Genomic DNA, 60,948 nt, shown 5'->3' on the forward strand with positions numbered 1-60,948 from the left:
GTAAAATTTTAACCTATAGGTTTTAGTCCCTCACGAGATATGTTAGAAAATTAAACTATGACGTGGTAAGTGTCACGTGGCGAAAGACAAAAAGTTGGTGAAATGACAAAAATGGCCATGGACCAAAATGAGAAGCTAGCTTCTCAAATAATAGATTTTTTAGAGAAGTGAGAAAACAAGTGTTAAAAGTTTGAGATTATAGCTCTCACTTTATAAAATAGTGAAGCCTGTTGTAGCAGGTCAAAATAAGAGGACAATCGGTGGACATAAAAATTCGAGAACCATAGTAGAGGCTTCTCTATAAAAAAATGATTTTTTTGTCTAGTTTACTATTTCAGCTGGTGGATCTAAAGCACTCCGGTTTTTTTTGCAACACATTTGACTTGCTAGCGTATGAGTTGTGTGGACGGAAAGAAATCACAAGTTGTTCAGAGGCTCAAACAATACTCTTCATCAGTTGTTGGACAAGATCAAGCTTTTTTCCTATAGGTGTGGTTGAAGATTACGAGTGTTACTTTAGTATCAAATTACCATAGTTGATGGTCTAGTCTTTTACTATGTTTGGGCCTTGTATGATTGTTTGTATTTTTTTCTGTGATTTTTTCTAAACTCTGGTAGTCTATCTTGGCATGTCTTGTGCTGAGGAGACTGTTTTGTTAATATATCTCATTTGTTGAAAAAAATGATTATTTTTACAAAAAATAATAATTAAAAGAATCCGTAACAAACGTTATGTATCTTAGATCGGACGATTTATATTGAAAACTGTGATTTTTTTAGTGAAAGCAATCTCGACCGTTAAAATTAAATCGGACGACTTTAATTGATATATTATTGCGTTCTACGGTAAATGCAGCAAATCCTTTTTCCTTAGTTACTTGTGCCACATAGTGACAGGGGGAAACAAGCTCCGTGTGTATTTTGGGAGTATAACATGAACATAGTACTGTCAACTGTGTTCATTATCTTGTATTTATTTAATTATTTGATTTGATCTTTTTTACCCTATACGAATTAATGGAGAGGAGGGGAATTCTTTGTTTTATTCAATTGAATGGTGGGGAAGGCCCTCCCTTTTTTTTTGGTTTGAAGGAGACAAAACAAAATAATTCTACTTGACTATACATATGTTGCGACAAACAAACATAATCTTTAAATAAATCTCTTATTTTTAAATATATAAATCTTTTATGACACCATTTAAAAATATTAAGAATACACTGTTTTGTAAATAAATTTATGGTAAGAATACACTATCATTTTTATCATTGGAAAAGAAAAGATAAACATAAGAAAAAAAATTAAGCAACCACTTCCTGGAAACTTTTATCCGCAATTAAGATGAAATCAAAATATACAAAAGAAGAAATTCAACAATTTCATGTTGTCGATATTATATGTGATTACAAATATTAATAATTCTGTTGAGTTAGTGGAACAACTGTTCCTATCTTGCAATGTTTCTTCTACGGTGTGGTTCTCCATTTTTAGGTGTTAGTTCTAAAATGCTTTGTCTGGACAAACAAAAAAAATAAAGGACTAAAGTGTTACAAAAAAAAAATAAGATAAAGGACCTGTAGTTTTTATTTTTTATAAATAAATAAGATAAGGACCAAAGTGTTACAAAAAAAGAAGATAAAGGACCAAATTGTTACCAAAAAAAAATAAAGGACCAAAATGTTACAAAAAAATAAGATAAAGGACCTGTAGTGTAATTTTGCCGAGTTCTTACTAGAGATGGCTATTGGTAGGAGAACTTACTTAAGGATGGTTGCTTATTTGGCATGTTGTTATTTGGTCAATCTAAAATTCTCGGAATGACTTAATATTTGTTGGAGGGATCTCCATCTATTGAATACTTGGTTGGTTGATAGGGTGAAACTTGGTGGCATCTTGTCAAAAATCTTGCCAACCAATGTTCTTTTTATGAGTGAGAGGTGCAATCTATTTTGTGTTGGAACCGTAGAGTTATGTGTGGTGATGCTACTGGGATTTGGTGATCTTGGAGGGGTGTCAGCTTTCTTTTCGCTTCCTCTTCTTGATTTCTTCTTTTTCTCTCTTCGGTCGTCGAGTGTTTTGGAGATTGGTGGCTCTCGGTCTAGTTAAGGATGCCTTAGGAGTTTTTTTTATCTATGAGTTTCTTTGTATTTTTTTTTTACTTTGAAGCTTGATACATCTTGTACTCTATTTTGTGAATTCTCTTTGTGTATCAATTTTTTTATTTATATATTTATATAATTATATTTGCCATTAAAAAAATTAGTATAATCATCACTTCTTCAAAAACTAAACAAATTACCAGAGTCATTGTTTTATCTAATGATGTTCAAATTTCTTATTACTTGAAATGTAATAATACCAATTGTAGTACTAAAAAATATCTAATATATATCTTAATCTTAATATAATAAAGTAGTGTAACAAAAGATACGCCAAATAGTTAGTTAGGTGTATCAATCACAGTGGAATATAATGTAGTTTGGTTTGGTTTATGAGTTGTGTTGACTTAATATATAAGTCAGTTTCAAAGTGAACGTACTAATATTGATCACTCCTCGATTACCATTGGTTAGTATTGGATTTTAAGACTTATTCAATAAGTCATTTTCTGATCAAAGATTTGCACATAGTCAACGTACGTGGAGTGGACCAAAGCTCAACTAATTCAATCAATACTTCATAACAGTATCTTCATAGTGGTCTATTACTTACTATACTATTAGTTTCTTAAGTCAACATCGTTTTAATAACTTCCTTGAGTTTTTCATTTTTTTTAATATAAAAAAAGTAAAATAAATCATTTCTTAAATTTAATGAATAATCGATATATCTGATCAATAAAATAAACAAAATATATCAATAATTTAATGGACTAAAAATTAAATTATTTCTTGTAAAAAGAATTTTTTTTTCTTATTATTAATCTAATTCAGCGATAAAAGAACTCTGTTTCCAAACAGATTTGTCCTCCAAAATGGTTTAGTACTCCTACTTGCTCACTAGCCCTACAGAAGCTAGCAAAAGAATTTTCGAGGGGACAAATATAGAGGGGACGAATATTTTTTAAAATTTAATATTTTAGATTAGATTATAATAACAAAATTCATAATAATTTTATTTATATAAAATTAAATTAAAATAAAATTTAAAAAATAAAATCGTCCATTTGTTTCTAAATTTTGTCTTGCCAATTTTTATCGCTAACAAACTCTATTTGTAATGGTTGAATAGACTGAGTGTCAAAATAAGATGATAAACTATCAATCAAGTGATAATCTTTTGCTTTCCTGTTTTTATTAAATTTTAAAAAATAAATTTATTTTAGATTAATTAAATATATATCATTGAAATTGTTAAGTATAAAATATATTTAGAAAATGCTAACGAGTGCCCTCGAGGTACTCTTTAAGCATTCTAATTAAAGAAATTATCTATATATTTCAATTTTCAATGCATTGACTTTACATATTTTCATAAAAAATTCAAGAAAAAAAAAACTTACTATTTAAGGTGCTTAAAGAATATCCCGAAGACACTTGTTAATGAATAGTTTTAATACAAAAAATTTCCATTAAAATTATTACTGATGCATATACGAATCCGAATACAAGTATTATTTAAAACTACGAATATAAAATACATATTTATCATCATAACCAGATTCTAACTATTGTCATCCCAACATATAGGATGCATTTGAATCGTAAAACAGCAATGACTGAACAGAACAGTACAAAACAAGATAATACTATACTAGAGAGAGATAAGACCATAATATTTCTACATTCAAACATAAAATGTGTATTTTCGTATTTTTTAGTTGTACATGTGAACAAAAAATTGTCTTGTAGTTCAGTTGGGGACAAAAATTCTCGTTTTTGTCCTGTTCCTTGTTAGTTGTTACCTAATTTATCCAATCTCATAATCAGTTTCAAATCAAACATGTTACAACAAAAGTTGTTCAGTTAAATCCCCTGATTTTTAGCAGATCAAACACACCCATAATCCATATTTTATTCTATATCTATTAGTAGTATTTTTTGTGGATATAATATATACCTATATGGCTATATCCAATGCCATAAGTATACCTGCATAGGAAGGAACCTGAAAATGGCGCGTGTCCAATATTTCCAACGCCAAGCATTTACAGAATTTAGTGCAGTACAAACAATCTCTAGAAACTGGATGAATCAATCAACACAAGAACACCAAATTCTTTGGTGTGCCAATTAATAAGGGTTGGCAAATTGTAACAATTTGGTTTCATGTATGCATCAGTCAATCTAAAGATAAAGATATACATGCCACTCAAATGTGTGATTTGTCCATATAATGAATTAAGACTGTTACGTCCTAATCCAGAGCAGTGCATGCAGTGATCAAAGGCTTAACTGCACCGTTTACTTTAATCAAAGTCTTAACTCTGACTTTGAACATTGACAAAGAGATATATGTATCTTTTAATATTTATATATGTGATGTGATACTGATATGCCAATTGCAAAAAAGGATAAGATCGATAATTGCACAAAATTAAGTATAAAAATGTTTTGTTAAACTTGAGGTGTACTATAGGCAAGAGTATTTAATTATTGGCACACCAAAAACTTTATAGAACGAGAGGTGTAATCTAGGAAATTAAGAATGAAAAATGTTAATTTTGATTGTATAATTATTTAGTGACTACTAACTTGCTTGTATTCCACTAATATTAATCACTATATTTTGATTATTACAAACCCCCACTTCTTAATGACACAATTAAGTTGATTATAGTCTATACTCTTCTGTTGATTTGTCTGATGATTGTGTTTCTCAATCATCGTTGTTTGGATCTCAAGTTGATTATTATTTTGTGTGTAAGTGTTCACAGATTTATTCTTGAAAAAAAGTATTTCAGTGAATTGACGAGTGTGAGTGTTATATAAATCATCCTCAGCTTGGGTTGTTGCCGGCCCTCATCTGCATAAAAAAAATATAATCCTTAGCCTAAATTTTTAAATAATATGGGACTTTTTACGTTTACCGGAATAATTGTCACCCAATTCAGGCTAAGTGAGCTTGTGGGTTGGTTTCCACACGGGGATGGATTCATGGGGTGGCAAGGGTGGGTTTTGGCCCCTCCCTCCCACCCCTAATATTGTATATACTATATATTTAAAATTGTTATTTTATACATAATTATTATTAATAGACTATAATTTTTTTATGTATAATCATAGGTTGCGTTTGATGTGCTAAAAAATAAGGGACTGGACATGACAACTTCTGTTGTACTGTGTTTGATTTTAAAACCGTTCCTGGTACTGGACAAACTGGGGGCCAAGGGACAGGACAAAACTTGAAATTCTTGTCCCCCACAGAACCACATGACAACTTTTTGTCCTCAGCACAAGTTGTCTAAAATACCAAAATAACCTTTTGTCCATCAAACATCGTACAACACAAAGTTTGTTCAATACCTTAAACGTTTGTCTTGTGCTGTTCTGTCTTGTACTGTCCTGTACTGTTATGCCCAGTATTTATATTTTGCAGATCAAACGGACCCATAGTGTAAATTAATTCTGATAAATAAATATTTTTTGGTACATATTAAATTCAGTTCTTAATTCCAAACAAAATGAGACATTTTAAGTGTAAAGAATAACAACAATACTATATATATATATATATATATATATATATATATATATATATATAGTGCATATATATATATATATATATATATATAGTGCGAGAAAGGGATAATAACAATGGTAACTAAATAAAAACTTACCAATCAAAATATAGTGATTATTAGTGGAATACATATACAAGGAAGTTAGTAGTCACTATATATTTGTCATTCAAAAAAAAAAACCCAAAAAATATATTTTTAAAATGATTTCTGAACAAAGTTTAATAATTCAAAATAATCCCATCTTGATCAATGGTGGATGTGGAAGGATATAGATAAGGCTAACAAACAAATTTTTGCTGACTTCTTCCTAGCTGCATTGAATTGCCAAACTCTATATATAAACTACACACATGTTATTGATAGCAATAGGAACATTGATTTGGTGCATCCAAGTTCCAACTACACAAAGTTGACTAATAAGGTATCGTTGTTCAGAACTTGAGAAGGACAGTGTAGTCACTTCACTGGTTTAATTACTTGTTGACAAAGTTTTGTATGGTCACAAAATTTAAACACATGCATGCACTAAAATGAAAAGAAAAAAAATTAAATAATACTATATTTTAAAAATAATTTAATTATATTTATTTTTTGCACCCAAATAATTTTTATTCGGAATTGTAAAAATAAAATGTCACCTATATTTACTTCTAACAATCCGAAGCAACCTAAAATTTATATATAGATGATTTAGTGGATGAAGTTAATGAATTAGATTTAAGTAGATTAAGTGTTCAATTTTTACTCTCGACAAAATTAAAAAATCAGCAATACTAACTAATTGTTAATACTGCCCATTTAAAAAATATAAAAATAGTTTATATAAATTTATAAGTTGTTTTGAATTTATTTTTAGGATAAAATTAGGAGACTTTAATAACAATAACACTGAAATACGGTAGCTTTGACTACTATTAATTTAAATATAATAGTATCAAATAATAATACACAAGAAGTAGAGTAGGGGCGACCCAAGATGATGAAACTAAATCAAGAGCTTTTAATCCTAAGTTGTTTTTTATATTTTTTTTTCTACGGGTTTGGTTAAGTAGTTTAGTGTTTAATTTTTTTTTAAAGGTGAATAAGTAGAAATACTAAGATTCGAACTTTAATTCTATATATTATATGCAATATCTCTATTAATTGAGCTATGCTCACAAGTTGATTCAGATTTAAATAATAAGAAATTTTATTCATATACAATATATACGGCCAGTACGTGGTGAGAGATTTCGGTAGTATACTGGCCGGATTCGAGTCTCAGCTCATTGTAAACAAAAAAAAATATATAAAGTTGGTATTTCAGTATTTGGATTGCCAGACATATATTAATTTCGTGCAAGGTTGATTCCAAGTATATTCATTTTTTTAATTTTTTTTTTATGCCTTGCATTCTTTTGTAGGCTATTATAACTTGATTGTACCTTAAGTATGAGAGTTCTATTAATTGAATTTTTCATATATTAATAATTAAAATAAACATAACAATATTTTTAAAGTTCGAAATTTTAAATTACTCTCTCTAACACACATAAAACTTAAAAGAGTCCATTTTAAAAGTCGTTTTAGGCCTAAAAATATGTTGGACCGTGATAGAATTATATGTATTTAAATGTTCTTCACGAGTTAGGTTTGGAGGCAACTTGTTTATGGTTGATTATATCTATTATTGTTACAACTTGTTCTGTCTTGGATTGGAGGCTACTTATTTTTCAGAATTGATGTTGCATGTGTTCATGTTTTGAGCAAACTTTAATTGGTTGTTCTGCTCATTTGTTTTGGCTATTTATTTTTCACAATTTTGTTTGTCCCCTATTTTTCTCATCGTCACTCCAAACTCGTGTATAACAACAATTGTGTTGGAACTAAAGTATCAACTTTGTTTTTATAAATTTGCCTCTTTCCACTTTGAAACATAACATTGCTACCAATTTTTTTTGTTTTTTTTTTTTGTTTTTTTTTGACTAATATCTACTTTTCCTTCTGAAAGGAGGAGGAATTAATTTTATTTTCTTTTTCAAGTAGTCTAATGTTTAGAAATTTATTTCTTGAAGTGGGAGATTCTTATAAACTTAAACATGGCAAATTAAAATTTTTCGAATTTGAATATGCTATACAGTATATAACAAGAAACACGATTAACAATCTACCAAAAAAAACAACCTACAAAAAAAAACACAATTAACAAATATATATTTAAGTCTCATTAGCTTAGTTTAGTTAGTAGAGATATCATATTTTATATATACAACCCGATGTTTTGAATTCTAGTCACTAAAAATAGGAGACCTTGGATTCAATTCAAGGACACTACAGATATTCAAACTAATAATTTCGATATTTTTTACTTTACATAATAAAAGAAATTTAAAGGTCAAAGTTGCTCACTCTTTTTTATTTATAAGACTAAGTGAATTGGACACTCATTTAATGGTTTGAAAATGTCAACTTTTTTTAGCATAAAGATTAATTTAAAGAGTAGTATTGAATATTGAGTAATATAAACCGTAGTTATATGAGTTGTAATCATTTTTTTTTTGGGTACAAAATAAGAGGGGCAAAGCCCCAAAATCAAAATATTTTTATTATTTTTTTTTTTGGTTACAAGGCTAATCAAAACAAAACAAAACAAAAAACAAAACAGAAAAAAGAAAAGGGAATTATTCTCTAAGGTAGAAAGTTCCAGTCGCGTCGCTTCGAAGAATGTCAAAGAAACCTTCTGGGGGAGACGCATGAATCGTGAGATCAGAACGGAACTAAAGTTGTTCTGTAGTGAAAGACATTTATTTGTGATCGAACTTCGTAATAAATGTCATTCTTTTTATTGTTTTCAAGCTTAATACATTATAAAAAAAACTTCGATTTCTAGAAACCGATTTTTTTTTGCGCTAGAAGGGTGAAAAAGAAATATGAGGGCCTAATGAGAAATCAGCTGAATCTTCAAATCACATAAATATTTGCATTCACAGTTGAGATGCTCACAGTCCAGCCCAATATTTGCATTCACAGTTAGTTAGAAAAAGATGCAGCGTTAACGTCAAAATGTTCAGATCCAAACTTAGAAAAAATTTAAGGAAAATTTGTGCATTTAATATTTTAAAATTGTAAAAGTTTTTTTTCTTTCTAATATTAATTTTTTATATTTGATTATCTCGTTTGGTATGATTAACCAGTGTCTCTGAGGCACTAACCAAAATTTTAATTTTCTATTTTCAGTATTTTGTGGACTTTCGATCAAGATTATACTATTTTCTTTTTAACACGAAAAATGTTAATCTTAGTAGTATTTTGGAAGTGAAAACCGAACCTCTGATCTTTTTATAATTCTATTTCTTAACCCACTCACCCAAGTTACCACACCAATCTTATGAGCTATTTTTACATAGGCGCAAATGTAAATTAATTCTTCTTAGACACACATACATAATTTTAAAAAATTAAAAGATAAATGAATTGTGTGTTTCTTTCTTAAATGTTTCTCAGGCACCTGAGGACCTTGGTTCTGGGAAAACTACTTAAGTAGCGGACTCCACCATGGACTCTATTATGAACATACATCTCTCAAATTTCTCATTTTTATAAAATCTCTCAAGTAGCTGACTCCACTGTGGACGTATAAAATCTTTAAAATTTAATATTGGTCTTTTTTTTTTCTTCTCATTTTTACAACGTCCTCTACTAAGTAACAGAATAGTAAAAATAGAAATGAGAAGGTGTGTGGGTGCCAAAAAGTAGTGTCAATTTATAGACAAAGCCATACAATGTGAGATTGGTTGCTACCTCCCACGTTACCAATTACATTTGGCCACGTGACAACTCAGTTTGACTGCATGAAAGACTGTTTTATTTTCGTTTAAGGTTTTGTCTTCTTATTATATAGGAAAATTACATATGAATGAAAAAGGTAAACATGATACTTCTCAAACACGAAGTATTTGTACCTGTAACCGAACTCATACTGATTAAAATGTTTTGATTTCGTAACTCAAATTGAATTGAATAAACCGGATAAGACTTGATTTTGAATCAAGTCGATTTCGAGATAGAACCATAACCATTGATTGTAAATACACACAAGAACATTGTTTTTCTTAAGTGAGAATGCCAATTTACCTCTAATACCCCTTATGTGTGTAACTGGAATATGATTGGATAAAGTTGAAGCCATTAAGTTTGGTCTAATGGTGAGAGGTTTGAGTAGTACGCTATAGATCATAGGTTCGATCCTCAGCTCATTGTAAAAAAAAAAGAAAAGAAGAAGTTGTATTTGAGGTTAAAATAGTCATTTGCATACTTTTAAGTTGTTGTACTACCTAGCATCATATATCCCGCGTTTCATTAGCATTTTCCGACAATCTAAACCTTTGTTCGTTCCAAAACCTAAGAAGCTTCAACAAGTCTCCAACCTTCCTGTTCATTCACAGGTAATCTCAGACATCATTTCGTTAGATTCTTGTTATTCTATTTTGGATTTGCAGTAATTTTCGTTTCGTATGAGTTGTTGATCAATTATTTTATTTTCTACTTTTTGGTTTCTGATCATGTTTGGAACTCTTAGCTTAAACCCTTGTATTTTCTACTATGCTTTTAGGTTTTTAGTCAAATTAAATTGATTTTATTAGAATATAGAAATTGTATTATTTTAATCCATTGATTTGGTCATAGTATGTGTTCTGTAATGAGTTTTGGCTTAAAAAAGAAACGCAGTCGCACCAGAAGGCTTGCACATTGGAAGAGCAATTATTTGCGGCAATTTTATGTGTAGTTCTTAATTCTTTAATATCTCTAGTCAAACATTATGAGTAGCTAATTTCTCAATTGTTACGGATGAGTAAACCTAGATGACAATTTTTTTTATATGATTTTGTTTTATGACTGTTGAAGAAGTCTATTGAATTATTTTTCTTATATTTGTGCTTAATGTTTTTATCATTGATCACCTTTTAAATTGATTTACAATTCATATTGCGATATGGAAGTTCAATTTATGAATACTTTGATATAAGAAATTCTTGCCTTTGTAATCTAGGAATAGAGGCAAACCCTTGTAACCAATTTATAATTCTTGTTCATTCATGCTTAATTCTAATCTTAAATTCACTAAGGAATTAGGGCACAAATACTTTAGGGAATTCGGTAACAATTTGATAATTAACTTCAATAGTCATAACCAAGTCAGAACATCAAAATAGTAGTCTAGTAAAACTCATCCCTGACGGTTTCTTTTTCATTATTAAAGTTCCAAGTGTTCAACCAATTTTAATTATTATAATTTCATTATTGAAAACAACCAACTCGGGAACCTTTTGTTCAATTAAGTTACAAAAATACAATTTAAGAGTATAATGCGATCCTTGAGTTCGACACTCGGTGGTCTTACCGTTTTAATTTTACTACTTGCACGATTCAGTACACTTGCTGAAATAGCCATCACCGCGCCTCCTTCAGATATGGCTGATGAAATAGACGCCATAGTACAAAGAATTCTAGAGGAAGAAGAAGAGCAAGACAACAAAGAAGAAGAGCAAGAAGAAGAAAACAAAGAAGTGGTAAAAAAAGAAGAGGAAAAAAACCCTGACGAAGATAAACGGAAACGGAAGAATCGAAGGAAAAAGGAAAAGAGAAGGGCTGCAAAAGATAGAAAGATATGTGCTATTTATATCCAAAGTGTTAAATTTTCCATAGAAGAAAGTGTTCAAGAGGAAGAAGAGAAAGATAAATGGAAGAAAATGTGGAGGGAGATTCAGACAGGAAAACGTCAAAGGTTAATAAAAGATCTATTTAGTATCCAATTCTCTCGTTCTTCTTTCTATGATAAACATATTTTTTCATTGCGAATTAGTATGACTAATTTTCATTTTTCAATTAACAGTGATTCATCTGGATTAGGTATATGACACATCCAAGAACAAGCCTCAGTGGGAAGACATGACTACTACCCCATTTCTAGATACTCCTGCTGCCGATTTTAGTACTGGTGAGGTCACAAGCAGGTGTCCAATTGTTTCTCATCCAGTCATGTCTGATCCCAAGAATAATCGCTTAATTCTATACTTTGAAGATCAATGTTGCCTTTATGCTTATTATCCTGATAATGATAAAAATTGTCGATGGGAATGTTTGGACAATGACTTGAAAACATTGCCTCTCTGGAATCAACAACTTGTGGATGATGTTATTATTTACTACTTTGGTCCACCTTACACCTTTCTTGCCTATGATATTACCCAAAGGAAGTGGCTTAACGTTTCTTGGCCTGAAAAGAAGCTTCAAGATTGCGATATGTTCTTTACGGACATGACACGAATTCGAATGATCCATTTGGGAGATGGTATCATGTGCTTGGCCATTTCCTACCCTCACCCTGCTTCAATTGACCCGCTTCTTCAATTCCTTAGATTCCGTGTCAGCCGTGTTGATGATGATCATGTACAACTTACTCCCATCTCTTGCCACAGGTTTAAAAACCCCCCAGGCCGAGGATGGATCTTTACCCCTTTCTAGGTAATAACTTATTGGCTCCTCTTCCTCGTCAGCATCATTTGTATTTATCAATTACATTCATATTATTGCCATAGTTAAGAGCTTTTAGACACTTCAAAGATACATTTCCTCCTATTCTATGCTAATAACTTTTAGACCCGAGCATATAAAGTGAGGCCAGCTATATTATTATCCTGTAGCATCATCTTGGGAAAGGATGAACTTTTCTAAAGCCTCAGCTACATCGCCAATCTTCTTCGGACGCTCAATCGAATTCTTGCTTAAGCATCTCTTCACTAACTGATTAATATCAGCTACATGGCTGTTGAATTTGACTTTCTCTTCCAAAATTAAATCATCTAATTGAAGTAAATGGCTGGAGATTGGTGGTAAAGTGGGCCAACGATGGGGAGAGTGTTAATGACAAAGGAATCAACTAATTCTACGCTTACTTGCCACACAAGCTAACTGTCAATTGAAATTAGTTATGCAGTTACAAGTTGTTAAAATTGGTTGTAATAGTTAGTTAGATAGTCGCCTTTATCATTTAGTATATAACATTGATCATAGTGCTTGTAATCAATAAGTTGCATGAATAAAATTTTTCTCCTCTTTGGTTAAGCTCGTTCCACGCCCAAACTCTGTTTATTCTTTACAGAGAGAGTATAGAAGGTGAGGATCTGGAAATTTCGACGGGGTTGGCTGTCCGGGTAGGGACGGGGTTGATTGGAAATTAATTTGATGCTCCTTCCATTTTCATGATTTCTTTGAAAAATGGAAATGGAGGTTTGGAGTGATGAAGAAGAGGATCAAATAAACTTGAATATAAAAAATAATAATAACATAAACAAATTAATTAAAAGAAAAGAAAAGTATATCGTAATTGCACTAGAAGAATTTAACTATATTTTTATATGGAAATGGATTTAATTTTTATAATACAGTAGTTAGTAACTCTGGCCTTTGCTTTCATATTTTTCTAATCTTCTAATACTATCCTTTACGATAATTCCTACCTATAGTATTTTCAAATTATAAAATTATTTTTAATAAAAAAATACTACTATATGTCTAATCATGCACAAAAGAACATAATATTCCCATCTTTGTTGTTGTCTTTGGATATTTGGCCCATTTTCTTGTCTTCATCTTTAAACAAAAACTGAAAAACAAATCATAAAGTGGGACCCACGTTGCCGGCAGGTTTCTCCAATTTCACCGATCCGGCGAATGCGACGAAACGCTACCACACAAAATCTCCGACAGATAATTCCTCAAATCTTCGGGCGAATATCTTATAACCGAATTCAACCCGACCCGATATTTCACATAGAACTCCCTGTACTTGTAAACAACATTCAAATCTAACCACGCTCCAATTTCCTCTCGCATTTTCGGGTCGGGTACAACCCACAAATACTGTGCTCTAAACGCTTCTTCAAACACCACGTTGAAATTCTGGAAGATTCCACTCGCATTCTCCGCCGTTGGATTCTCCGGAATCGACGACAGTACCTTACTCCACGCCATGCGTTCGTATTTCGTAACATACTCTTTCACCTTCATTTCGTGTTTCAGTAACCAATCCTCACCAAGAATAAACCCTAGATTCGATTTACGCACTTTTACGACGACGTATTGCATGTTATTCGCAAGAAAAAGATACGAAAGTGCAACGTCTTTGTATAGTTCAGCTTTTCCGTCGAGTTTACAAAGAACAACGAGAATTAGCCACGATAACCGTTTTGCTATCTCCGACGGTGGATTATTCTCGTCGTGAGATGGATTTTTGTAGTAAGATTCCGGTAACGGTGATTGTGGCCAATCGGAAACTATATCGGCGATTGCATCGCTGTAATCGGAGAGAAGTGCAATGTAATTCATGACGTAGCGTGTTAGAGGATGAACTCCTCCGCCTGGTACCGGAACCTTCGAAGATTCTTTCTGAATCGCCGATTCGAAATCGGTTAGCATATTTATAACGGTCTCACCGAGTCTCACTTGTGATGCAATCACCTGAGAACGGATCGTGTAATTTGATTCCGATGAAAAGATCGATTCAATTTGATGCCAATTTTCGGAAATCGCTTCGTATAAATCCAACGTTCTGAACATTTTCTCCGGCGTTTTCTTGCATTTTGCGACGTTTTCTGGGAAAGAAAACAGCATCATAGCACCGTCTTTGCAAATCTCGCTGAAACATGAATCGGCAATTTTCTTCTCCCGTGATTCAAAAATGTAATCGCAGAGTGTTCTCTCGCCGTGAAACAGAGTATTGACAGCGACTTTAACGGCGTTCAGCCAGGTCTTAATCTTCCATTCAAGAACTTCCCAATCCATTTTCTGAACCTGAGAGAAACTCAGTTTCTCAACACCGAGATTGTAAAGTGCTTCATCCACAATCGATTTTCTCACAATTACATAAATCTTAGCACACTCTTTGCTATAACCGGTGAAAATCATGCATTCTGCAATCGCTTTTAAATCAGGTACAGCAGTCATAGATACCGATTGAGCAGAGAGCGATGACGATTCTTCGTCAGAGTATTCATCGTCGGAGAAACTACTCCGACGATCAGTGGAGGAGCTAGAGAGAACAGAGACCGATTCAGAGTTGAACCGGTCTCTGTTTTCTCCTAAAATTCGATAAAATTCTGATTCAAGATTCTTCATGGCGAGTTGCATTAACGATTGTGCTTCAATGAGTTTCTTGGAGGTGGAATCCTTTGCAACGAGGTACTGCATAGCAGATTGTAGACTCTTAACGGCTTTAAGATAGTGTTTGGATTCTTCAGTGTTGGTGAAAAGATAGGGATATTGAGAATGGTTTGAAGTTGTGGAAATAGAGTTCCATTTTGTTATGAGAGTGTGCGCGGTTTCGATGTTTTCGTCGATGATTGCGTCGGAGAAGGTTTTGTTGGGAGGTGAGGAAGGTGGAAATGGTGATGATGATTGGGGTGGTGGTGATGGTTTGAAGAAAAAGAAGTTTCTAGGTTTTGACATTTTTTTTGAGTTTAGGGAAATGTTTATTACTCTTTGATGTGATTAATGTGTTTGTTGAGGCTTAATGTTGTGCTTGTTATTACGTTATTGTGGTTGGTTGTTCTAGTTTGGAGTATGGGGGTTGAGAAGGGTATTTATAGAAGTTGAAAGAGTTGAAGATTTGACTCATGTTTGAGGTGAGAACGTAAATGGTGTACGTGTGGGGACTGGGGACTATTCCATTAAAGACAAGAGAAGACGCGGTAGTAGTTTCAGATACAGACAACATAATTTTCTTTGTTGCTTTACCTTTAGCAACACAACAACCGAGTGACTCAGATGCAACAGAAAGAGGGATCTCTTTACATAAATGTATTATCTTGACCATAATCGTAGATACTAATTCTTTGAATTTTGCATGATTTAGATGAACGGCAAAATTCTCTCTTACATTTTAATGGTCTTGTCCATAATTGTGAGCGTAATTAAATACAATTTATTTGGTCACGTGATTATTTAAAAATATCTCGTATGTTGAATTAGGGAAATTGTCTTCAATAGAAGTGTGAAGGACCCAACTCAATCCAAAAACATATCACAATTCAATAGTTTCGGAATGATCCACTACTCTTTGTCACACAATTCTTTTGGGTTATTTGAATTCACTATCACGTTGATTCTTAAAAGTGTAACTTACTGTTACATTGATCTCTAAATGTATCAAAGTTGTAAATACATCCCCAATATATCATTTGATAGTAATTTCATGAATTAAATTGACCAACAAAATAATACATTTGAGGATTAAATTGACTATTGACTACATAAAAATAGATTCGATAATCAAAATGATTAATAAACGAGACATTTATGGATCTGTTTGCAATTTTTATACATTCAACAACTAAATGTTATACTTATATCTAAATGAAATAAATATAACATAATGTGACATTTATTCATTTTCAAATGATTGTAATAATTATTTCTAAATGTTATTCACAATTTTGTAAGAATAATATGGCAATGTTGCAGTTTTTTCAAGAGTTAAAGTCAAATGAGAAATTTTTTGCTTAACAACGAACTTAAAATTGTGTTTAAATACAAAATGTTGTCGGTTCACCTTTTTTATTGATGATGTTATTTCATTTTTTACAATCAACTGTAAGGTTTATTTATAAAATTAAAAAGTATCCATTAAATTTAGTTATTAAATCTAAAATGATATTTTTAGGTAAAAATTATTTATTAGTATAAAAATTAAACTTTTTTTCATATATTTCAAATCAACCAAATTTATTCTCAGTCTAAGTTGACTATATTATCAAATTTGTTGGAATTAAGAAACATATTAAAGTTTTCAAAATGATCCCATCAAAATTTAAAACAAAAAGAGTTAATTATAACTCGTCTCTTGCTCACTTAAAGCCTCCACAAACCACAAACTAACATTATTTTATTTTTTTTGTAGGATTTCGTTTTTGTTGAAAAGATACTGCCTCCATAAAGGAAATGGCTTTGTTATCAACACTTGAGTCTTACACACTTTCTTTACAAACAAGTCTTTTGTATAAATTTTTAATTTCCTAAAGAAATCACACTGCCTTTTGAAACACCTCCTTTCATATTGATGAATAGTATAAATCAACAATTTCCTACTTATATAAAATAGATAAATTAAAATAAATGTTTATTTTAAAAAAAAAACAAAAAAAAACTCCCCTTAAATCATCAAAGCCAATTCTCTCTCATTTGTCATAGCTCATTAATATTAATTAATTAAGCTCCTCTTACGTAAAGATTATTTTTAGAAAAGAATATTTCTTGCTTAGTTACTTTGGGCATTGGATGATGACTTAGTCTATTTCCTAGCTAAGGCTTAAAGAGTAACGTTATATAGGACCATGCCAATAGAATATAGCTGGGGTTTCTTAACTTTTACCAAATTAAAGAGTAACGTTATATAGGAATAGGACCATGCCAATAAAATGAAATCCAACTTGCGACATTTTCTTCTCATTTACATTACATATATGCTACTATTCTCTATGTATGGAAGAGATATTGAGTCCAAAAAAATGTATGAACGCGTCAAAATAAATGTATGAAAGAGTATTTTTTGTAAACGACTTAATTACCTAAGGGGTCTCTAGTTTGGTTGATTTGGTAGTAAGGAATTAGTCCCTTTGCATTTAGTTGTATGTGCCGTCGAAATTTATATATTAGTAGTTAACTAATATATATTATGAACAAGTCCTAATGAAACACTTTCTTTGAAAGTGAGATGATGATTAATTCATGATTAGTGCCTTTTCAAAATAAAGTAATGCATGATTAGTACTATCAAGTCAATTTGTTAATGTGCTAATGATAAATTAAACATTAATTTGAGGCAACAGCAAGTTCATAAGAAATTCAGATTATAAGGTGGAGATATACAGGATAGAATGTTCTACTTGTCTCTCTCAGTTGGAGCTATTATAGGTCACTAGCTATACATACTAAAGGGTTCAAAACATACACTATGTTGCAAAGAAAAATGCTAATACACGTTTTTAACACACTATTTCCTATTAGGTGAAATTTATGACTACCAAATTTTATATATATGGGGGCATGGGGCTAATATATAATTTAGTGACTCTCAACTAATTTAAGCTATAAAGGGTAAAAAAAGTTAAGAGGTTTATAATTTAAATTTTGGTGAAGGTGGAAATTTTTAATACAACTAGTTTATATTAATTTTTGCCGTTTTAAGAAAAATTAGTAAGTCTCATTTAATTTATTTTTTTAATAATGTAGAGGGTTAGGCCTAAGCCCGAGTCTCATTTAAATTTCAATTAATGGAAAATTGTCCATTCAAATAGTTATTTTTATTCGTAAATTTAACAGCTCAAATTTTATCAAATCATTACAAAATTTGAAGATGAATATATATTTTTAGTCTAAAGATATATACAAATTAGACTCTATTTACTACTGTAATAGATAATAAAGCTCCGAATTTTTTTATTTTTTTTACAATGACTCCTAATTACTTAGACACATAAATATTTGAGTACCATCTCTATTTACTTTTTATTTTTATTTTAAGCAACTAGTTTCACTTATATCAACACAAGTCACCATGTAATAGTTAAATAGAGTCTTGAGAGCTTGAATTTTTACAAACATCAACCTTATTGAAATGACTTACGAATCTTATGTGCACCAAATTCAAAATTTTATTTAATTTTTTTTTTTGAAGCATCAAAATTTTATTTAATATATAGACAAATTTTGCACCATATTATTATGTATATATAAATTTGTTTTCACCATATATCTCATCAAATAATAAGACTTATCGATCAAATGTTAAAAGCAAATTTTATACATAGTGTGCAAGATCTATCTCACTTATGTACGATAAACTTCATACGAATCACTTCGGTTTTGCCATCCAAGCTCAAAGAGCCATATATATATATATATAGTATAAAGTACTATAAGAGCACCCACCCTATTAAGCATTAGGTGTTATCCTCATTTTCACATCTTACAATCACCTTGGACGGTTGTTCAGAGGCAACCATATAGCTTTTATTTATGGAATTAATACCGAAAAAGAATTTATATGCTCCATTTATCTACCTTTCATTTTCATAGGACTATGTTTATCAAAAGCAAAGAGAAGATTCATTCAACTATAAAAAGACATAATCATAAGATTGCGATATGCACATGAAAGAGTTCACACACTTAATGTAGCAACCAAAAACAAATTGACAGCAATACAGTGAGAAAACAACCACACTCCTCACAGAAACTGCATGTGTAGTTTTATATTTTATTTTTAATGTTTTTATGAGTAAAAAGTTAATCTTAAAAAAAAAATATTGTGAATTTTTTTTCAGTGATAAAATTATTGTAAATGTTAGTATATGCTATAGTATTTACATCCGTGTGACTTACGACGAGGAACAAATCGTGGAATAATGTATTTATATATGTATAATAAAACATAAGGAAAAAAAATTAAATCAAATTTGGAAAATAATAAAATTTCTGCTGAGAAATGTTGTATTAATTTAAGGAAAATGCAAAAAGATGCAAGCACAGTGAAATTTTATTTTATAATTAACTCAGATCTTATCGGTACAACCGTTAAAAAAAAAATCTTAATAGTACATTTTATCGAAAATATGAGCTAGAACAAAACATCGCTTATTAATTCATTTTTTCTTTAATTTTTTTTAGTTGTTTTATGTGCGGCTATGAATTAATTATTCGGGTCATGTTAAGGCACATGTTAAGGATCACTAAAATAATAAATATTTATTGCAAAAGTTAATATTTACATTTTTGAGAAATTAAATACACATTTTACAAGATAAAATTTCACTTTTAATGGTGAATTCTTCGGTACACATATTATTTGGATATGTATCAGTACATTTGCTGAGGTAGATGATTTTGATTGATTTACAAATAGTATTTATTGATTTTTCTATATTAAATACTATTTATGGATCAATCACAATCATCCACCTAAGCCGTGTATCGGTACATATCCACATAATAATATGTGTATCGTAGTGTTCACCACTTTTAATTCCCTAACATTTGGCCTATATATAAGGAAACATATTAACATTTTTCTAATTATCTAGGCTTTGTATCCATATAAGTATTTCTCATAAAACCTAGTGTGATGTTTATATATAAAAAAAAAGGAGCTACATGTATCCAAAAAATAAATAAAGAGCTATATACTATATTATTTCAAAGTTATCACAAGTAGGTGATTTTTTTTTTCTCCCATGTCACTCACATAGACAAAATACACTACCATATTTCTAGAAGATAAGAGTATCTTCCCGTAAGATTTTACACTATTAAAGAAGATCTTTCGGTATAATTTATATAATCGGAAGATTTCTTCCGTCGAGGAATTTTGAATTGTTCAAGGGAGGAGATTTGGGCCAACTACCTGAATTGAAACACAATGGTAAAAGATATTTACTTATGCCACCCTATCGGTTACTATGCCACCCTATCAGTTACTCACGCGCCCTATGACTTTCCCTTTTTACTCTTCTGCTACTTAAGTAGCGAATGTTATAAAAATGAGGATTTCTAAAAATTGTGTCGGCTACTTAAGTAGCGTACGTTATAAAGGTAGGGTGTTTTGGAGGGTGTCCGCTACTTAAGTAGCGGACAAAAGTATTTTGGTAAATTCGTAGGGTGCGTGCCAGGATCAGTAAGGTGGTAAAAGGAGATCTCATGGTAAAACTCATGTGAAACTGATGTAGGATACTGCGTCAGAAACCTTAATGTTGGTACAAAGATTATATATTGTCAACCTTAAATATATCGTAAATTCTTACTCTAGACGAATATACCTAGTATTAGTGTGTGTCTATATATATATATATATATATATATATATATATATATATATATATATATATATATATATATATATATATATATATATATATATATATATATATATATATAATTGTTTGTGTTATTTTAGCATCAACCGATTTGGGTAGCTCTTCAACCAAGTTTGAAGGTAAATGATTACAATCAGGAACCCCGGTTGATGGGAAGATTAACACCAATGTCGACATTCAATGTCAAGATTCTAGATAAATGATGTAGAGAATACAATAATTTAAACATATTGTAAACAATAGTTTATGTATTAAATTTGATTTTTATTTTAATTACTTTTTGGTGTACTTTTAGATCCATTTAAATAAGAATTGTATTTTACACACATTGGTAAGCATCATAGGTTAAACAACACATTGTTATCAATAAACAATATTAAACGGAGAAGATATGATCATCACCTTAAAAATACAGAAGATTTAGGGTTATTGGAAGTGTTGCCCAGATCTTTCATACCATGTCACAACCGTCAACAAGATCAATTGGAACATATAGAGAGTCTTGGAGAGTGTAACCCTTAAATTTTATTCCCTTGTGAGGTCGAAGAAAGAACTATGAGCGAAATTTTTGTGGCTGAAGAGATGTTGACGGTTGAAGAGTATTTGTCGAACTCCAGACATAACATTCTACATAACATTCGTTGGTGATTTTGTAATAATGGGTATATGTTGATTTAACCGTAGTGATCTATTTGTAGTTGTAGTTGAATCTTTGATTTGTTGGTGATTTTGTAATAATGGGTATATGTTGACTATGTTAGCGCAGCCATGTCCCGTCCCATGATTATCCAGCTCAGCTTAGTTCACAATTTGGAAATGTCTTGAAAAACAAGCAATGCATCAATTAAGATCCTAGCTCATATGCAATTACTGGCATCAATCTTATGTGTTATATATAATTGAGAATTTGAGACCTTGTTTATAAGCATAGATCAATTTGTTCTGCTTGAATGGTTTGCTTTATATTAATGTCATTATGTTTTCTGATTTCGTTATACAAATTCCAATTCACAATACTCCTAGGGCCAAGGTTTGAGAATTTAAATATACGATCATTGTCGACTTAGATCTTATTTTAAATAGTCTATATAAATTTGCATAATGTTGTTTTCTAATTCATGAATGATCATATATCTTTTTTGTGGTTTTTAGACATGATATCAGTCCCTCCCACAACAGCTGCAATAACTCATCATGGTTTGCCACCATTTGGGCGTAGACATCGGTCACATGTATGGATGCACTTTACTGAACAAGTTGGTACTCAGATGCACGCCAAGTGTAACTATTGCCCTTCAATAATTAAATTCAAGGATGATACAAGTTTTATGGCAGCACATGTGTTGAGATGTAAGAATAATCCTGATATAGTATGAAACAAAAGGCAAAAAACATCTCCCACAACAGAACCTGCAGAAGGGGAAGTATGTGTTGCCGCTTTGCCTCATGTAAAATTTGACCAAGTTGCATGTCGGCTAGAGCTTGTGAAGATGTTTGTGGGAGCAGAGCTTCCTTTTCGATTTGTGGAGAATGAGTTTTTTATAAACTTTGGGAAAGTCTTACAACCACGGTTTGATATCCCATCCCGCACTACTTTAAGGCGTGCTATTTGGTCACTTTTTGACGGGGAAAGAGAAAGACTTAAACAATTTATCTCGAAGCACTGGTTGTCATCTTTAGTCATTAGGATAACTCTTAATCATTAGTTTTAGTCATTAGTTTTAGTTTTACTTCATTCTATTTGATAGATATAATGTATGTTATAACGTATTTTGAACAAAACATGAAGTTAATAAGTGTTTAACAATGTGGGTCTGGTTAATATTTTGATGTAACATTTATTTCCAATGGTGAAGAAATAATGAAGTTTATTTCTTGTTTGCAGATATGATCTCTCAAACGTACCGTGCGACAACTTCTACAGGTCTTATTGGTCTTGATGATGATTGAAATCATTTGTAAATTGTAATAGATATGGTTTTAGTAGTTACTGTCAAAAAAAGAAAGATAAGATTATAGTATTTTGTGGATGAAATTGGAGTTTAGTTTTTAATTTGCAAAAAGAAAATATGGTGGCAGGTTAATCTGTATGAATATACATTGGTTTATTATATGTAGAAGGTTTTATATGTATGGATTTACATTAGTTTTTTGTGTTTTTAACTATATATGTGTTACATTGAGTTATTAAAGAAAAACCAATTAAACTAGTTAAATTGAAAACGATTCGGTTCAGTTCAATGCAAATTAGAATTGTGCAGTTCGGTCCAATTAAAACCAGTTAAGTTAAAAATGGTTCGATTCATTTTTTTTAATATAGAACTGGTTAACTAGTTAACTGAACCGTTCGATTCAGTTCATGTTACACAATTCCGGTTCGGTTCAGTTTTTGTGAACCGTGAAAATAGTTCGGTTCGATTTTTATGCAGTTTTGTTTTTTAACCAAACTTTGTCCACTCCTAGTGTCGATTCAACCTAGAATTTATTAATTTAGCATTTTAACAAAATAAATTCAGCTTTAAATATACCAAAAAAAATACAAGATATAGTCAGCTCACCCTAGCCTGGCCCCTCTTTATATGCTCTTTTGTCTTCTTGACATCAACTCACTTCAAGTCAAACTCAAACCAAACCACCCTCTTCCCTTCACTCTTCATTCTCTCTCACTTTTCTAACTTCATTTTCATTGAATTAAATTATTAATTAATTATTTATTATATTATTATATATATTCCTCACCACCCTACTCCTCCGTAACCGTCACCTTCCACCACCGTACTCTTCTACAATTCTACTTTCAGGTTCTCTTTCTCTCTCTATAACGGTAATTCATTTCGATTTTGCCATTCTAACTGTTTTTTTCCCCTCTCTTGTAGTTGTGGCGTTTGTATTACAACTCTACTTGCTTCATTTCTGTTCCAGGTTCGTTCTTCAAATTCATTATTTATAAATGCTTATTCGTTCTTATGCATTATTATTATTCAATTATTTCACTACGTTGTTCTCACTGTCACTGCTAATGTTAATTCATAATTACGTATATAATAATGTGGATTATTTTTGTGATTTGTTAATTTTATAATCTAAATTAACTAGGCATGAGTGTATTTATCGCAATGAGCTTAAATTTAGGATAATTTGTTGTGTTTTTTTGGATACGGTTAATAATTGTTACTGGTGTTTCACAGATTTTCTTGTAGAATTAGGATTTCTTTGACAAGATATTGTAAAATTCGGAATTAAATGTGATTTTATTGATTTAAATTGCATTCATAACTCAATCCAATTAATTTTCATAATTTTTTAAGAATCGTTTTTCGTGTAAAAAAAATATATAGATGAAGGGAGGGTCTCACTAGTTTTATGGGCGGTGAATTTGTATGCTAAAAAGAGAGTTTATTAAATAATACAGTTAGTTGTGTTTATTTAAAAAATTTGAATCAAGCCACTAGGTTTGGTTAGTGGGGAAGGATTTGGGTAGTATGTTGGAGGTCCTGGGTTTGATCCTCAGTTCCGTCGTAAAAAATAAATAAATTGAATCTATGGTTAATGAGCTCCCCTTATGATTAAATCGTTCGGGAGAACCCAAGTTTGATTCCTGGTGGGAACAATTATTGCCCAGACTTTACTTACCTCGCAAATCAGAGGGTTTATACCAACCAAAAAAAAAAAAATTTGAATCTAATTCCTTTTATCAAATTGCTTCACGGGATGGCGTATAAATGACCTTGGCATAATAGCATTTGAAACGTGATGGAACTGGATCAGAATATCGGAAATAAATGGAAGGTTTATTGACAAATAGTCATCTCTTGACCTGTGCTGAATATATACAATAACAAAGATAAGGAAGGAAGTATGATTACAGATACCTCGGGGTGCTCGGGAGCCTTTGGTCTCCTTCCAAAATTCCACTCCGAAACCAATGTTGTCAATCGCGGATCGTTGAAAATAGCAGTTTGTTCAAAATTTACTATGCAACAGTGCTATAGTGCCAAGAGTAAGGTGTCTTGGTTGGTAATGGGTGAGGGACTTACGGGTTGGGAGGTATAAGGTGCTCGGTTCGATTCCCACCTACTGACTTTCTGACAATTACTACTACTAGCTTTGTCTGTTTTAAACAAGTGCTATATAGCCTATAGTGCAGCTATAGCCTCTGTTTAACAATATTTTGAACTAAATAGCGTATTGCAGAACAATAGCGATTTTCGTTCAAACTCCACTATGTTATAGTGCCGTTATTTAACACCACTGTCCAATGTGTCTTGCTAACACATTCCTCCTCATTTTTCCTATTAATTTTCAGGAATGAGGATTTCAAAGGAAGAAACTTCAAGTAATGCTTCACAGGCAAGTGTAACTTGGATTCATGATGCTCTCTGGTCCCCCATTACCCTTCTCAATGGCTGAAGCGTGAATTATATTTATTTATTTTCTTGAACAGGTATTAGGCTTGATATCATCATTGAAGCAATTGCAAGGTGTTACCTCTCTAGATCTTAATAAATTATTGAGGGATGCCGAAAATTTTACCATTCAACACAGTACTGAAAAAGGATCATTGCTGAAGGTTGTTTCATACTCAGCATCATAATGCTATTTTACATCCTGTTTTATCAGACTCTTATTTTTTACCGTGGTCTGTACAGATTGACTTGGAAAAGCTTGCACGATCTCTTCCATTGCACCTTGTTTCAGTTTTAATATCATCCAAAAAAGATGAGGACATGTTCAAATACCTGTTATGTGGCATTCGACTGTTGCATTCCTTGTGTGATTTATCCTCCAAAAATTCTAAATTTGAGCAGGTTCGTATTTTCAATGCCTATTAACATTTATCATATTCTGCGACTGCTTCTCTTGTGGTTGTTTTTTTGTTTTTCCTTATGTGGAAAAAACATGTTATCATAATGTTGAAGAATGATATTTACCAAAATTTCTCATACATTTAAACAGCATTTATAGTGTATTAAGTGATGCTTTGCTGGCCAGTGGCCAGAGCTGGACTCTGTTTAGTTGGGACACTCTATATTTAAAGATAAAGCAGGGATCATGTTCAGTGGTAATTTGACAGTGCGACTTGAGAGGAGAGAGTGTAATAGAAGAAACTTGATTTTACTAAAAATAATCTAAGCTTACAGAGTAGAGTCTGATAACCATTGCAGCACTACCATACAAAACACCCAAGTTTCATTGCTGTTCACATCATTTTGTGGTCATATTTCAGAAAAGAAAAACAGGCATTTAGTCATTTTGTTTGTTTGTAGATAATAACCTTTAGTTGTGTCCTATGATATTCTTTTCCTAATTTGAGTATTAAAGCAGTGGTTCCAATTTTTGTATACTGTTTTGGAACATGATTACAGTTTTTTATTTATTTTTTTAACATCACTACAGATTTTTCTTGATGATGTCAAAGTGGAGGAACAGCTGATTGATATGGTTTTCTTCATGCTAACTTATCTTGGTGGTTATAGACAGGTCTTTTTCAATTCCGCTCTTTACATGTTGATCTGTGTTGTCAATCCATATTGAGCTTTACATGTATGTTGCAGGAAGGCCATGCTTTTAGTCGTGTGCACCTTTTGCATTCAACTCTTGTAGCGTGCAACCTATATCTGTTAACAGGGTTTATTTCAACACAATGGAGAGATATTGTACATGTATTGCTTGCACACCCCAAGGTACAGAATCACCTCCACCTCGTGTTTTAGATGCTTGATTCAAAAACAGTATTTTGTTTGTGTCCATATGTTGTAACTGGTTGAAAAATACTTTTCTTATACTATCATGACTATTTCAAATCTTTACTTTTTTTTTTCTTTTTCTTAACTCACATGTCAAATTGAAGAACAAGAAAATAGCCTAGCCTTATTCTACTCGGTAGGGTTGGTTACATAGACCAAACAACCCATCTAGTCAATCCGTTTTGGCATATAATTTTTTCTTGATCTTTAACTAATGGACTGTCATCCATCTAGTCAACCCTCCTTATTGGTGATTCTACAACAAGTGTTTTACTCCCATTCCCAAACCACCTAAGAAGAGGTTAATACCGTTTTTTGTGCTTTGTTTGCTACCCCATGTTTCCCTTATTGGTGCTGATGACACATTTTTGCGCTATGAATAATCATGAATTCTATGACAGGTTGACATATTTATGGATGCAGCTTTTGGATCAGTTCGTGTGGTTGTTAGGTGTCTTGAGACTACACTGGTAGCTTATAATAAAGATACTTCCATGGAATCAAATCTGACAGCAGAAAGAGTAGTTTTTTATCTCTGCCAGCAGTGTGAAGCTTCTTTACAGTTTCTTCACTCATTATGTCAGCAAAAATCTTTTAAGGAGCGCCTTCTTAGGAATAAGGTTTCCAAACTAAACTTACCGCATATATTTTAAGCAGTTCATCACGGGTGACTATATATGAGGGAATTCCTATAAAGTTTGTTTGGAGATGAGAACAGTATGGAAGCCCAGTTGCATCCTTTGTCTCTCTTAGTTGCAATACAGTTCATTAAAATTGGAAATCTCAGTAACTAAATCACACCATATTCCTTCTTAGTAAAAATTGGCTCGATAAAGGAAGCCATCGTATGTCTATATCTTTTGCTATCTTTAAGATCACCCTTTTCTCTCACTCCTAATGGCTGAACAAACCAATACTGGAGTAGCATCTCCATTTATGGTACTGTAACTTTTAGCAATGTAATTTAGGTTTATGGAGGGACTGTAGAGCTCTTTTATATTATGGTTTTGTTTGTTTCACTTGATTGTTGGTTTTTTCTTAGAATTCAGGTTGAGTCTAACTCAATCCCACAAAATTGGTTTGTAATGTGAGGGGTGTTCATTCTTTATTAATTATTTACAGATGATTCCTGGTGTTATTGCATTGCTTTGTTGATTGACAGGACAATGTGTGCTTCATGCATGTTTGTCTTTTACTTACAGGAATTATGCGGAAAGGGGAGCATTCTTCTCCTTGCACAATCCATCTTGAAGTTACACATTCAACCATATACACCGAGTAGAATCACAGCATCTATTTCTAGGCTAAAAGCTAAAATACTTTCTATTGTGAGTCAAATGGCAAAGTTCGCTATAAATCCCTGCTTTTCCCTTTAATCTTACTATTTATGCATATTATTAACAATACTGTCACTGCTTTCATTTCTCAGTTGCTGAGTTTGTGTGAAGCAGAAAGCATTTCTTATCTTGATGAAGTAGCCAGCTCAACAAAGAGTTTAGAATTGTCTAAATCTGTTGCATTAGAGGTTAGTTTTCTTTTTCGGCAAATGGCAATAATTTGAACTGTTGAAGATAGGGCTGCACTGTTTTAGTGGGATTTTGCTGATAGTTGACTTGCAAACGTTATAGCCTGATAATTACCTTATTGACTTTTTGTGCCACTCTCATCATTTCATTATTATCTGTGAGTATGTTGCTCATCAACTGGGATTGAATATGTTGAGTAAAAAGTATAAGTTCTTCATAAAATCTCTAAATTGACATTGTCCCATGGCGGTCTGCAGTATGTGTTTGTGCCATTAACGTTGATTTCTTTATCATCAGGTTTTTGCATTTTAATATGGTTATCATGATATAGGTTTTTGAGTTGTTGAAGAAAGCTTTTGGAAGAAATCCCGGGCATCTCACTGCTGGTCGCCCAATGGGATTTGTACAGCTCAATGCAATGCGTCTAGCTGACATTTTCTCCGATGATTCAAATTTTCGATCTTACATGATACTTTGTTTTGTAAGTATATCTTAAAGACAATAATAGAGAGTTAACCTGCTTTAGTGTTATTGACTTGGTAGTAGCAACTAGCAAGCATCATTCTGTTTGGTTTTTAAAACTACACTCAATTAAAATTGTATTCACATATTGTTTTAATTTGTAGCCAATGTATAATATTTATTCCTTTCCCTTAGATTTGTCAAATGTTCATTTTGTGGTTGGTAATTTGACTGTTTCCTTTGCATGTGGTTTCAGACTGAAGTTCTGACAGCAATAATTTCACTCTCCCATGGAGATTTTTTATCCTGTTGGTGTTCGTCAAACCTCTCAGAGACAGAGGAGGACGCGAGTCTTGAATATGATATATTTGCTGCAGTTGGATGGGTTTTGCATAATACTTCACCGGATGTAAAGGATGCCACAAACTTGGAATTCAACCTAACACGAAACAGCATGCTTAAGGCTTCTTATGCACATCATAGGACATCATTATTTATCAAGTTCTTTGCAAATCTTCATTGTTTTGTTCCCAATGTTTGTGAAGGTTGGTTCCTTGTCAACATTCTACATATTTTAGGCCAAACTTGATTGTTTTTATAGAAATGTGCATCTCCTCATATAATTAGACCTTTTTTTTTTGGTAATTTTGATCTTCAGAGCAGGAAAGAAACCTTTTCGTTCTCAAGGTCCTCGAGTGCTTGCAAATGGATCTATCTAACTTGCTTCCTGGGTTTTCTTTTGATTCTGATGCTCCTAAATTTGCCACCGCTAGCAAGAACCTCCGTAATGATTGTTCTCACATAATTATTCTTGCAAAAATATGAGCCACACATAGCTACTTTCTTACAATTAACCATTTTTTTGCAGGCTCGTTGTTAAGTCATGCAGAATCTCTGATTCCAAACTTTGTAAATGTGGAGGATATACAACTTTTAAGGTTACGTGTCCCTCATAAATGCTGTTTTAGCACTTGGCACTTTCACTTAGCATGAATGATTTTGAAATGTTATTTGCAAGGATAAGTATTTTCAAGGATAATGATGAATTGAAGTGATTGTTTTTGTTATTTTTCCTGAAAATTGGAGCTTGTTGTCCACAATATAGAGAGTCAAGGAATCTTCCTGATCATTGCACGCGTCATGCCTTGCTTGATCATAAAAAATCAATAGACATTCTCTTCTGAATATCTGATGGTGGTTTGCATGACATATTTACCAGCATATTGACAGTCCAGTCAGAAGGACACTTCAATCTGCCTTTTTTGTTCTATTTACATGATAAACTATTTTTTAAAGTACAAATTTAGTTATCCTCAATTTTTTTCAAAATGAAAAAAAAAAATAGATGAATAGCAAATGTGCTGATGATAACTAACTTTTATAATAAAGTTTACTGTGTGAGGATAGACCAAACATTGCAAACAAAATTTTGAAATTTTAATATAACTAGTTACTAGACGTTTTATTTATGCTACAATTAGAAATTTCAATAAACTCAGCATTATGTCAGTGTCAATGAATGTGTTCTTGGAAACTGTGTTTTATAGTAAAAAGTTCTCTCTGTCGACTTTGTTCTTGGAAACATTTTTCTGTCGATCATTTTGTTCTTGAAGATCCAGCATTATAAATTATAATATCATCAGTAAGTAAACAACTTCTATCTGTAAATTGTTTGTAGGGTTTTTTTCGGGGAATTACAATCACTATTTACTCCAAATGGATCTGGGAGAAATTGTGTTCAAGTAAATCCTTGTACTTTAGTTTGAGCTGTCAATACTGTCTTTTTCTGTTCAATCTCTTTTTTACTCATTCCCTTTCTTAATTGATGTATAAATGTGCCCAACTACTCTGCCAGAAAACTCAGGATAGCAAATTTGGGGAGTCATCTTGGGATAAGTTTTATAAACTCAACATCAATGAGAGTTATCAGGTATTTGCAACAATTTTTATTTTTGACTCGACACATTAAATGATAACATTGTGTAGCTGAATGTTCGTTCAAAAATGTAATGAAATTGTTCATTAAAAAATGTAATTAAATATTTTCCTGCTTTATGGCTACAAAATGCCTTAAACTGTTAAATAAACAAAGTAATCCAATTTTCAAATTGGATTATTTGGTTACCAATTATCATGTAGCTTGTCCTCAACAAAGTGACTTGAGAAGTTTGATTTCCCGCAGGAGGCTCAAAGTGCTGGGGGACGCCCATTGCCTTTAACTGGTAAAGAACCCTCTGATCTCGATAAGAAGGGTGGTAAAGTCAAGGAAGGAATGCTGGAGAATTCTTCTTATGCAAATTTGGAACAATGTAAAACCCAAGCTGAAGACAAAGTTCAAGGCAATGGTTCAAATCGGCAAAGTCAGGTAGAAAATAAAGGCATATCTGGTAAAACAGCATTAGGAGGAGCAAGAGATACTGACAAGGATGCTCATAAAATAGAAACAAGCGGTTCAGATGCCAGTTCTGCCAAAGGAAAGAATGCTGTTGCTCATATGGATAACAGCGATCTTTCAAAATCAAATGAGCGTCTTAAAAAAGTCACAGTTAAAGAAAATCCAGAAGATGAAAAGAGTGAGCTTGCACAGAGGAAAAAAAGAAAACGAACTATAATGAATGATGAACAGGTGTTAATGATAGAGAGAGCTCTCTTAGATGAACCTGATATTCACCGAAATGCAGCTTCACTTCAATCATGGGCTGATAAATTAAGTTCGAATGTATGTTAAATTTGACTCAGCTCTTGAGTAGAATTTCATTGACATATTTTCATGAGACTTTCTTGCATGTTTTTCAGGGTTCTGAGGTTACATCTTCGCAGCTTAAAAATTGGTATGCCTCATTATGTAGCTTGTCATCTACCTGTTTGTTTAAGTTGTTTCTCTAATTGCACTATATAGGATTAGATAATGAAATATCTAGTTTTCTTTACCAAAACTATACTGAATCTTTGTTTAATGTATGATCTGAAATGTTATTAGGACTTGAAGTCATCAATATTTTAACCAATGTTTGTAATGGAATGCCATTTTTGTCATATCAGGTTGAACAATCGAAAAGCTAGGCTAGCTCGTACAGCTAATAAGGATGTTCGACCAGCAGGAGATGATGTCGACCATCCCATCTCAGACAGGCAGATAGGATCAGCACTTGGGCCCAGTGACTCACCTAACGGTCCTGGTAATGCATCAAATGGAAGAAAATATCTTTAGTCGTGTGAAATCAGATAAACCCGAGCCTTCACTTGCTGTATTTGTAAATATCAGCTCTCCATAATTTGGCCATTGTTATGCAGGTCAACATGTTGTGCTTGTTGGTGTGCAAGGAGAGGAGATTGGCAAAGGAAAGGTGTTTCAATCGCATGGTATGTGGAATGGGAAGACCTTGGAGGAATTAGCAACCTGTGTTGTGGATGTTTGTGAGCTCAGGGTTGATAAAGGGTTGCGGCTACCCTACTCGTCAGAAGCCACTGGCACAACATTTGCAGAGGCTCAAACAAAGTTCGGTGTCATGAGAGTATTATGGGATTTGAACAAAATATTAGTGTTGCGGTCGGACTGAGTTCATGATGCTTCGGTGGCTGCAGCTGTTACTTTGCCACCTGCTGTAATTATTTATCCCTTTGTTTATATGTCTTATACACATTAGCTGAGAAGAACAAATTCCAAATCCATGTGCATGTATTTTCATAGACATTAGCTGAGAAGAACAAATTACCATGTGGAAAGAATCATGTTCATTAGAAAAGGGACATAGCCGGTTACAAAAATGTTTACTAGGGTCTTATACAGGTGTTTTTGGAGGGAAATAGTGGGATGCAAATTCTCTATTCTCTATAATTTACATTTGCAAATCTAGCTCATTTTATGTTAAAAAGTAATAATTTCAAAAACCTTTCAATTTAAGATTTTTGTATCCTGTTCAAAGAAGTTCACAATCATTCCCTTTTGGTTAGATGAGAAAAAGAAGAAAAACAAAGTTCACAATCATTCTGGTTCTAGTGATTTGACTGTCTTAATAAGAATGTTTAAATTGCCTTTAGTAAAATAATCGATACTCTCAATCCCAAAATAAATTGTCTTAATAAGACAATTGTTTTATGGAGAATGTTAACTTGTGCCCTTAAGGCACATGTTAAGCAAGTAAAAATAGAAAATATTAAATGTTAATTTGTGTATTTTGACTTTTGAAACATTAAATTTCTTATATTATTAAATGTTGAATTTCTATTTTGGTATATCTTATCATGTGCCCTTAGGGCACATGTTAACAAGACCCTTGTTTTATTTCAACATTTTTTTTTTCAACTTCACCCCTTAATTTGTTTTAACTATTAAAAACAGAAAACAAATAAGGGTGTGGATTGTCCCACACGAGATATTCTCACAGGAGGCATTCCCATATTATGTGTAATACTAATTTTTTTTACCGAAAAATTTGAATATGTTGAAATCCAGTACATTATTTAAGTTATTTTCCCTATAAAATGAATTCAGTCTAAACCAATTAAGTTATTTTTCAATATTTGACTCAATTTTTTTTAACATAAGTAGTATTTTCTCCGTTCCTTTATTCATCTTGTTTTGGAATTTCAAAGTTATATTAACTACTGTTTTTTGTCAATTGTATACTTCCATCAATTACTTAACGCTTTTATTAAGAGAGTAAACAAATGAGTAACACAATGAAAAGTGAGGATATATTTGAATTTTGCTTATTAATCAAAGCTATGAAGTATTTAGTTTGTGCAAAACAGTATTACAAGACGTGTTAGAAACAAAAAAAAAAAAAGACACAGTCATGCTCATAGTTGTCAAGATGTTTTTATGATTTGAAGAATTCAATTATCTTCATATTGATTACTTTTATAGGTAAACAGCATTTTCCTGCCACATAAATCCCATCCACAGTAATGCCTATTATAGTTTTGCGACAATATATGCATGTTCTTACCAAAAAAAGACAGTATATGCATGTTATATTTTTGCACAGTTTGTTTATAGATTATGCTATCATATTCCTAAAATAAATTGCCAATAATGATATTAAGTAAATAATGGACCCCAAAAATTACCACAAATCTTCCATCTTTTCCCTCTTACACATTCTGGAAAACTGAACAAAAACAACTTTGCTTGAGCAACATCTTTTGGCTTTAGCAAGGTCTACAATTGATCTCCCCCTTGGAAAAAAATGTGGGGTTAACAACATCCTTTTCAAGTTCGGTATTGTTATGACAGTGATGCCAAAATCGAGGAACCTAGCCGCACTTGGTGCTGTTTGAATTTAAGTCAAACCACCTCTGTATAATTAGCTATCCCTGATCTTAAATACTGGATGTGCAGCTCGTGAGCTTAAAATTGAACCTCTTCAGACATTGTCAGGTGTAAGGTCAGTATGCTTTACGCCCATCTCAGTCATGGGTTGTCCTTCAAATCCTTCAAATCATTTGAATCCTCATTTTGAACAAGTGCTACATATGAGGGTGTCTTCTGAGGTGCCTTCTTCCAGAAACTTTTTGCATAAAGGGAGCCGAAAACAATGACCTGAAAAGTAATGGCATTACAATGCTTAGTTGCTTACCACTAATTTCATCAAGGAAATGATGGGAATCATTGGATCACACAGTTAACTGTAAAGCTTTGATCAATCTACATGGTTCGATTTTAATTTTAATCAAAGTAAGTGCAAGCAGGGAATGTTCAGAAAAGGTAAAAGGCTTACGGCTCCAATCCACTGTTCCCAGCTAAGAGGATGGGAAAACCACACACACGACAACATAATGCTCACCAACTGCAACAATTTGAATAAAAAATTACAAACATTGAAATATTACGCAATTGTAGTGAAAATGATAATTAGATTTCTCTGTGCAAGTTACCTGTCTTGTGGTCATTATGGTAGCAAATGTCAGAGCACCAAAAGTGCGAATTGTGTAGGAAATAAAAAATTGACTAATTGTTGCAACCTGTGTAACATAATAATAAAACAAACCTCAATGAAATAGATAATGAAAAGGGAGAATATTCATGTTTTTGCTTTTGAAGCCAAAGAGGGATAAGCAGTATAATACTATGGATACTGCTATGGATTTAAAAAATATTTTACAACAAACAGAAAAGGAGAATACTGTATAGAATTAAAACAGATGTAGTTTGCTTACAGTTGAAAGTAATGCTATGTCAAAGAAACAGTCATGATGCCGATATACAAACTCTACTGCTGATATCATTTGTCCTTGTACAATAAGACCTACATAAAAATTATCAAATATCAAAAGAGTGGATTTCTGGCCTTGAAGAATGTAGAGAAAACAGAGCTGAACCAAAATATTAGAATGAAAAAATCACTACTATCACTTAAATAAGTCTAGATACTAGACAGTTTATGCAACTCAGAATATTGGCTGTCAAGATAGTAGTTGTTTAGCAGTTGGGACTGAGTATTCTTGGTGAACGGCTAGCACATAGAAAAAAAGTAGAAAGGAAGGCCCAAACACTAAAAGAAACACCAATGCAAAGGTTGTCAAGATCAAACATTATTATACATCATAACTTTGAGTTATCAGGTGCAAGTTATATAGTGTATGTTGCAAAGCAGCATCCAAGACTTTTAGAAAATTGTATCCATAGCAAATATTTGCCCTCAAATATGACTCCAGCAAATGAATCATTACGTACTTGGAGTATTAGGGGGGTAAGATGGGAAATAATGAAAATACTGCAATGGATAACTGAATGGACTGGTGGCAGTGGAGTATTAGGTAGGGTGATGTTGTAATGAAGAGAGGTGGTTATAAGAAGAGTGGAAACGGGAAACATGGGTGTATGGAATATTTTGGAAAAGGCATGGGTAAATCATTCGGAGGAGTTCATCTCCTCTTTTTTTCTTTCTTTCGTTATGCACTTTTATCTTTGTTTTCTATTTTAGTGATACAGAGGGATAGACCTCAAATTGTAAGGAACAGAGCTCAATTATTCTATATTTTTGGTAACAATATATTCTGTTTCCTATCAATTACCGAGCAAGATATCATTAGACTTAGGAGGATAGAATGCGAAATACTAAAAATACGCAAAAAAGGATTGTAATATAGCTTAATGGGACAGGTGGCATAAGGGGGGCTGGCAGAAATTGATTCAGGAATCAATGGGAGTTTATTAGAGGGCGTAACAGACTTGGAGAGGGAAACATGGAATTGAGGAAATTGGTGTGTGGTGGTAACTGAGCAATAAGGTTGGCTCCCAGACCAGGACTTCTTTCATCTTCTAAGGAGCTTCGCTCCAATTCAGTCACAGTTTCATTTTCTTTTGTAGTTTGTGTGTAAATTCTATTTCAGGAGAGTTTCGTCACTGATCAGGTTCTATTTCAAATAGCACATATATCAGTTTCTTTATATTTGTCAAGTCCTATCAGATATGTATGACAAAATTTAATGTTCGATATAAAAATTCAATGAACTTCTTAAACAAACCTGTCAGGCTAAGAATACAAGAACACAATGTTGTATAAAATATCTGATTATGTATCTCCATGTCATAGCCTCTAAACATCTTATCTTGGAATGTGCTTGTAAACCCATCAAACCTACAACAACATAAAAAAGATTCAATGGGGGAGTTGTATATGAACCACTTTTGGAGATAAATTCTTAAAACAAGTTGAAATAAACATGCATTCAAGAGACTGGAAAAAAGTTTAAAATGGCGATTTTTCCAAAAGAGGTTTTAAATATACACTGCAGCTTCAAATAACCTGTACTTCTCAAATAAACCAAAATCGTTCATAATGATTATATTTTCCCATACTAACTCTAAACTTTGAAAGAGGGAGAAGTAAAAAAAGTATATACAGGTAATTATTTGAAGTTTCATTGAGAGAATCTACTTTCATCGTTTTTTATCAGCATTGTAAACAGTTTGGACAAATAAAATATCTTCTGTTATAATGAATGAAGGTAGCATTAATTTTTGGACTTTTCTCCCCATAATAATACATAAAATCACTAATCATATGAAGAGATTTTAAGTTCTGTAGTGATACCCAAGATAGCCAACCATTAGAAGAACACCCCAAACAGTATTTTCCCTTCCTCTACTGTATGGGCTTATGTCTGTTCCTGCCTACAATAAAAACATAAAAATTTCTTTAGCTTATTAACGAATGCTGCCAGCTTAACTTATTAGGTGAATGCATCAGCGACTAAGTCAGTGTCATCATGATATCTAAGAAATTGCCCTCTGCTAAACTAAGATTGAAGTTAGGGAGTTTAAAGTTCTTGAAATACAGGGTGAAAAATATTTTTCATTTCTGTTTGTTTACCATGTTTAAAGAAAAAATCATAGCAGTCGTGGGAACCGCCCGTGTCATTGGAAGCCCTCCGTTATTGCATTTTTGCAACAATACTCACTCTGTTAGATTTCAATACATGTGTCAACTCTTTATGCAATGCAATATCCATTGATGGCTACTATTATAACAGATCATCGACCTTTGTGGGCCTTCCTTATTTGGACCAGGAATACAAATCCCTTTGGACAAGAGTAGACCAATGATAGTAATCCCCTTTCGGTGCGTGAGTCACTTGCCTATAGTGGTATTGTTATGATGACATTATGGTGTCAGCCATTCTGCATCCACGACTGGCACTATTGCAATGAGTGAGAGGGAGAGTTAAAATTTCCTTGTTTCTGATATTAAACTACTAAACACTTAATTTAATGAAAATATTCTCCAAAATCTTGGCCTTTGTTACCACCACATACCAAAGGAAGCCTGAGGGTAAATTTTGTGAAGGAGAGCCATACATTATTTGCATAAGAGTTAGTTCATACTCCTAAACGTCCAGTTCTTTGGGACAAAAATAGTAAATATAGCCTTCATAGGAGTGTTTTTATACTGATTCAGGATAGTTTTATCCTCAGACGTGCAACATTCATGACATGTGCTTAAAATAACCCCTCCTTACTGCCAAAAGAAATAACAGTACCACCCACATGCAACATCAAATCATTGAATATGATTACTCATCGGTGGTTCTTTGATAGAAAATTGTCATAAAGACACAAACAGACAGAATGACAATAAAGCAACAGAAAATTATTAGGGTCAAAGTTTCAATAATTACCGGATATAGGATAAATACTGAGCAGCCAAGGGTAACTAAAAAAGACAACAAATAGTCAGGTCCCTGATATCTCTTCTGCATGATAAGTGTACCCCAGAGCTGCATAGGATACAAAAGAAGGAATATAAGTTCAAGGTGTATAGGTCAATCTTAACCGAACCAGTAAAGCAGAAACAAGATTCGTGGAATCAACGAAAAACAATGACATAGGATGGAAGAAACACAAATTAAGACCAAGACCAATTCCACTATGTAAAAACTCGGCTACTGTCGAATTCAGAAGAAAACATGGAAAGTCCTTGGAATAAAGGTTCAAACCGAAAATACAAGTTACACATCACTCTGTGCATAATAAAATGTCGTTTTACATTCATAAACAACTTGTCCAAAAAGTAAAATATCCTCTAGAATTTTTTAAACATGTATGGAATCCTCTAACACATCTTTATAACTCCCATAACACAACTCCTTGCCTCAGCGAATTCTCTCATTCATGGATATACTGCATCAACTTTATAAAAAAATTAATCAATCAATTCCAGGTGTCGTATTTAACATCTCAGTCTAGAATCTAGAGGATACATGATTTTTGTTTGTCATAGCGAAACAATGTTTTTGAGATCGTTGAATGATTGCGAGATTGTGAGGTCAAAAAAATACATTCAAGTATCTACTCAACATTTTTTAGCTTTCATGGATTTGTCTTGTCCCCATTTAGTAAAGAAAGGGGACACTAATAATAGAAATTACACAACATTGAGGACACACACACAGAGATAATTTAGCGCTAGTTCTTCAACAACACAAGCAATTACTATTATTCTCCATCATTCTCCATCAAGAGAAGTAGCAGTGACTGAGAAGGTGAAAAATAAGCTACAGAACAATGATACAGGATAAATAAAAGAGAAGAGGGTAATGTATATTGAAATCAGCAAGTCATCATGATAAACAAAATTTCATGACTGAGAACAGCATCAAAGATTGACCTACCATAACTGGTATCATTTTCGCACACTTTGCAAGAGTCTGAACAGGAAAGCTAACATATTTGAGGGCCTGGAGTAAGAAATATGGTAGGTAAGTTATATCCATTAATGTTACCAATTACTTATAAATTAACATGAACGCAGAAATCATGTCTCTCTTACCTCATACTGACAAGTTGTGGTTAGTATGTTTGATACTGACACAAGGGAATACTTATAAATGGGAGCCACTGGGTCCAATGCTTTTTTACTTGCCTATAAGAAATGTAGAATATTAAGAACAAACAGAGCCACAAGAAAGGTATGTTACCATTCAAACACTGCAAAAATGTGAGTATTTTTGCATATAATGTATATACTTGCCAGCAAAGAACCAGCGGAAACAGCAGACGTCATAATGCGGTTGCAGAAAACAAGAAATAGTGAATGCTTGAAATACTCTTTTTCTGCCCCGTAAGGTATTCTCATGATCTTTTCCTGCAAGAACAAATATCGGTAAATCAAAGAATAGATCTTGGATCCTGAGAGGGCTTCATGCTACCCATTCATATATGAAATAATGTATCAAAATTATATAGCTTACTCGTCATCAAATCACTAAGAGGGAATAGCAGAGAAACCAAGAGTATTGCCAACCACTTCATGTGTCTATTTATTGCTTGATTGGTTTTAAATTTACAGTACTAAGCACATTTTGGATAAACAACTTAATTAATAATTTCCCGTTTGGATTAGCTTATTTTTGAGCATATACGAAACAGCTTATGCAAATAAATAAGTTTTTATGTATTATTATAAGCTTTTCAAGGTAGTTTATAAAAAAATAGCTGATAAAGATACAATTTTTGTTAGTGAAAACTTATGAATTAACATAAAAGTTTATTTATTTGCATAAGCTATTTTCAAAAGTTAAAAAATAAGCCAAATCCAAACGGGCTCTAAGTGGTCACAGCATAAGTGCTTATGATGAATAAGTTGTTTTTATAGGAAAATGCTAACATGTGCCCTTAGAGCAAATGCTAAATTATGGAAATATTATCTTGTAAATTATGCATTTAATTTCTTAAAAGTTAAAAAATTGATTTTTTTGAACACTAAGGGCTCGTTTGGATTAGCTTATTTTTGAGCTTATGCAAATAAATGAGGTTTTATGTTAATTTATAAGTTCCTACTAATAAAAATTGTATTTTTATAAGCTATTTTACCATAAACTACCATGACAAACTTATAATAATACATAAAAAATTATTTATTTGAATAAGTTGTTTTGCATAAGCTCAAAAATAAGCTAATCCAAACGGACCTAATTAAATTTCTCTTTTTGAAATCCTTAACATGTGGCCATTTTTATAATAAAAAATTAAAATATGTCAAACTGTTTTTATTAAAGCTGTATGTTGTTTTTATAAACTATCCTTAAGAGCTTATGGAAATAAGCTGAAAACAGGTGATGGACATATCCATAAACTCTCCTAAACAATCTCACAAGTGTTATGACATTATACTTATAAGCTCAAATAAGTCAATCTAAATAAAAAACAGGTCCTAAACCCTAAACACATATTGCTGGTGTATTCAAATAATGGCAGCTATAGCATTCGGAATTACTAAATCAAGAAAAATATGGGTTGTGCATAAATTTGTGCGATGTAAAAAAATGAGAATGAAGAAGAAACAATAAATGGAGATCGCAAGAAGATGCGATGCGATGCAATGGAAGGAAATGAAGGATGCAATGTTGATTAATTAATTAATTAAATAAATAAAAAAAGGAAATGATAATACCTGTAAGATGCCATAGGTGACAAGGGTAAGCATGATTCCGGAGACAGCGAAAACACCTTTCCATGGATTTTCTTTGAAACTAACGGCGCTAGAAGAAGATGAAGATGATGATGAAGATGATGATGATGATTCCGCCATAAGCGAGAAAACATAGAATGGAACCAAAACGGTGTCGTATTGATTGAATGGAACCACTTATAACCTTATTATTACAGAGTCGGAAGAGCTTAGAGTTAGACCAAAATGTTTTGTGTAAGGAAAAGAAAAAAGAAAGAAGAAAGAAGAGAGAAAGGAGCCAGCATCACCACTTCATGCGCATTCCTAAAACCAAGTTCTTCTTCTTATTCATTCATTCATTCATTCATTAATTACTAACTAATTAATTAACAATACTAGTAAAACATACGAATTAATTGCTGTGTTATATTATAGTATTACTTCTGACATGTCACCACTTGGATACGTATTATTATTCACTTCACTTCACCCTTAATCTACTATAAATATAAGAAAATAAGATACCAGCAAACTACCGAGATTGCCCTTTTGGCATTTTTTTTCCCGTTTTTTTTACTACTAAAAATAAGGGCAATCTTGGGATTAAATGATGAAAATTTTCTCATTGCTTCTGGCCCCACCCTGAACGCATTTACCTCATTGCCCTTTTCTCATATCACATTAGCATTTTTGTTTGAAAGGAAAGACATTGGGCTTAAATGGCATTTCACATATTTGCTTCACATCCTCCAACCAATTTTTGAACTACTCTCTTACTCTTCATGTTGTCACTTCCGAGACAACATCAGCTCATACAACATCACACTCCATCTCCTTCCATCTCCCTCCAAAACGAAAAAATTCTGAAAACTTGAACTTGAACTTGCTATGGATCAGATTAAGAAGGTAATTTTATCTTCATATAACTTGAACTTTGACTTTGTTTGATGAATGATTCTAAAAACAGTTTGTTTTACTGTATTTTTTTTATTTTTCTTTTTAGAAATCAAAGCTTGGATCTACTACATTGGAGGTTGAAAAAAAGGTAGACAAAATCGAAACTTACATGAACATACAGATTCTTCGAAATAAGTTTTTTTTTTCCCACTGTTTGGTTGTGTAAGAACTTCAAGTTTTAGTTTATATGGTTTATTCTCACTTTTGGTTGTTTATTTGAAGTATGTAATATGATGATATCATTTTGGTTTTATACATGAACAGTCAATGTGGGTATGAACACAAAGTTTATGTTTTTAAGGTGTTTTTGTCCAATCATGGTGTTTTTTGTTATTGACATAAACAATAAATGTGTGTATGAACATAAAGTTTAAGTTTTTCTCTTTTTTTTTCAACTATTCGAAGATTATTTAAAGTATCAATGATGATTCTACAATTTTGGGCATTTTCATGAACAATACAAGTTTGTAGCAAAGGAATCTTAAGTTTTAATGGTTTTATATGAGATTTTGGGTGAGTATTATTAACGATCTATGTCTCCATGAACTTCAACTTTTAGTTTTGATGGTTTTCCTTTGGACATTTTAGAAATCAAAAGTTGGATCAACTACAATGGAGGTTGAAAAAAAGGTGAACATATTTAAAAATTTGGTTGTGTGTTGTAAATAATTAACGCGCACGTTGTTGAAAATTAAAATAGGTTAATTTTAATTTTTTAATGTTGTGTTTGATTTTTTTAGAATTTACCGCAAGGATCTGTTTCAATGGAGGTTAACAAAAAGGTATCAATAACAATTTTGATGTTTGGTTGTAAATCATTAACGCGCACGTAGTTGCAAATAGACATTGTTAGTTCTTAACTCTGTAATATTGCGTTCGATTTGTTTAGAATTCAACTAAAGGTTCTGTTTCAGTGGATGTTAACAAAAAGGTATGGATATTTTATGCAACTAGCATTTACCTTCCATTACTTGCCATTATATCAAGAGAAACTTTATGTATCTTCATAATCTTTTAACTGGAAATTTCAGAAGAAACTAACTGCTGAACCTATTGAACATCAAGAGGTACTCATGAAACTTAATAATCATCATACATAATGTTTGTTCATAATGTATATATTTTTTATGAAGTTTCTTAATAATGTATTTCAGATATCTCAAGAGACGCAAATGGATCATGACACCAAGGTTAGATTATCTTTTTATAATATGTGATGGAGGAAAAAATGTTGAAAACTTTTCCACAACTTGATGAAGTTTCTTGATAACTGAATGTAGATATCTCAGGTGACTGAAATCAACGATGGCATAAAGGTTTTGGCAGAAAACCAAGAGGTACTCATTATATTTATTTATTACGATTCAGTAAGGTTTGTTCACCATGCATTTATTAGTATATTTTTGATGAAGTTTGTTCATAATGTACCTCAGAAATCTCAAGATACCCAAATGCTTCAAGACAATAAGGTTAGCTTATATATTTATAGTAGACTCTGTATATATCTATTTTGGTTGGAAAGGCATCTCTTTGTGGCAGTTTTAACTCTAGAGTATGTATATGCAGGAAAAGAAGCCTATTGAGTATGATTATGATTCTGTTAAAGATGTTACCAAGAAGAAAGAAATATGGAGACTAGGGGTGATTTTGGATGACATGTGGATCGTGTCGAAAGGAGAATCTGAAGTGACAATGGAAATGTTGCTCAGGGATATAAAGGTAGCTTCCATTCCTCATATTATCCATCTTAATGAATAATGGTTATTAGTTTTTTTAGGTATATGCCAATTTCCTTTTAATTTGTTATAGGGATATACTATCCAAGCGACTGTGATGACTGATGATATTGAGAAGTGGAAAGAACAACTTGCACAAGGGCAGACGTATTATATGCGTAATTTTAGGGTTGCAGATAATGATTCACAATATAAGATGACTCCTCACAAATTTCGATTAATATTTGTTGGTGCAACAAGAGTTAATGCAGTTGAAATTCCAGAAATACCAAAAACACATTTTTACTTCAAGGATTTTGAAGAGATCTCTAATGGGACTTTTCGGACTGATCTGTTAATTGGTAAGACAATTGGTTATCAACATAATTTCACCTATAGTTGCATATTATAATTGTCTACAAATCTTATATATATATGCTGTTTTCTGACTTAGATGCTATAGGAGTTGTTAACTCTATTGGGAAGATTGTTACTGCAACTACAACAAGGAAAGCTAATGTCGCTTTTACCATCAAAGATCAGCGGTATTGTATTAAACTGTGTCACATAGAGTTCAGTTAACCTCACTATTATAATTATTTGTTGTTTTATGTTTGTAGTGATAAGGAAATTGATTGTACTCTGTGGGATTTAGTATCTGAACAATTCATCAATGGTTACAACCAACGATCTAATAATGATCATTGTGTCATCATTATGAGACATGTTCGAGTCAGAGAAGCACAAGGTATGTGATAAATTGTCTAATGTTATTCTCAATGTCCACATTATTATATCTGTGTTTCTGTAACCATTATCACACTGGATAATATTGTAGGATCATACCCCTTGCAATTAACAAATGTGTGGAATGGAACTAAAATTCTATTTGATACATCGATACCGGAAATAGAAAAATTTCGTGCCAGGTTATTTATATTATTCTGTTGAACCCTTACAAAGTGGTCCCAATTATTGATTTTCAGTTATAATAAAGGATTTTTCATATGCAGCTTGCCCAAGGAAACTGTTTATGCGTCGCAAAACAGGTCCTTTTCAACTTCTACACAATTATACACCCAGAGTTATGCTGGTACTCAATACAATACTGATGAAAACTTCATGAGAAATGCCCAAGTTCTTTCATTGGGAGCTATGAAAAAACTTAAAAAGGTATGCATAAACATTCGAAGTATGTTTAAAGTTTGTTCATTATTGAATTACCTTCTCACTGATTACCCAAAATGCCAGGATGCAGTTTGCGTTACTGTAGTAAGCACTTCACACATTAGGGTGTCAAATGGAGGTTGGTTTTTTTATGCTTGCAATGATGGTAGAAATGACTGCTCTTTAAAATGTGAAGGATCTGAACTCCCCTTTGTATGCCGAAAGTCTCACACCACAAATGATCCTAGAGTCAAGTAATGATTTACAATATATTTTACTCCAATAACTTTTTAACTGAATACAATTAATTCATTTAGAGTTTGAACAATGTTACTTAAACTGCAAGGTACAAGTTGGATGTTGAAGTATACGATGGTGACGATACAGCCAAGTTTGTTTTTTGGGACAATACTCTTGATGAGATGGTTGGCCTCACTGCAAAGACTCTACTTGAACAAGAAAAGAAGGTTTATTATATATTTTAGTTTTCATAAGCATTAATTTTTTTTTGTTATTAACATTGTCTGATCAATGCAAATAATCTGTATATGCAGAATGGTTACGGAGACCAGCAGGAATATCCTCGCCATTTTGATGCTATCATGGAACGAAAATTTGCTTTTAGAGTTAAGTGGCAAATTGGATGGGGTGGGATGGGATCTGTTGTCATGTGTAAGGATAGTCCAGATTTGATTGCCAAAATTCAGGAACAACTTCCTGTTGCAGAGGTAAAAAATTTCAAATTATATGATGGATAAGATGTCTTATTACATAAAAATGATTTGTTTCTTGACATATAATTTTCGTAAATTTCAACTTTGATAGAGTACATTCAAAGACGTTGAAACCATCAATATAATTGAGGAAGAACTTTGTGTAATACCTCAATCACCTACGATTCAGGTTTGTAACTTAGTATACTTATTTGTCATTTTAATAAATTATAGTTATACTTATTTCATTAATCAAGAACCGTTAATTAATATTGCATCATATGCATGTAACAGGCTTTTACAAAAGACGATATTGAAAAATTTGCTCACCTAGATGATGGAATTCTATCAACAGTATGCATCCTCATAACCTTGATATTCCACCATTAATAATTTGTACTTATGTTTTAGTCACACATAACTTATGTCTTATATTGATGTGCAACAGCCAAATGTTTCAGCTTCATCAGAGAATGATATCTCTCCTTCTTCTCAAAAGACTCCAGCCAAAAGGACTGCTGCAAAGGAACAACCAGTTGATTCTCTCAATCTTGATTGTCAGGCTTCATCAACAAGATCTGGCAAACTGATTAAAAAAGAGAAAATTTAATCAAATACTATTTCGCCGTACTACTTTTTGAAGTTGTAATCTATGACAATTTGTGTGTATGTTTAAGTTCGCAGGCATATTAGCATGTACAAATTGCTTGAAACTTTTTTGTTGCCTATGACCTTCTTGACACCAATTTTGTGGGAAATCAAGTATTAATTTGTATTCACAAGCCCAAATTTTAGTGAATGGTGTAGCAAGAATTGCTAACAAGATTATAATCCTCTGAAACATTATATATAATGAGATTTATTATGGTCTTTTTTTAACAGATTTTTCTTATTTAGGCTTATGTGTGTATTATAAGAAATCTCATTTTACATTTATTATCAATGTCTGCATTCAACTTTAGGCAACTCAATATTATCATAACCCCTAAGTGTGTATTTAGGCCTATGTGTGTATTTTTTTTGGGATACTTTTTTTCATTATTCCGCATGTTAACACAAGCTTACTTATACAATCTACTTATATCCCAACCACCTACATTATTACTTATCAATTACCAATTCAGGTGGAATGAGTTTAATGCTTAATATCTGCCTCATTTATTACAAACAAACTTTTCATACATTATAAATAGATTATACTTAACCATATTTCAACAACAATTTGCAATAAGATACAACTATGGAGTTAATACAACACCTGCAGAGTAAAACACCATTAGGCTTTTTCAAGACTATACTTATCCCAAATCAGGTTTTTTCTTCTTAATCATTTATAGAATTTTATTGTTTTTCATTTGTTATGATTTTATAGTTGAGCTATCTTCATTTTTATTGTTATCCAATTCAGTTCTATGGTGAAGTCCCACCAGATTTTGTCCAGCAACATTTCAATGAGCTGCATAAGAGTTGGCACGTTTGGGATAAAAATGGTATCCATCACAAGTTAACTTTTGGAAAATACAACATCATTCCATACCTTACTGATGGTTGGTTTTCATTACTAAATCATCTTGAATGCAAACAAGCAACCGAAATAAGTTTTACTTATTATGGAGGTGGAAATTTTTTGTTATCAGTTGGAAGTAATACATTATGTGAAAATTTTCCTTCATTCCACAGTCATTCTACAAATCCAATTGATACTCAATCTTTTGATGTAACTTTATCTAAATCTGATGTTCATAACACTGCCATGGTAATTTTTTATCTATGTTACTTTTACTTTACATATGTAATTTTTATTTAATTTTAAATCTCATGAGTATTTGTTGGTATGTGTGTTTGTGCAGACATTGGAGGGCGATTTCTCAGACTATGTTAGATCAGTTGGTTACAAATCTTTACTATTAGTCAATGACCATTTAGATATCCTTCAAGCATCAATTATGAGTACATATTATCCTATTGTTACAACTATAATTGGTCATGGATGGAAAGAGTTTTGCAGATTTCAAAATTACAAGGAGGGTGACACAATTAGGTTCAAATTTGCCTGCAAAATATCACGCAACTTGGTTCATGTTCGTCTAATAACTAATGATTAACTCATCTTTCAAAATTGGTGTTTTATTATAGACCATCTCTGTTTTTATTTTCATCTGCAGCACCATATTATATGTAAATATTTCATTTCAATATTGCAAGAAGTGTATCAGCTCTTTAAATATTTAGTAGTTTTGGTTTTAGTTTAATGCTTATGTATTTCAATGTTTAATGAATATTAGTATTTATATTGTTATTGTGGTCAGATACTTCTGATATATATATATATATATTTGCTTTTCATATTTGATTGTCTTGGTTGCTTAAAAAATAAGTCATCCTTACTTTATCATTTACAGAAATATTGACAAGATGGTTGATGAATAGTATTACTCGAAAATGTTTGATTTCATTGTAACTAAACCATTTAATTTGGTTACATCATATGTTTACGTGATAACAACAGCAAAAATTGTACTTTTTCTTACAATGTAGTTGATCCATTTAATTGCTATTAGGTAGATCCTACTGTTTTTGCATCAAAACTCCTTCCATGAAACAAGGACTAGACTGCATAATGACTTTGCTGCAGACTATATAACTCTATGACAGCATTAGGAAAGTGTGATTGTACTATCAGTTCAGTTTTATATTGATATCTTTTCCTTGAGCAGGTCATAGTCTACCTTTAGGTTATGATAATAATAAACTACTCTATTCATGCTTAGGAAAGACAAACTTATTATTAGATTATTCAAATTACTGATTGTTGTTTTGCTTATCGTACATAATTAACAGCTGGCTTTCAAATTGAAATTTCAAATTCAAATTTCACACCATTTTTAAAAGCACAGTTTATAATTTCTAATTTCCCACCAATCTTCCAAATTTCATCTTATTTGAATTTTACACAATGTTTGAAAGACAAGACAACATTATATACGAAATGGATATGAAGAAGTTTAAGTCCTTATATTATTAAGCTCTCAATCTTACATACATCTAAATGGCAATATTCACAAGAACTAAACTTCAGTTTATAACAAATTGATCACAATGATTCGTATTCACATCACAGTTAGTTTATAATATCATTCATGTATCTACTCCAATATCCTAAATGATTTCCAGTCAAAAGGTTAGATAATTTAAATTTGTTATCTAAATACAACAATTGTTATTACAGTATCTATCATTGTATATATTATGCAGTATTTTGATATCCAATTCATTGCGTAAATGTCATTTTAATATGAAGCCAAAATATATTAATTGATGTTCATTGTATCTGTTTGTTTGGTGTCAACAAAAATTCACTACAAATCCTTAATAATGTGTAATTACAAATTCCTGATGTAATATTTTGTTTTCAATCCACAGTGTTTTCGTTGCTAAGAAATAATGGAGAATCAAACAATTGCTAAGAAAATTGCATCAAAAATTGCAAGGCACAAGAGAAAATTAATCCTTCAACAGAAAAGAAGAATCATAAATATGAAAAGGAGCGGTTATCAACGCATATCTATTGGATTTTCCACAACAGCAGGTATCACTTATAATTCTATGAGTAACATTCCACTTAATGATATGCCTTCATCAGTGGTAAACAGACTGATTCAAAATAGGCAATCCATACCAATTGCATCATCCACACCACCAGATGTGGTTTCTACTTCTATGACCAGGACTCCACTTTGTGATATTACTTCATCAGTGGTGAATAGACTAATTCCAAGTTTACAACCTGGTGATCAATCTGTTAATGAAACACTCATACATAAAAAACCCATTCCATCCAAGAGTTGTATCAATGTTGAAGGAGTAAAAGTTAACTTGAGAAGCAAGTTTGATGCAGTCAACAAAGTTCAAAAAATAACTACTGTTCAAAATACATCTACAATTCCAAATTCTGACCAGAGTTATGATGAGAATAAAAGAAAACAAACAGCCTCTCAAACTGGTCATAATGAGTTTCAACAAGACTCCGATATATCTTCAAGCAGTGAAGAAGATGCTTATGACAGTTGCACAGATAGTGACACAGATCAAGATGATTCTGTTGAATGCATTACCTTATCTGCAGCTAATTCTCCACAAGGTTGATTATGTTTAATATTTGATTTTAATCATGTTGCATTTATAATCATTGCCTGTTAATACATTGATCATTTATAGGTTATTCGGACATTGGTGATCCTCTACATGAATGTCAATCATGCGGAGCTCAAATGTGGTATCAAGAGAGGCGCGCAAAATCCAGACACGCCGTAGAACCAACTTTCCAAATTTGTTGTGGTAATGGAAAAGTTCAATTGCCATTCCTAAAACATCCACCTCAATGTCTGGAAAAACTATTGTTTGACAATATTTCCAAACAAAGTAAAAGCTTTCAGCAAAATATCAGGATGTACAATTCAATGTTTTCTTTCACCTCACCTGGAATGAAGTTTGATAAAAAAACCAACAAGAATGGTAAAGGGCCACCAGTTTTGAGATTACATGGACAACCCTGTCATAGAATGGGAAGCATGTTGCCAAAGGATGGCGAATTTCCAAAGTATGCACAACTTTATATCTATGACACCGACAATGAAATAGCCAATAGGATAAATAGTTGTGGGTAAGTATATACATATAGATTTCTGTTATGCGTTTATTTGAGTCTGTAATATTAGCATATATTTAGTGGCTTATTCAATATTGCCAATTCTAGATAGTGAATGATCAATATATTTGATCATAATTTGTTCAACACATTGTACAGGGGTAACAAAGCTATTGATCCTGAAATCGTGACCAGCTTGGCTTCAATGCTTGATCAACACAATGTCCATGCTAAAGTTTTTCGAATGGCAAGAGATAAATTAAAGCAAGGAAATGTGAATGAATTGAAACTGAGACTAATTCATGATAGGAAGACTGATGGAAGGATATATAATCATCCCACTGTTTCTGAAGTAGCAGCTCTTATTGTCGGTGATGTTGATGCTGGAGATACAAGAGATCTAATAATAGAACAACGTAGTGGAAAACTTGAAAGAATCAATGAATTCCATTCAGCATACCTTGGATATCAATATCCTCTACTATTTCCATATGGAGAGGATGGATATAGACGTGGAACACTACATAAAGAAAGGCCCGATGTCATAATTACAAAGAGAAATCGACTCACAATCATGGATTGGCTATCTTTTCGAATCCAAATGAGAAAATCAGAGGCTCAAACTCTAATTTCTTCCAGAAGACTTTTCCAACAATTTTTAGTTGATGGTTTCACAATGATGGAGGCTGAAAGGTTATCATTCATTAGAAACAATCAATCTACCTTAAGAGTAAGTAAATATCAAAAACTTCATGCTGCTGAAGGAACAAATGGGAAAACTGGTAAAAGAGTTGTATTGCCTTCAACTTTTGTTGGTAGCAAAAGATACATGGACCAGTTATATTTTGATGGTATGGCCATATCTGCAGCAGTTGGTTTCCCTGATTTGTTCATAACCTTTACATGCAATCCAAATTGGCCAGAAATTATTAGATTACTTGACAGCAAACATTTAAAACCTCATGATCGTCCAGATATCATAGCTAGAGTTTTTAAAATCAAATTTAATGAGTTGCTCAAAGATCTTACCAAGAATCATGTCCTCGGAAGAGTAATGGCATGTAAGTTTTATAATTACACCTTATGATCAGATATTATTTTTCCCACTTTATTTTACACATGCCATGTCATAAATATTTATTCTTATACATGTTTGAACAGATTTGTACACTATTGAATTTCAAAAAAGAGGTTTGCCACATGCTCACATTTTACTATTCCTTCACCCATCAAGCAAGTTTCCAACTCCTGATGATATTGACACCATTATCTCAGCTGAAATTCCAGATCAGTCAACACAGCAGGAATTGTATCAATTGGTCAAACATCACATGATTCATGGCCCTTGCGGTATAACACATACCTCTTCACCTTGCATGCAACAAACTGGCAGATGTTCAAAGTATTATCCCAAAAAATTTGTTGAAAAAACTATTGTTGATCAAGATGGTTATCCGATTTATAGAAGAAGATCAAATGGTCATACTATAACAAAAAGTGGAGTAACAATGGACAATAGAAATGTTGTCCCTTACAATGCTTTTTTGTTGTTGAAATATCAAGCACACATCAATATGGAATGGTGTAACCAATGTACCTCAATCAAATATCTCTTCAAATACATACACAAAGGATATGATAGGATCACAGCATTTGTTTCTCCCTCCATTAAGCAAAAAAGTTCTAAAAATGAAGAAATTGATGAAGTCAAAGAATACATTGATTGTAGATATGTATCTCCATGTGAAGCATGTTGGAGAATCTTTTCTTTTCCTATCCATGGTAGGAAACCTGCAGTTGAAAGATTATTCTATCACTTAGAAGGACAGAATTCTGTTTATTTTCAAGATTATGAAAATCTTGATGATGTTCTTCTTAAACCAAGCGTCACCGAATCAATGTTTACTTCATGGTTAGAGGCAAACAATACATTCCCAGAGGCAAGAACTCTTACATATGGTCAATTTGTCTCTAAGTTTGTTTATGTCAAGAAGTCTAGAAAGTGGAAGCTAAGAAAAAGAGGATACACAATTGGAAGATTAATTTGGGTTCCTCCAAGTACTGGTGAACTCTACTATTTTAGAATGATGTTGGCAGTTGTAAAGGGACCAACATGTTATGATGATATCAAGAAAATTGGAAATACTCAATACTTTACCTACAGAGATGCTTGCTTTGCCATGGGATTTCTTGAAGATGATAGACAGTACATCCAAGCTATAAAGGAAGCTAAAGATTGGGGTTCCGGCCATTTTTTGAGAAAGCTTTTTGTCATTATACTACTTGCAAGAACAATGAATCGTCCTAGACATGTATGGGATGAAACTAAAGTTTGGTTATCAGATGGTATTCTCCATCGACAACGGATTATTGCGAACAACAGAGGTACGTTATCAACATTATTTTTTTTAAAAATGGATTGTTATCTTTATAGTATATGAAAATTCATTTACTTTCTTTCATACAAAATGCAGAACTGCAGTTAACCGAAGCACAGCTTGAAAATTTGACTCTAATTGAGATTGAAAAATACTTAGAAGCCAACAGAAAAAGCTTGACAGATTTTCCATGCCTTCCATTTCCAAACGACTATGTCACAGCAGAATTGGGAAATAGACTAATTTATGATGAGCTCAATTATGATGTTCATCAACAAAGAGAGGAATTTCGCCAATTGTATCAGTCACTTACAGGTAGATTGTATGCAATTCAATTTATGTTTAATCATTTAATTTATCTAAATACAAATATAAGATGTCTTTCGTAATTATAGAACATTTCCATCATTTTTTATAAAAGTTAAACAAAGCTTAAATAAAGGATTTTTAATTATATCAATATCATGATAGATGAACAAAGAGGCATATACCAAACAATTATGAAGGCAGTCAGAAAACAACAAGGAGGTGTATTTTTCTTACATGGTTATGGAGGAACAGGTAAAACATATATGTGGAGAACACTTGCTTCGTCCCTCAGATCAAAATCACAAATTGTTTTGACCGTTGCCAGCAGTGGAATAGCATCACTATTATTACCTGGAGGAAGAACCGCACATTCAAAGTTTAAGATTCCGGTTCCGACTTTAGATAATGCTACGTGCAATATAGAACACAATGATGATCGGGCAGCACTTCTGAAACAAACCAAACTCATCATATGGGATGAAGCTCCAATGGCGCATAGGTATACTTTTGAAGCACTTGAAAGAACACTGAGAGATGTTATGAGTTCCTTTTCAAACAGTCAAACAATTTTCGGTGGAAAGGTTATAGTTTTTGGAGGTGACTTTAGACAAATACTTCCAGTGGTACCAAGAGGTTATCGTTCAGATATTGTACATGCCTCCATCAACTCCTCAAAGATATGGGACCACTGTAAAGTATTGACTTTAACTCAAAATATGAGGTTGAAAAAAAACGGAAACGATCATGAAATAGCCAATTTTTCAAAGTGGCTATTAAAAGTAGGAGAAGGCAGACTATCAGAGCCAAATGATGGTTATGCTGATGTAGAAATTCCAAAGGAACTGCTAATTCTTGATTATGATGATCCTATTCCTGCTATAGTTCAAAGTACTTATCCAAACTTGGTCGATCAATACAAATGTCCAAATTATTTGCAAGCAAGAGCAATTCTAGCTTCCACAATTGAAGTTGTCGAACAGATCAACACATATGTTTTGAGCTTGATACCAGGTAATATAATTTATATAGCATAACATTATATTTCGTATCAATAATATTAACATTCATATTATAATCTGTTCCAAATACAGGTGATGCTCAAGATTTTTACAGCTGTGACTCAATCGATCGTGCTGATGTTAATGATTGTGAGATATTTGAGACGTTGACTCCTGAATTTCTAAATTCTCTTAAAACATCTGGATTACCAAATCACAAAATCAGTTTGAAAATTGGAACACCGATAATGCTCATGAGAAATCTTGATCAATCGGAAGGCTTATGTAATGGTACTAGAATGATAGTAACAAGACTTGCAAATCATGTCATTGAGGCAAAAATTATAAGTGGAAGACATCTTGGAAACACAATGTATATTCCACGAATCAAAATGTCACCATCACAATCACCATGGCCATTTAAGCTAAACAGAATACAATTTCCAATTATAGTCTCATATGCCATGACCATCAATAAATCACAAGGTCAGTCATTGGATTATGTTGGAATATACTTGCCAAAGGATGTCTTCAGTCATGGTCAACTGTATGTGGCAATGTCAAGAGTTACCACCAAAAAAGGTTTGAAGATATTGATATATGATAAAGATAAAAAAGCAGATAACATTTTTCCAACTTCAACTACTAATGTTGTTTTCAAAGAGGTTTTTGAAAACCTTTAGCAGGTAACGTATACATAGATTATTCCAATTTCAACAAAAATCATGTTAACATTTTGAGGTTAATCTCACAGTACTATGTTATTTGTTCAGGTCAAGGTGCTTAAAATCAAACCAGAGCATAACTCAAGTTCAATGGAAGTTCAGTTCAGATGTTTTGATAACTTACCTGACAATGAAGAATTCCAATTTCCTGAATATTTTTGCAATATATGTTCCTATATCAAGTAGCAATTGAGTCATAACTGCAACTTCATTCGACAATACTCAAAGCTGGGCAATGTTTTTGATTGTTGTTCTAACCACTACATCAATTGACTATGTTTATGTTATATTTATTTGCTTAATATTTAAATTATTTATGCACTGTTGCTTATTTAATTAGTTTGACTAAATCATTATTTTCCAACTTAAAATTTTATCTAATATTTAAAAATATATATTCAGTACATACTTAGACCGGATGCATCTTACCTAATTCAAAATTACATTCATTCTTAAACTTAGATAAAACTTACACCATCTTACTTTAATATATTAAAACAACACCATCTTACAAATATTTTACTTAATCACATATCCTCTATATGGAATACATGTATGTTATGTGGATTATCTCCATACATAAGAAGATACACAATATCCCCGATCTTCAAGACTTTGCCTCTTATAAACTCTGGCCAACCATTTCCTACATATATCTCATCGATATTAGTATCCCCAAAATAAATATCACAAGGATATCTATCGCCATTCGAATGATCAATCAAGGTAATTTTGGCTTGATTTCTATCATTAAATATGAATGAGTTTTCTTTAGGAATTTCCTGCAAATAAACAAGTTGAATTACAATACTTTTATTATTAAAAATTATTAACAAAATATTACTTTAAATAATAATGTTACCAAAACATTGTTGTTCTCTCCGACCGTGTAACCCCAATAATGACAATCATTATAATCAGCAACATAAAATCCACGATATTTCCCGGAAGATTTATCCGGATTTATTACTTCTCCATCACCTATTTCTTCATTACTTTCAATGTTACCAACATTGTCACCTTCCATATCATCAACTATATTCTCTTCACCAACCAACCACTTGGTCACTTCACATTTATATAGGTGAATGTGATTACAAATTTAAAATGAAATTTACTCTACTGCTACTTTCTTCAACAAGCTAACATCACCTCATGTAAGAGGCTTTATGACAAAGTTATTAGTACAAGCCAAAGTATCCAATGTGTATCCAGCTTATCTTAACTACTACACCTTTATCAAACTACAAATAATCAATTATAACTTTGATAAATTACCATATTTTTTTTTTACGAACATAAATTAGCATATATTAGCATATATATTTTTATTCTCTTATTTCAATGTAAAAAACCTATAATAGACCCTATAAAATGTTACATTTTTCCTTATAAAAAAAGGGATAAATTTCAAATAGAAAAACAAATTATTATTCAAAAATACGGATAAAATGGACTGAATTTACAATAGAAAAAAAATTATATATGGTAATAAACGGAGAAGATCAACTTTATCATTCTCACCTAAAAATTTTAATTACACAAATTGTAATATTTTTTCATTGTTTTACAAATATTTTTTTAAAAATTTTTAAATAAAAGCTAATATATTGATTATCTATATTTCACATTCATTATTATTACTTGGCACATAACCATGAGTACAACTAGACCATCTAAATAATTTCATGTATCACATCATAATTACAGTGCATTTAAATAAAATTGATTAAATCAACTTTTCCTCAACAACTCAACTCAATCACTATAAATATCCCCAAAGATAGAAATACAATGAATGATAATATCATGTTGATAACAATTTTAAGTTAATCAAGTCATGTTTCATAATAACAAAAGAGAAGTCATATCTAATTTTGTAACCATTCATGCACCTAATCAGGTTTATTTCATTCTCAATATTACTTATATATTTTCGATTTCATAATATTTTGGATTTTATATCTAACCATATTTAATTTTCTTCTTAGACTGCTGCTGAAATTGATCCATGGTTTGCAGCTGAATTTTTTCATGAATTGGAAGATACATGGCATATCAAAGTATCAGATGAAGTTGTTCATACTATGACCTTCAATAAATCAATTTTACATCCTAAACTAACAAATGGTTGGACTGCATTAAGAGTTACATATAAAATCGTTGGCTATAGAAGAATATTCTTTAGCTATTTCGGAGATAATTGTTTCAAAATAAAAATTGATATCTCTCAAGTAGGTTCAAATGTTTATCCTCCATTCCATAGTTTAAGCACTGCTCCAACAATATATTCATCATTTTGTGTTTTTCTTCAAAAAAATCAGGCTATCAATAAACCATTGGTAATTTAATTTTTTAAAATAGTTCTAACTATTGTTCTAATATATTATTGTTCTAATACAATATATTATTTCTAACTATTTATAATTTTTTTTCAATGTTCCAGGCGATTCCTAATGATTTTGCCAACTACATACTAAAGGCAAAGAAGAAATATATTTACTTGTGCGGTCCACTAAACATCAAAATTCCATGTAGATTACAATTAAGCCACAACACCGAACCAAGCCTGATGATTGGACGTGGCTGGGAAAGCTATTGCGCTGCAAATAATATAATGAATGGAGATGTTCTTACATTTCATTGTCCTTATAATATGATTACTAATTGTATTATCGTCCGTAAATTGCAATAATCTCAATATTGTTATAACTATATTGTACCAAAACATTCTACCTTATTAAGTGACCGTTTGGTTTGGCGTTTCCTACCACTAGACTCACGTTTATAAACTCTCACCATGATTTTAGCATTTTGCATTATGTTTGGTTATCTTTCCTAAAAGCAATTCTGGCCTTTAAAAGTGATTCTAGCTGAAGCTGGAATTTGGAGCTTCCACGGCAAGTGTAATCGATTTTGACTTTTCTCCCACATGCCTTTTCTCTTTTTGTACTGCTAATGTCCTTTATAACCTCCTTATATTACATAATTATTTTGCTCTCTAATTTTTATAAGTGGAAAATATTATATTCCTGTGCAATGTAAGTTACACATTCCAACTTCATTTTTTGTCCATAAAAAATATATTCCAAATTTTTTAACTGCGTAAAAAATTATTTAATAGCTCTAATTTTAATTCACACGAAGGTACTACACCAACACGATGTTGCACCGTAAATTATACTTATTTTATATTGATATACTTGAATTTATATGCTAATATAGTATTGTTAATTTTTTTTTTTACAAAAATTTAGTATTACAAAAATTATACTTGAATTTTATATTGAGCTTTAAAGGGTGGTTGTGGTTTTATTTTATTTTATGTATTATGACCCTTTTGGTAATTTGCACTTTAAAAGCATTTTTTATTTTAAATTATCCAAATAACATAAATTGATGAAAATCACTTTTACTGAATCTATCCAAACATAAATCAATTTAGTCCAACTCACTTTTAACTAAAATCAATTCTGCCAAACTCAATTCTACCAAACTCAATTATAGCCACCGCCATACCAAACACACACTAAATCTCTTGAGATTGAAGTAGTAAAGTACAAATAAAGTTAAACATATGTAACCAAAACATTCACGTGAAGGATATGTAGCCTAAGATTCTCTAAATAGAGTAGTCATTATCATATACCCATCTCAATTTTTGCAATCAATACTCAAGTAGACATGACTTTGAATCAATCTTACTTTTAGATAATGCACCTTCTGATTTATTTCCTATCTTTACCACATTTTCTTCACAACATGATAATCTAGCAAGTTCCAATAATTTGAAATCTAATGTATTTAATTCAAAATATATCTTCAATCAAGATAATTAATCAGCCAAATTATAATACAGGACCTTTATCTTTTATCTTATTATTTTCAGTGCTTATTTTGTCAAAATTATACCACTTGTGAGAATTATTCATCGTCGCATTACCATAATTTCTCTTCCAAACTAGAGAACCAATATTACATAATAGCCAAATTTATACAGCAGATCCTTTATCATATTTTTTTATAACACTCTGAGCCTTAATTTTTTTTTTGTAACAGTCTGGTCTTTTATCTTTTTTTTGTAACACTTTAGTTTTTATTTTTTTTTATTTGTAACACTTTAGTAAGTTTTTTGTAACAGTTTGGTCTTTTATCTTTTTTTATCACTAACACTTTAGTTTTTAAATTTTTATAAATAAATAAGATAAGAACCTGCAGTTTAATTTTACCTACATAATTTTTAGAATCATGCAGTACTTAAAAAAAGTATTCCTTTATTGCAACTTTATAAATATCATGCGGTCCTTTCTTGGTCTCATCCACAAGTTTTCATCATCATGATTTGTACTTTTTAAAGTTGAAGAATCTACCTAATGATCTTTTCATAAAGACTTTCAAAGAAACCTACATGTCTCACGTGGGATGTACTTCATTTTGCAAGGAAACAATATTTAACTTCCAATTATTCTATAACTATGCCTTCTATTTTGTATCTAAAACGTGTACATGTTGTCTTGCAGAGAATATGAAATAAAGAAAACAGTGGAGACAAAAATACGAATATTTTTTCACTTTTTTATTCTCTATTTTTATGTTGTGTAAAAAGCTAATTGGATGAGACCAAATTTGATGTTTTGGACCCATGACCATAGAATAGTTTCTCCTATATGTATATGTATATATACATGTGTATGGCTGTGTCTATTACATATGTTTAACACTTATAATTATTAACAAAATGAGTATTGCTGAAATGCTACAATCAAAACCAATTACAACTTGCAGAGTTGTAAGACTTTCTAATCTGGTAATATTTTTTAGTTTCTTAATTAATTCATTTTTTTTTTACTTTGTTATGTTAGACTTTTGTACTGATTAAAACATTTCATTTGTGTTTTACAGGGTTACGGAGAAATAGATCCAAATTTTATTGTCGAATATTATAATAAGTTAGACAATATGTGGTTCGTATTCAATTCAGAAAGTGGTTGGACTGTACTTAAGTACAATAAAAGCTATGATAATCCTATAATCTTTAATGGTTGGAAAGAATTACTTGAACTTCATGGATTGCCTAATAACATTGAACTTGAATTAGACTATTATGGTGGAAACTGTTTTGGAATCAAATCTTTTAAGGAACCTATTGTTGAAACTGATATTTTGCCATTTCACAGTCGTAGTATAATACCACATGAAACTGTGTTTTTTGACATTCCATTGACTACTGAAAGTGTGAAGAACAAAAATTTGGTATTGTCAATTAAAATAAATTTCTTATTGTTTTTATATTTCGAATCAATTTCCTTTTATATATTTATTTCATATTTAATAAGTTTAATTACAATATATATTAACTCTTTTCCTTTTTTTTTTTTTAAGATTTTACCTATGGACTTTGCAAGTTACTTGATGGATAAAAAGATCAAATTTATTACCATATGCGGCGATTATCCCCACAAAGAACATATGAAGGTTGTTCATTCTACCAATCCCGTCATAACAAAATTGGGAAATACCTGGAAAGAGCTGTGTCAAGAAATTCCTTTCTGTGCTGGTGATACAATTCGTTTTAAGTTTGCGATTAACGATCCACACGATCGATGCCACATGTGGAAGCTACCAGAAATTACCAATGCATGATCTTTGTTATTTGCTATGTTCTATTGGTTCTCTTTATCAATTAAAAGTACTACTTATTTGCCAACTTTTCGTTGAATTTGGCAATCAAATAATTTGTGTATTTTTTTTCTTCTTTACTTTCTTTTATTATGGTGTTTTGTATTATCATTTTTAATTAATGAAATTATTATCTATGAAGTCTTTTACGTTAAAATATTTTCCACAATAACAATAAATTACTCCTATATTATCAATCTTAATAATTTAAACAGTATCAATATATTCCATTGAGCCTATAAATTACTCTAATATTAATTAGGAGAAATATAATAATTTTACGTTAAATTAAACTCAAAAAGAGCCTATGAATTAAGTTTACGTTACATTTTTTGGCCAAATAATATGATAATGATATTAGATTAACTATTAAATTATTAGTAAATAAATCAAAAAGTTCAAAGTGTAGTACAAAGACAGATTCTTTAATAAAATACTCATTATTCTTTATCTATAAATACATTCATTTAACAAAGCTTTACTTACTTTTGTTAATTCATATTCAATGTCATCAAAATGGCCTCCAATAATTCATGGAAGTCCTCTGGCAATGTTTGAAGCAGTCCATCTTCCTAATGAGGTTTGAACAAATATTTTTCTTCCTTTTTGTATATTGCATACTATAAAACTTAACATTAGTCACTTACTTGCAGACTTTCGGAGAATTAGATCCTTTTTTTATTAGAAAATATTCTAAGGAACTGGGTGCTCAATGGAAATTGTATGATGGAGATGGAATTCCTCACCAGGTAGAGTTCAATATGTCAACTACCAAACCACTAATAACATATGGTTGGCCAAGAATTAGAAATTATTATCAATGGAATGGAAATCAAAGCCTTACATTTCACTACTATGGTCAAGATACTTTTCTTATGATCGTTTGTGAGTTTGAACAAAATGAGTGCCCATCTTCTTTTCCTCAATATCATAGTTTGAGTACAAATCTTGATGATTATCGTTCTTTCCTACTTGTGATAAAAGAATCCCATCTGAATTCCTCTAAATTGGTTAGTTCATCAATTATATTCTTTTAAGTATTTTATCATTTAATGGTCATGGTTTGTCAGTACATATATAATAACAATTCAATTTTGTCAATCTTTAGGTTCTACCTCATGATTTTGGATACCACCTATCATTATCAGATTATAGAGAATTCATTCTATGCGGTGCTCATCCTGAAAATATCAGATGCAAATTCACAAAAAATGGTGAAAATGGTGTTGAGTTTACCTTTACAAAAGGATGGAAAAAATGGTGTAAACTCAATGACATTGTTGAAGGAAATATATTAGATTTTAACTGTAATGCATTTATGTATACAAATATTATTATCGTCAATAATATGTAATTTATTATGGCATATATTTATTTTCAGTATTTCTAAGATGTTATGAATATATTTATGAAAAATATTTGGTTTTTTTCAATACCA

The 60,948-nt window shown here is 31.7% G+C and overlaps 6 protein-coding genes across 8 annotated transcripts; 4 read left to right on the plus strand and 2 right to left on the minus strand.

The window, feature by feature from the left end:
• Positions 1-12,718: 12,718 nt before the first annotated feature.
• On the minus strand, positions 12,719-15,360 carry LOC123893581 (exocyst complex component EXO70H1-like). The gene has a single exon (XM_045943331.1). It carries the CDS (start codon positions 15,167-15,169, stop codon positions 13,382-13,384), a length of 1,788 nt encoding a protein of 595 aa, XP_045799287.1. The 5' UTR covers positions 15,170-15,360; the 3' UTR covers positions 12,719-13,381.
• A 7,829-nt stretch (positions 15,361-23,189) lies between these two features.
• On the plus strand, positions 23,190-32,223 carry LOC123898864 (nodulin homeobox-like). Its single transcript, XM_045949887.1, has 20 exons — positions 23,190-23,390; positions 23,466-23,511; positions 24,896-24,939; positions 25,034-25,159; positions 25,239-25,397; positions 25,987-26,070; positions 26,145-26,273; positions 26,738-26,956; positions 27,539-27,664; positions 27,766-27,861; positions 28,194-28,343; positions 28,581-28,869; positions 28,983-29,108; positions 29,193-29,262; positions 30,003-30,066; positions 30,180-30,254; positions 30,507-31,043; positions 31,121-31,155; positions 31,367-31,503; positions 31,619-32,223. Exons 3-20 carry the CDS (start codon positions 24,898-24,900, stop codon positions 31,882-31,884), a joined length of 2,730 nt encoding a protein of 909 aa, XP_045805843.1. The 5' UTR covers positions 23,190-23,390; positions 23,466-23,511; positions 24,896-24,897; the 3' UTR covers positions 31,885-32,223.
• A 1,121-nt stretch (positions 32,224-33,344) lies between these two features.
• LOC123899638 (UDP-galactose/UDP-glucose transporter 5-like) lies at positions 33,345-40,550 on the minus strand. The gene is made up of 11 exons (XM_045950826.1): positions 40,225-40,550; positions 38,803-38,916; positions 38,602-38,694; positions 38,444-38,509; positions 37,451-37,549; positions 36,367-36,446; positions 35,798-35,910; positions 34,487-34,575; positions 34,205-34,291; positions 34,048-34,116; positions 33,345-33,869 (listed from the first exon to the last, which is right to left on the minus strand). The coding sequence occupies exons 1-11, from the start codon at positions 40,360-40,362 to the stop codon at positions 33,741-33,743; spliced, it is 1,077 nt and encodes a 358-aa protein (XP_045806782.1). The 5' UTR covers positions 40,363-40,550; the 3' UTR covers positions 33,345-33,740.
• A 166-nt stretch (positions 40,551-40,716) lies between these two features.
• LOC123898203 lies at positions 40,717-45,606 on the plus strand. 3 transcript variants are annotated; one of them, XM_045949097.1, is made up of 21 exons: positions 40,717-41,127; positions 41,225-41,266; positions 41,767-41,808; positions 41,919-41,960; positions 42,068-42,109; positions 42,210-42,245; positions 42,333-42,368; positions 42,459-42,515; positions 42,591-42,647; positions 42,745-42,897; positions 42,988-43,255; positions 43,348-43,438; positions 43,514-43,641; positions 43,732-43,822; positions 43,907-44,066; positions 44,145-44,314; positions 44,407-44,527; positions 44,615-44,788; positions 44,886-44,963; positions 45,068-45,127; positions 45,222-45,606. In XM_045949097.1, the coding sequence occupies exons 1-21, from the start codon at positions 41,110-41,112 to the stop codon at positions 45,381-45,383; spliced, it is 2,028 nt and encodes a 675-aa protein (XP_045805053.1). In that variant the 5' UTR covers positions 40,717-41,109; the 3' UTR covers positions 45,384-45,606. The 3 variants fall into 3 exon arrangements, with proteins under 3 accessions (XP_045805053.1, XP_045805055.1, XP_045805054.1); XM_045949098.1 differs by having other exon boundaries at positions 40,718-41,127; positions 42,612-42,647; XM_045949099.1 differs by lacking the exon at positions 42,068-42,109.
• Positions 45,607-48,217: 2,611 nt separating this feature from the next.
• Positions 48,218-53,789, plus strand: LOC123896629. Its single transcript, XM_045946997.1, has 7 exons — positions 48,218-48,914; positions 48,992-49,436; positions 49,581-50,482; positions 50,583-51,806; positions 51,896-52,114; positions 52,271-53,119; positions 53,200-53,789. The coding sequence occupies exons 1-7, from the start codon at positions 48,218-48,220 to the stop codon at positions 53,787-53,789; spliced, it is 4,926 nt and encodes a 1,641-aa protein (XP_045802953.1).
• A 4,766-nt stretch (positions 53,790-58,555) lies between these two features.
• Positions 58,556-59,636, plus strand: LOC123899199. The gene is made up of 3 exons (XM_045950272.1): positions 58,556-58,638; positions 58,734-59,084; positions 59,214-59,636. The coding sequence occupies exons 1-3, from the start codon at positions 58,570-58,572 to the stop codon at positions 59,472-59,474; spliced, it is 681 nt and encodes a 226-aa protein (XP_045806228.1). The 5' UTR covers positions 58,556-58,569; the 3' UTR covers positions 59,475-59,636.
• Positions 59,637-60,948: the final 1,312 nt, after the last annotated feature.

Source organism: Trifolium pratense, linkage group LG7 (assembly GCF_020283565.1).
Source record: "Trifolium pratense cultivar HEN17-A07 linkage group LG7, ARS_RC_1.1, whole genome shotgun sequence".
Classification (NCBI taxonomy): Eukaryota; Viridiplantae; Streptophyta; class Magnoliopsida; order Fabales; family Fabaceae; genus Trifolium; species Trifolium pratense.

Bases quoted from the DNA above. Each gene is read 5' to 3' on its own strand.
- LOC123896629 (XM_045946997.1), top strand. From the start codon at position 48,218: ATGGAGAATCAAACAATTGCTAAGAAAATTGCATCAAAAATTGCAAGG. The intron at 51,807-51,895 runs GTACGTTATCAA...TACAAAATGCAG, and splicing joins GATTATTGCGAACAACAGAG to AACTGCAGTTAACCGAAGCA. The intron at 53,120-53,199 runs GTAATATAATTT...TTCCAAATACAG, and splicing joins TGTTTTGAGCTTGATACCAG to GTGATGCTCAAGATTTTTAC.
- LOC123899638 (XM_045950826.1), bottom strand. From the start codon at position 40,362: ATGGCGGAATCATCATCATCATCTTCATCATCATCTTCATCTTCTTCT. The intron at 38,695-38,802 runs GCAAGTATATAC...CATTTCTTATAG, and splicing joins TTTCCGCTGGTTCTTTGCTG to GCAAGTAAAAAAGCATTGGA. The intron at 34,576-35,797 runs GTTTGTTTAAGA...ATTTTTATGTAG, and splicing joins TTGTATTCTTAGCCTGACAG to GTCTTATTGTACAAGGACAA.
- LOC123893581 (XM_045943331.1), bottom strand. From the start codon at position 15,169: ATGTCAAAACCTAGAAACTTCTTTTTCTTCAAACCATCACCACCACCC.
- LOC123898864 (XM_045949887.1), top strand. From the start codon at position 24,898: ATGAGGATTTCAAAGGAAGAAACTTCAAGTAATGCTTCACAG. The intron at 24,940-25,033 runs GCAAGTGTAACT...TTTCTTGAACAG, and splicing joins CTTCAAGTAATGCTTCACAG to GTATTAGGCTTGATATCATC. The intron at 31,156-31,366 runs GTATGCCTCATT...TTGTCATATCAG, and splicing joins TCTTCGCAGCTTAAAAATTG to GTTGAACAATCGAAAAGCTA.
- LOC123899199 (XM_045950272.1), top strand. From the start codon at position 58,570: ATGAGTATTGCTGAAATGCTACAATCAAAACCAATTACAACTTGCAGA. The intron at 58,639-58,733 runs GTAATATTTTTT...TGTGTTTTACAG, and splicing joins TTGTAAGACTTTCTAATCTG to GGTTACGGAGAAATAGATCC. The intron at 59,085-59,213 runs GTATTGTCAATT...TTTTTTTTTAAG, and splicing joins GTGTGAAGAACAAAAATTTG to ATTTTACCTATGGACTTTGC.
- LOC123898203 (XM_045949097.1), top strand. The intron at 42,246-42,332 runs GTACTCATGAAA...AATGTATTTCAG, and splicing joins AACCTATTGAACATCAAGAG to ATATCTCAAGAGACGCAAAT. The intron at 43,642-43,731 runs GTATGTGATAAA...ATAATATTGTAG, and splicing joins TCGAGTCAGAGAAGCACAAG to GATCATACCCCTTGCAATTA.